Source organism: Suncus etruscus, chromosome 18, assembly GCF_024139225.1.
Source record: "Suncus etruscus isolate mSunEtr1 chromosome 18, mSunEtr1.pri.cur, whole genome shotgun sequence".
NCBI lineage: Eukaryota > Metazoa > Chordata > Mammalia > Eulipotyphla > Soricidae > Suncus > Suncus etruscus.
This window is the reverse complement of record NC_064865.1, coordinates 3,693,713-3,765,528: the sequence shown is the minus strand read 5'-3', so window position 1 is coordinate 3,765,528 and position 71,816 is coordinate 3,693,713. Positions and strand designations below refer to the sequence as shown.

General features: G+C 45.7%; 1 protein-coding gene across 1 annotated transcript; it reads right to left on the bottom strand.

Moving 5' to 3' along the window:
• Window positions 1–17,919: 17,919 nt before the first annotated feature.
• Window positions 17,920–47,097, bottom strand: CAPN11 (calpain 11). The gene is made up of 22 exons (XM_049765214.1): window positions 47,058–47,097; window positions 34,645–34,898; window positions 34,242–34,311; window positions 32,842–32,960; window positions 31,085–31,218; window positions 30,702–30,870; window positions 29,033–29,116; window positions 28,869–28,954; window positions 28,614–28,688; window positions 28,199–28,362; window positions 27,936–28,099; window positions 22,126–22,137; window positions 21,618–21,829; window positions 21,349–21,388; window positions 20,959–21,024; window positions 20,827–20,884; window positions 20,659–20,723; window positions 19,963–20,031; window positions 18,897–18,975; window positions 18,672–18,788; window positions 18,169–18,227; window positions 17,920–17,991 (listed from the first exon to the last, which is right to left on the bottom strand). Exons 1-22 carry the CDS (start codon window positions 47,095–47,097, stop codon window positions 17,965–17,967), a joined length of 2,163 nt encoding a protein of 720 aa, XP_049621171.1. The 3' UTR covers window positions 17,920–17,964.
• Window positions 47,098–71,816: the final 24,719 nt, after the last annotated feature.

Below are 71,816 nucleotides of genomic sequence, written 5' to 3'. Positions count from 1 at the left end.
TCTGCACAAGCAGTGGTCTTGGGGTCACAGCCCACCTCTCCTGGTCCCACTTTTCACAGCTCTGGTTTTTTCAGCTGTAACACCCTGGGTCTGGGGCCCCAACTCCTTTTTTGCAGATGCCAGTGGAGGGTAGGGGTGGGGCAGGGATTATGCCTATGGCAGGAAGGAGATAAAGGAACTATTGCTCTCTGCAATGATAACAATGAGGACCCCCTTGGAGTGGGGGGGGGGTGCATTCCATTGACTGTGAGTTCTCGTGCACTAACACTACCAAGTAATCTAGTCGGCTCTCTCAGCACTCCACACCCAGGTCTATGAGCATGGATGACCTTTGGTCTTCAGCTACAACAAAGAAAGGGAAAAAGACTAAAAACTAGATAAGTCAGTAGCTGGAACAATGGGGAAGTGAATAGGATGTGGGTGGGTGGGTGGGGGATAAGTGATTCTCTAACTCAGCCCCCTCCAAGTCTCCCTCTTTTCTCCTCTTTCCTCACCTTATTCTCTAGCACCCCACCCAGGCATTTTCTCCAAGGTCAGAAAGATTTCTGCTAAGGATTTCCTCAGTCTTTCCTGGAAAGATAACTTTTCCTCTTTGGCCTGGTTCCTGATTCAGCACTGAGAAATGAAGCTTGCCCGGCAACCTCAGCAGGACTGAAAGGGTCATGACGGTCATTTTTGAGGAAATTGGCCAAACATCTTTCTTTGGCTCATCTGCTAGTTTCTCAAAGTCAGTGAGAAAAAAACATTGGGTGGGAGAGAGAGAGAGAGAGAGAGAGAGAGAGAGAGAGAGAGAGAGAGAGAGTGAGAGAGAGAGACAGAGACAGAGAGACAGAGAGGGACAGAGAGAGACAGAGAGGGACAGAGAGACAGAGAGAGACAGAGAGAGACAGAGAGAGAGACAGAGAGAGAGACAGAGATCAGAGGACTGGAGCTCAAGCTTTGCATGCAGGAGACCTGGATTCTATCCCAGGCACTGCATGATCTGCTGAGCATTTCCAGGTATTTCAAAAACCAAAAGAATAAATGTGTCGGGGCCGGTGAGATAGCATGGAGGTAGGTTATTTGCCTTGCATGCAGAAGGATGATGGTTCAAATCTTGGCATCCCATAGGGTCCCTACAAGCCTGCCAGGAGGATTTCTGAGCATAGAGCCAGGAGTAACCCCTGAGCGCTGCCACATATGACCCCAGAAACAAAACAAAACAAGAACAGATGTGTCTGGTTGTCCCTGGGTCCTCCTTTAGGCCTTATTCCAGGTCCTCAGGGCCTTTAGGAAACATCCTGCTTGAGCCTCAGCACCCCTATTCATAGGTTCCTCATCATCCCATTCACAGGCCCTTCATTTCATTGGATCCTTACACCCCCACTTGTCTTCTCCCTGGTGACTTAAAGGGCCTCATACTCACAACTTGGTCATCAACTGGCCTAAGGACATGCAAGTGCTTCTGCGTATTTCGTGCAGGATGGATTCTCTGTTGCTCTAGATCCCAAGACTGTAGACTGCACAAAGCGGGCCTTTTTCTCCCAGATGATGACAGCCCTCCAAAGAGCACTGTAGAGGAATCCGAGTCTGAGGGGTACAATTTCCAGGGAGCAAGTTTCTTGGGAACCCAAGCCTGTTAGGTGTTGGAGGTATAGATGGGGAAGGAGGAGATGGACAGAATAGTGACTCAAGAGCTGGCATTTCTGGGACTTGAGCAATAGTACAGTGGATAGGGTGCTTGCCTTGCTTGTAGTTGACCCACGTTCAATCCCCAGCACCCCATATGGGCCCCCAAGTCTGTCTTAGTGATTCCTGAGTGCAGAGCTCAGAGTAATCCCTGAGTGCCATTGAGTATGATTCCAAAATAAAAACAAACAAAAACAAAATAAAACAAACAAAAATGATTAGAAGTTCATGGGCCACAAAGCTGGCTAAATGGGTTGAGCACCTCTTTTTCATACTAAACACTCAGGTTCCATCCCTGGCACTGCATATAGTTGGGACCAACTCCTGAGCACAGAACCAGAAGTGGCTTCCGAGGACTGTCAGTTTGACCTCAAAACCAAAAACCAAATCTAGACTTGGGAGTTTTGTCCTGTCACCTATCACAGTATCTCTCTACCTGGGCAATGGCCTACCTGAAGCTCTGAACATGACAACACTTGAGAGACCACTCTGGGGACTGGTGCTCCTGAGGTAAGAATGTATAGCTCATGTCAGAATGCCCTTACCTGTGACTTCCACTTCTCTGCCCTCAACTGTAGGAAGACAGGTAGTTAAGACTAGTCATGTACATAGAATGTTCATAAGACTGTAAAGAAAATGGATCAGGGGCTTGCATGTGGCCTGAAAGAGCAGTGAAAGCTGACAGGTGGGGCCCTTTCCTACCCGTAGCAACAGTTGCTCCAGCCTGGGGGAGAGCACCCCAGGAGAGCAGCCTGTCTAGAATGCCCCATTGTGCCCACAGAGACAACTGTCTCTCCACAGACTTAGCTGACAGCACTGAGGTGGAAAGAATGAGCTCCACAGGCACGTCAGCTGTTGGAACCGGACAGCTGCTTCCTGAGCAGACGGTGGGCAGGGCGGGCTGAGGGCCAAAGGAGGGGGAAGACAGACCTGTTGTGCCTGATGTGGAGGAAGCCTAACAAAACCCCAAAGGCCCACAACCAAAGCTAAGACTGAGTAAAACCTAATGGAAATATTTTTGTTTGTTTTTTGGTCATACCCAGAAGCACTCAGAGGTTACTCCTGGCTCTGCGCACAGAAATTGCTCCTGGTAGGCTCAGGGAAATCATATGGAATGCTGGGAATCAAACCCAGGATGGCTGCGTGCAAGGCAAATGGCCTCCTACTGTGCTATAGCTTTGGCCCCTGGAGATAATTTTTTACATTGGAACAGAAAATGAAGACCTTCGGGGCTGAAGAGAGCTCTCTTAGTTTAGGGTATGTTTGTTTGTTTTGTTTGTTTGTTTGTTTTTCATGTGAGAAGCCATATTCTCATTCTTCGTGGTTCTCCTAAATGGAGCTAGGAGTGCCTCCCCAACACAGAAGTGAGACCAGACCCTCCACCTAACACTTCCAGGTGTGCTCCTCAAACAAACTCAAACAAATTAAAAAAGAGACTGTTTGCCTTGCATGTGGTTAATTCTTGAGTACTATCTACCATAGCCCAATCCCACCACTCCATAAAAAAAGAATAAAAACTGGAGCTGGAAAGCACAGTGGGTAGGGCATTTGTCTTGCAAGCAGCCATCCTGGAATAAACCCAGGTTTGATCCCCAGCATTCCATATGATTCCATATGACCTGGGTTCAATCCCTTTCATCCCATATGGTCCCCTGTAATTTCTTTTTTTTTTTCCCATTTGTTTGGTTTTTGGGCCATACCCAGCAGTGCTCAGGGGTTACTCCTGGCTCTGTGCTCAGGAATCACTCCTGGCAGGATTGGGGATCCACATGAGATGCCGGGAATCTAACTTGGGTTGACTGTGGGCAAGGCAAATGACCCCTTCCCCCACTGTGCTGTACCTTCAGCCACCTACCAGAAAAATTTCATAATATAGAGCCAGGAGTAATCCCTGAAAGCCTTTGGTGTGGCCCCAAAACAACAACAAAAGAATAAAAACTAATGGGGGACACTGGTGAAGAGCGTGGCATTGGAATATTATATGCCTAAAACCCTATCATTAGCCCACTTCTGGTAGGCTTTGGAAACCATATGTAGTGTAACCATATGGAACGACATGTAGTGCTGAGTGTTGAACCAATGTTTTGGGGTCAAACATACAAAACACCTTACCCACTTTATTATCTCTCTGCCCCACACTCCCTCTCTCCTTATTTTTTTTTTTAATTTTGGGTCACACCTGGAGATGCTCAGGGCTTACTCCTTGCCCTGCACTCAGGGATAACTCCCAGTGGTGCTTGGGAGACCATTGGGCTACTGAGGGTTGAACCCAGGTGGGCTGCATACAAACAAGGCAAAACCCTACTAGCTATATTATCAGAATGGCCCCAGGTGCTCCAGGGCTATTCCATGTTGTTCTGGAAGTAGTTTCTGGGTTCCTCATGTTCTTTGTGCCACTCACCTCAATGCTTGTGTAGAAAAAAAAATTTTTTTTTGTTTTTGTTTTGTTTTGGGTCACACCTGGCAGTGCTCAGGGGAGAGATCAAGCCCAGGTCAGCCACATACAAGGCACATGTCTTACCCACTGTACTATCTCTCTGACCTCCTCTTTGTATATTTTATTTTCTATTAGAGCTGTTTCTTTTTTTTAAATTTTGATGCTGTGCCGAGCTTGGTTTGCTCATGGTTTGCTCCTGGCTCTGTGCTTGGGGAAACTCCTAGTGGTTGTTTTCTTTTTTTTTTTTTTTTTGGGTCACACCCGGCGGTGCTCAGGGGTTACTCCTGGCTGTCTGCTCAGAAATAGCTCCTGGCAGGCTCAGGGGACCATATGGGACACCGGGATTCGAACCAACCACCTTTGGTCCTGGATCGGCTGCTTGCAAGGCAAACGCCGCTGTGCTATCTCTCCGGGCCACTCCTAGTGGTTCTGGGGGGACCCTATGTTGTGCCAGGGATTGAACAAGGTCAACAGTGTGCAAGGAAAGCACCTTGCCTGCTGTACTACTTCTTTAGCACCCATGATGAAGATTTTTTTACGAATTTTCTTATGATGGTTTTCAAAATTACACAGTAGAGGTCTTAGTTCAATGAACCTCGATATATAATTGCCCACCTGCAATAACATGTCAGATGCCTTCAGAAGTAGGAGACACTACAAAGAAACTGAAAAGACATTCTTGACACACTGGTAGAATGTTGCAATTCATATAGTTGAAAAGATTTGGGATCAGTCATAAGGTACTTTTAAAATCAAGAAGGACCAAAATCCACCAGAAGAATAAACACAGGATATGAGCAGGTCATTTTCTGGAAAGGAAACTCGAGTGGTCCATAAAAGTGAAAAGCTACTTACCCCACGCCAGCACATAGAGAACTACAATCCATATTTAGGAAAGAAATACCATTTTGCACCTCTGAGGCAGAGAAATTTATGGATACAATAATTTTAGAGGTCAAGTTGTCCATATCAGAGTCAAACAGGAAACATTCCAAGGAAACCAGCAATTCTCCTCAGTGGAACTGTAGAGAAATTCTCACAGATGTATAGGGGGGGGGACACACACTCCAGGATGTCCATTCATTCTTTTTTATAGTAACAAAAATAAATAACAGGAAACAGAAAAAATGATCACCAGTAAGAGAATGAAATGCAAACAGAACTATAAAGTGGAATACTAGACAGCAGACAAAACTACTCTGCAGGGGCTGAAGCAATAATATAATGGGTAGGACATTTGCCTTGCACATGGTTTGATTCCCAGTATTGCACTTGCACATGGTCTCCAAATCTGCTAGAAGTAATTACTAAATGCAGAGCCAGGTGTAATACCTGAGCTCTGGTGATTACTAGTAATCACTGGGTGTGACCCTCCAAAAACCAAACCACCACCACAACATCAACAAAAACTATTCTGCATTACTTCCAGGCATTTATGTGCACCAACCTTTGATTCCATTTCTGTATGTGTGTGGGATGTAAGAGTGAGTTCTGGGGCCCGGAGAGATAGCACAACGGTGTTTGCCTTGCAAGCAGCCGATCCAGGACCTAAGGTGGTTGGTTCTAATCCCGGTGTCCCATATGGTCCCCCGTGCCTGCCAGGAGCTATTTCTGAGCAGACAGCCAGGAGTAACCCCTGAGCACTGCTGGGTGTGGCCCAAAAACCAAAAAATAAATAAATAAATAAATAAAGAGTGAGTTCTGGGGATCTAACTTGGAGCCTCATACATACAAAAGTGTGTACTATTCCAAACTATATCCCAGTGACTCCTTTCCATTTATTTTTTATGGTCCGGTCACACACAAAAGCTAAACAAAGTTCAGATTTTACACTTGACTCTGCACTCAGGGCTTGGGGACCATCCAGTCCAATTTACTTCCTTTTTTTTTTAAATTTTGGGCCACGCCCATTGAAACTCAGGGGTTACTCCTGGCTATGTGCTCAGAAATCGCTCCTGGCTAAAGGGGACCATATGGGACTCCGGGGGATGGAACCACGGTCTGTCCTGGATCAGCCGCGTGCAAGGCAAACATCCTACAGCTGCGCCATCGCTCTGGCCTCAAATTTACCTCTTTTTTATTTTTTGGTTTTAGGCTACTCCAGCTCAATGCTGGGTTGCCTCCATTCATGCTCAGGGGTTCATGCAGTGCAAGAGACTCAAACCCAGGCCTCTGTCATACAAATTGCATTTTCCTGTTCTTTTAGCACTTGGCTTGATCTTACCAGATATCATGCTTTCCTTCTCCCTATTGACCATCTGAGGTAGTACAAACCTACTAGAAAATGGCATTTTATTTTTATTTACTTATTTTTGGCATGTGGATCACACCCCGAAGCATTTGGGAGCTAGCCCTAGCTTGGTGCTGACTATAGCATCTAGGGATGACGTGTTGCCAGGGATAAACCTGAGGTCCCACCAGCATGCACTCATCTCCCCAGCTCTGAAAGCTACACATTGTACATGTCTTCATTCTTGGGATCAATATGTAGTTATTGCACCCACAGAGCGAATACCAGAGTTGGAATCATGCTCTGATTAGGTCACCTGATCCCATCAGTAAATGAGTCCAAAGGACAGTTCTCAGATCAAGCGAAACTAATAGGGCTAATAATAAAAAGTTCAGATGGAGTAGGGAGAAGAGAAGTGAATGAGTTCTAGAGCTCGGTGGTCCAGATTCAATGATCAGTTCTTATCCTGCCAGTGTAGACGCTTGTGGGAATAAGTCATTATTATTAACAGCTCTGTGTCTCAGTTTACATTTCTTCCAGTAGTGGCTGGGATTAAACCCAGCAATTCACAAATGTAAAGCACGAATTCTACCCTGAGTCATATCTCTGACCTCTGAGTTGATTTATTTTTGACTTTTGGACTGCAGCCAGCTATGCTCAGGGGTTACTCTTGGCTTCTGCACTCTGAAATTACTCCCAGTGGTGCTCTGGGGGATCATACGGGATACCTAGGATAGAACCCTGGTTGGCTATTTGCAAGGTAAGTGTCCTACCCACTGGACTATTCCCTCTGCCCCCAAAGTTTATTTTTTATTGGGAAATGGAGCTGATGTGGGAGAATTAAAGTCAGGGCTAGGGAAATGACTTAGAGGGCTGAGTACAGTCTTAATATCTTGAGTCTGGGTTCCATTTATGACAACACATGGTTCTTGAGAGCGATTCCTGAGCATAAAGCTGGGATTAGACCTTGAGCACAGTATGGTATTTATTACCCAAATAAAAAAAAATAAAGGCATTACAACTGATTGCAGGGGCCTGAGAGATAGTTCAGTGGGTAGAGCATTTGCCTTGCACACAGCAAACCCAGTTCAATCTCCAGCATTCCATATGGTCCCCCAAGCAATGCCAGAAGTAATCCCTAAGTATAGAGCTAGAAGTAAGCCCTGAACACTGCTGAGTGTAGCCCCAAACTAAAATAAATAAGTAAAACTGGTTCCATGCTAGAAAAGGACCCAGTGTAGAAAACATGGTGAAAGAATGTCCTCTTTTCAGAATGAACCTCCGCTTCCTTCTTCATTTCTCAGAGCATTCGTGAAGTATCCCATTGGCTTGACCCTTAGGATTTCCTTAATTGTTGCCTTCTCTGGACACAAGCAAGCTGAGGGTCAGAGAGTCTCAGTCACTGTAAGAGGGGTCTGTAAGGAGATGGTTGAGTGAGTGGAATTGGTACTGTAAGAACTAAGATTCCCCCTCTAGCTCCATAATAAGAAACTCTAGACTAAGACGAGCCCAAATCCTAGTAAAGTGGACTTTTCCACTCCTGGCTGAAGGCAGGGAAAGAGTTAATTCAGAAATAAAACCAAAGTTGGTGCCCTCCAGGAATAAGGAACTGGGGGTTGAGTGAGCTTGGAAAAAGGCTCCCTTGACAACCCAAAGTTTGAATCAGAGTAACCCTTGACAGCCAGGGTGTGAATCAAAGTATCCTCCCAACAACCTGGTTCTGTATGAAAGATCCCCTTGACAACCAGGATTCGAATTAGGGCATCCCTGGACAACCAAGGTTGAGCCAGAAAAAGAACGGTGATTAATTGAGACATCTATACAATGAAATGATTATACTGTTAATGTTCTTTTAATGCTTGTAATTTCTATATAAACTGCTTGAAGATTTGACTGAGATCCTTGCCAAGACTCCCCTCGTGGAATGAGACTCAGACCTTGGTTAATCAAATAAATTCCCTTTTTTTTTGTTTTTGCTTTTCTTTTAATTAATTTTTTATTGAATTACTAATAGATTCATAGTTACACAGCTGTTCATGATTGAGTTTCAGTCATACAACATGGCAACACCCATCCTTTCACCACTGCACATTTCTCGACATTAATGTCCCCAGTTTTCCTCCAGGTCTCACCCCATCAATCTGCCTCTATGGCAGACATTTTTCTTCTCTTTCTCTCACACATATATACTTCCTTTACCCCCACCCCCCCACACACACTTTAGACAGTGTGATTTGCAATGTTCTTACAGATGAAGGTATCATGCACTTTACACTCTTTTCAACACCCAGTTCTTGTCCAAAGTGGTCATTTCCAAGTACTAATGTCAAAGTGGTCCCTTTTCTACCCTAACTGTACTCTTCTGTCTTTGTGGCAAGCTTACTACCATGGACTATTCCTCTGGCCTTCTTTTATATTGTCTTTGGGTATGACCATACTATCTTCTTTATTTAAATATAAAAATATATTCATTTTTTTTTTGGTTTTGGGGTCTCTCCTGGCAGCGCTCAGGGGTTATTTCTGGTTCTACACTCAGAAATCGCTCCTGGCAGGTTCGGGGGACCATATGGGATGCCGGGATTTGAACTACTGTCCTGCATGCAAGGCAAACGACTTACCTCCATGCTATCTCTCCGGCCCAAGACATATTCTTTTTTTGGGGAGGGCACGCCCATTTGATGCTCAGGGGTTACTCCTGGCTAAGAGCTCAGAAATTGCCCCTGGCTTGGGGGGACCATATGGGACGCCGGGGGATCGAACCGCGGTCCTTTCTTGGCTAGTGCTTGCAAGGCAGACACCTTACCTCTAGCGCCACCTCGTCAGCCCCCATATTCTTTGTTTTTATAATATCTTTATTTAAACATCTTGATTACAAATATGATTGTAATTAGGTTTCAGTCATGTAAAGAACACCCCCCTTCACCAGTGCAACATTCCCACCACCAATGTCCCAAATCTCCCTCCATCCCACCCCACTCCCATCTGTACTTTATTTTATTTTTTTTATTATCTTTATTTAAGCACCGTGATTACAAATATAATTGTAGTTGTATGATTACAGTCATGTAAAGAACACTCCCCTTCACCAGTGCAGGATTCCCACCACCAATGTCCCAGATCTACCTACTCCCCACCCCACCCACACCTGTACTCGAGACAGGCTTTCTTTTTCCCTCATTCATTCACATTGTTATGATAGTTCTCAGTGTAGTTATTTCTCTAACTGCAGTTATCATTCTATGTGATGAGTTTCATGTCATTAGCTGCACCTACATGGGAGGATGGGGGGAAGTAAGGGTTGGGACTGAGGCAGTAAAATATTAGAAATGAGCTTTGTAGGGCAGTATCAAGGTCCCAATACAAGATGGATATTACGGATATATAGAATATATGCACACAATACTATCAATATGAAAACAAAGAGAAAAAATTTCCACTGACTGTCCCAATATAAACCAGTGCTAGAACAGCCTGCCCTCCTCCCAGAGCGCATTCCCATTAGTGTAGGGAGAGATAGGGGGAAAGCTTGTTGACCCTTATAGAGTCCACCTAGACCGGTGCCCAGGGAAAGACTGAAGTCCAGGGGAGAAAAACCCTATACCTGGCAAGAGCTGGTCTCCAGAATCAAGGACGAAATCAGAACCCAGATGTCTGCCCGCCCTCCTCCCCATGCACCTCCCCCCTGGAGTACAGAGGGAGGGGGGAACCTGAGGACCACTAAGAGTCCACCTGAACCCACTTCTGGCCATCTGAGCTGGTACCCAGGGAAGGCCTGGAGTCAGGGGAAAAAGACAAGGATGGTTGGGGGCCTGCCAAGCCTCCCAGCACTCCCCAGGCTAGGGAGAAAGGCTCTGGTATAGGGCCCAACCTGTACTTTAGACAGGCTTTCCAGTTCTCTCATTCATTCACATGGTTATGGTAGTTCTCAGTGTAGTTATTTCTATAACTGCACTCACCACTCTTTGTGGTGAGCTTCATGAAGTGAGCTGGAAGTTCCAGCCCTCCTCTCATTGTCTCTTAGGATTGTTGCAAAAACGACTTTTATTTTTCTTAAAACCCATAGATGAGTGAGACTATTCTGCGTCTCTCTCTCTCCCCCTCTGACTTATTTCACTCAGCATCATAGATTCCATGTACATCCATGTATAGGAAGATTTCATGACTTTATCTCTCCTGACGGCTGCATAATATTCCATTGTGTATATGTACCACAGTTTCTTTTTGTTTGTTTTGTTTTTGTTTTTTGGGTCACACCCGGCAGTACTCAGGGGTTACTCCTGGCTCCATGCTCAGAAATCGCTCCTTGCAGGCACGGGGGACCATATGGGATGCTGGGATTTGAACCAATGACCTTCTGCATGAAAGGCAAATGCCTTACCTCCATGCTATCTCTCCAGTCCGTACCACAGTTTCTTTAGCCATTCGTCTGTTGAAGGGCATCTTGGTTCTTTCAAGAGCCTGGCTATTGTGAATAGTGCTGCAATAAATATAGGTGTGAGGAAGGGGGTTTTGTATTGTATTCTTGTGTTCCTAGTGTTGTTTTTGTTTTGTTTTGTTTTGCCACACCCAGTGACGTTCAGTGGTTACTCCTGGCTATGCACTCAGAAATCGATCCCGGTTCGGGGACCCTATGGAATGCTGAGGGATCTAACGGCGGTCTGCTCTAGGTCAGTGCGTGCAAGGTAAATGCCCCGCCGCTTGCGCCACTGCTCCGCCTCCCCCAAATAAACTCCCTTTTGCACTTTGCATTATTGGAGGTGGTCTTTGATTCTCAGCGCCAAGTGTTTACTTGAACCCTAACAGTACTGCAGACCTAGAATTCTGGCTCCACCTTCCCTGGCTGCTGGGAATCCTGTGTAGATATGTGTGAAGGTTTTGTTTGTTTGTGTTTGGGCCACAATAGGTGGTTCTCAGGGGTTACTCTTGACTCTGCACTTAGAAATTACTCCTGGTATTACTTAAGGGACCATAAGGGATTCAGGGACTCGAACCCAGGTCGAAAACAACTAACCTGCTGTACCATCTAAAAGCTTTGAAGATTCTTTTTCTGTTTGTTTGTTTGGGGGCCATACCTGGCGGTGTTCAGGGGTTACTCCTGGTTCTGTGCTCAGAAATGGCTCCTGGCAGGCTCGGGGACCATATGGGTTGCTGGGAATCGAACCTGGGTCCTTCCTGGGTTGGCTGTGTGCAAGCCAAACGCCCCATCGCTCCAGCCCCCTTTGAAGTTTCTTGAATGTGATCCTATGAGTGGGTCATTCATCTCCTTGGTCAACACTCCTTGGTTTATTTTGTACAGAGTTCAAATACGTGCACTAAAAAGACAGTAATGGCCCAGTGTCTGGTCACAGGCAGAACAGGAGAGTAAACAGGAAATTGGATTATAGAGATAAATGCCCTGTCAGAGGAAGCGTTTGGCATCTTTGGCCTAGGGCGCCAAGTCAGCTGGGCTAGGGGAGTAGGTTGGGGTGATGAAGACATGTGGAACTTCTCAGAGATCAGCTGAGGAGAGGCAGTTAAGGCGGGTCTTCCGGAGAGAGATTTGGGAGGAAGATGAGGAGGATGCCCTGGGTCTAAAGAATGGCTGAACAAGATGCTCAGTCTGAGGGAGACAGGAGGGGCCCCCTCCAGGGGAGGGAAAGCATGAGCAATGACAGAAGCACAAACAGAAGGGAGTAACTTCAGGAAATGGTTTGTGGGCTTGAGGGAACGTCTGGCTGGGGTCACTGGATACTTGCCGAAAGGGAAGCAGGGATCTATGTGGGCCCCCAGCAGATGAACCCAGGATCCCCCAGAGCTTGGCCTCATGGGCAGGCAGTGGACACCGGGGTTATGTCTGGAAGGCAAGGGTGGGGTGGTTGGAGACATGATGAGAAGTCAAGGAGACAGACAAAGACTGCCACAAGGATGGACTGGAGGGACTGACTCCACCCACATTAGTACTAGGGGTGTGTTCACAGCTTCTGCCGACAGACAAGGAGAAACCCAGGCAATAGGAAAATGCAGCCACAGCCTCCAAGACTCAATAAATGGAAGATTTATAATATGTAAATATTTACTTCCTCTCCCTTCACACATAGACACCTATATGTGGTGGATATGTGGATAACAGGAAGTGGGTGTCCTAGGAGGTGGAATAAATGCTTTTCTGTCTTTTGTCTGTTTTTTCAAGACTACCTCTGTAAACCTGCATTGAAAGGACAAGCAGAAAAGAAGTAGGGATGGGGCCGGAGCAGTGGCGCAAGCGGTAAGGCGTTTGCCTTACATGCGCTAACCTAGGATGGACCGTGGTTCAATCCTCTGGCTTCCCATATGGTCCCCCCAAGCCAGGAGCGATTTCTGAGCACATAGCCAGGAATAACCCTTGGGCTTCACCCTGTGTAGCCCAAAAACCAAAAATTAAATTAAATAAAGAAAAGTAGGGAGCAGAGGTCAGAGTGGGGGTACAGTGGATAGGAGGTTTGCTTTGCACATAGCCAACCTGGATTTGATTGGCTAACTCTGGGGGCACCGCAGAGTCCAGCAGGAGTAAGCCCTGAACACCACCAGAAAAAGGAGGGGCAGGGAAACTGGATTTGATCCTTGGCATCCTAGATGGTCCTTGGAACACTGCCAGGAGTGATCCTGAGCACAGAGCTGTAAACCCTGAGCACTGCTGGGTGTGGCCTTCCCCAAAAAGGCAAACAAAAAGCCTGGGGAACGGGATGCATTTTGAAGTGAGGCTCTGAGAGGGACAGGTGGCCTGGGGCAAGATGTTCTGCAGGCATGCAGAGGCCAGGATGATGGAATTAGTATTAAAAAACATGTGTAGACAAATGGCATCAAGGGGAAATGTGTGCAGTTGCCAGGACAGACAGAATCCAAACGTTATAAAGATATAAATAGCTCCCAAAATTGCATAAGGAGAAACACTAAAGCTCCATCGCCAAAATGGGCAAAGAACATGACAGGGAGACAGCATGCAGAAAACGAAAGACGAGCAAGACATGAATAGTTGTTCGGATCTCGCGCAAAAAGAGAAATGCAAATTATAGCAACATCAAGAGGATTTTTCTTCCACCCCTTAGAAACATGCAAAAGTTTTGAGTACGTGCCATTTTGATGAGACTGCCGGGAAATGCCATCCTTCTATGATAGGCAGAGCATAAATTGGCCCACCGCACTATCTCTTTGGCCTCAAATGGATTTTACTTTTACAGAGAGGGATTTAATATTTCTCTAAATTCCTGAGGCATCTACTCTGTAGTCTGCTATTGTACTTTTGTTTTGGTTTTTGGGCCACACCCATTGACACTCAGGGGTTACTCCTGACTATGTGTTCAGAAATTGCTCCTGGCTTGAGGGGACCATATGGGATGCCGGGGGATCCAACCTTGGTTCGTCCTGGGCTAGCACTTGCAAGGTAGATGCCTTACCTCCAGCGCCACCTCTCTGGCCCCTTGTTTTTGCTTTTTATGGGTCACTCTCAACAATGCTAAGGGGTTATTCCTGGTTTTGCACTCAGAAATTTTTGGTGATGCTCAGAGAACCATATGGGATGCCAGGGATCAAACTCAGGTTGGCCACATGCAAGGCAAACACCCTCCCCACTGTGCTAACACTCTGGCACCTGATATTGTACTTTAAAAAAAAAAATTGAAATAAGAATGTTGGCCACACCCTATGAAGCTCAAAGATTACTCATGGCTTTGTTTGTGGGAGTTGCTCTCTGCCGTGTGCAGGGGATCATGTAGTGATGAGTTTGCAATCAGGGTTAGCTGCAAGCACACAAGTGCCATAAGCTCTGTAATATCTCTCACCGTATTTTGAGAAACTGTTATTCACTACATTAAAGAAATTATTTTTTGTTTTGGGCCACCCAGCAGGGCTCACAGGTTACTTTTGGCAGGATTTGAGGGACAATATGGGGTGCCCAGGACTGACCCTGGGTCAGCTGCATGCAACCAAGCGCCTTAATCATTGTTCGGTCTCTCTAACCCCACTGTTGGATGTTTTTCTAATGATTAGGCTGTGGGTTGGGAGGGAAATGCCAATGAAGGCATCAGGATAGGAGTACATTCTGTCCACATGCCTCCTCTTGCTTCACCATGATGACATCATCTGGCTGCTAGGAATGTCCCCAGTTACCCAGCCACCACCCCAGCCTACTCCCTTGCACGCACAAATATAAAAATTTATTTTGTATTGTTTGATACAACACAAAGGCAAGTGGAATGATCAAAACTTAGATCAATAAGGGTCAATTTGGAATAATTGTTCCATTTCTCCATGGTGTGACTAAAGCATTGTTTGAGGACTTATTGGGCTTGGTTGGAGCTGAGTTTGTTGTGTTACCATGCTACTGTTCAGGCTGACTGAGCTTCCACCAAATGACTCTTTCCTTCTCCAGTTCCTTGCAGTCCTCTTTGGAAGAAATCACTCTTGCAATCCATACTGACAGGCAAGGGATTTTTTGCTTGTTTGTTTGTTTTTTTGGGTTACACCCAGCAGCGCTCAGGGGTTGCTCCTGGCTCTATGCTCAGAAATCGCTCCTGGCAGGCTGGGGGACCACATGGGATACCGGGATTCGAACCACTGTCCTTCTGCATGTAAGGCAAATGCCCTACCTCCATGCTATCTCACCAACCCCCAGGCTAGGGATTATCTCTGATATACTCCAGCACTGTGGGGATTTGTTTTTACTAATTTTGGGGGGGGGGATTTCTTTATTATCTGGCATCCACATCATGTCCCAGTCTCATTTTGTATTTTTCCTGCTGCCTGTCCTAGAATCAGGCATTTCTCCTAGGAGTCCTGGTTCTAGTCACTGGAAAAGGAAATTAGAGCAAACATTTTGGGCTTGTTTGTCTTGGGACCATACTTAGCATGGGATATCTATGTCTCAGTGCTGAAGGACAGTGGCATGTGTCTGCCCTCTGGCCCCAGTCCCCTTCCTCCCAATCTGGAACTGTGCAGTGCGGCAAGGGGGAGAAGGGAGATCAGGGATCAAACCCGGGTCTTCCAAATGTACACCAAGCTTTGAGCTATTTCCCTGACCTTGAGAACAGAATTAGAACGAAGAACTGGGTATGTTCTGTGCTCTTTCAGTCATGTGACTTTGGGGTTTTTATTTTGAGGGGAGGGGCCACACCTGACAGTGCTGGTAACTCAGGGGTTACATCTTTTGTTTGTTTGTTTTGTTTTTGGGCCACACCTGGTGATGCTCGGGTTACTCCTGGCTATGCCTCAGAAATCGCTCCTGGCTTGGGGGACCATATGCTACGCCGGGCGATTGAACTGAGGTCTGTCCTAGGCTAGCGCAGGCAAGGCAGACGCCTTACTGTTTGCACCACCGCTCTGGCCCCTCAGGGGTTTCTTCTGGCTCTACTCTCAGGATTCACTCCTGCCAGGCTTGGGGACCATATGAGGTGCTGAGACTGAACTTAGGAGGGTCCTGTGTAGGCAAGTACCCTACTCATAATACCGCTGGATTGAACATGCCCTGGCCTTGCACGCAGGAGGCCTAGATTTCATCCTCGGCATCAAGCATGGTCCCCTGAGCATCACTGGAAGTGATCTAATGCATACAATAAGGAGCTGGGGCGATAATAGCACAGCAAATCGGGTGCTTGTCTGGCAGGCTGCTACCCCATGTTTGATCTCTGGCATCCCACATGGTCCTCTGAGCCGCCCAGGAGTGGGCTTGAGTGCAGAGCCAGGAGTAAGCCCTGAGCACTGCCAGGTGTGGTCCAAAAACAAAACAAAACAAAACAAAAAAGTATAGTGAAAGTGATTACATTTGCTCGGCTTTTTCCTTCTCTATTCCGCATATTTCAGAAGGTGCTGCTTTGCTTTGTGGCATCTAGCCCATTGCTTCTGTTCTAGGGTATTTCTTAGCATCCTAGCACATTTAAAGTTACCCCGCCCCCAACTTCCTTGCCTAACTCCCCTGGATTGTGAGACCCTCCCACAGCTGGGAGGGGTCTATGGTTGGTAATTAAGAGTGGCCTGGGGGGGATCGAGAGAGAGATGCAGCAAGGAAGGAGAGATGAGAGGATGGATGCAGACGAGCAGGAAGAAGGCTACTTAGCTTAGAAGCCATGGGAGATAAGCACATGGCAGTTAGCTTGTATTAAAGCTGGATTTCTCCTGAAACTTTTTCTGACTGCCTGTGGATCATTTCCTCGCCGTTACCCTGATACCTATAGACCCGGCAGGCTGTAAAGATTGAAGGCGCCTGACCGGGCTGAGAAAGGCCTCACCATCCATCCACCACACTAGGACTTATTCATTATTAATGCAACAATTTAATTTTAAATTTAATTCAAATCGGGGCGGGGAGAGTTGGGCCACACCCAGCAATGCTCAGGGGCCATCTGTTCCAAAAATCAAACCAGGGTCAGGCCAGCACCTTAGTCTACGTGCTATTAGTTTGGCCTACTTTTTTTTTTGTTTTTTTGGGTCACACCCGGCAGTGCTCAGGGGTTATCCTGGCTCTATGCTCAGAAATTGCTCCTGGCAGGCTCAGGGAACCATATGGGATACCAGGATTCGAACTGCCGTCCTTCTGCATGCAAGGCAAATGCCCTACCTCTGCGCTATCTCTCCAGCCCCTACTCTGGCCCACTTTTGATTAATTTTTGTACTAAATTTTTTGGTTTTGGGTCACACTCTCTGTGCTTAAGGCTTACTCCTGGCACTGTGCTCAGGGATTACTCTTGTAGGTTCCTGGGACCATACGAGGTGCCTCAGATCGAATCAGGGTTGGCCATCTGCAAAGCAAGCACCTTACCCACTATATTATTGCTCTGGCCCCTAGTTTTTTTGTTTATTGTGGCATACTCGACATCTTAACATTTTATTACTTTTTTTTTTGCGAGGTGGGGTCACACCTGGCAGTGCTCAGGGGTCACTCCTGACTCTACCCTCAGAAATCACTCCTGGCAGACTTGGGGGACCATATGGGATGCCAGGGATTCAAACCACCGATCTTCTGTATGCAAGGCAAACACCTTACCTCTGTATTATCTCTCCGGCCCCTATTACTTTTATTATTAACATTTTATTACTTTTATGTTTGCAATAGAATGATTCAGAATTTGCCTACGTTGCCAAATGGTTACCAGGTCATCACAATAAATCTAATTAATATCCTCTTGTGTATTTTGCTTCTTTGGTGGGCGGTGATGGCTATATCTGCTGGTTCTCTGGGGCTACGCTCAACTGGGTACACAGTAAATGCCTGAAGCAGTCCTCAAGAGACCATGAAATGCGGGGCATTGAATCTAGCCCTCTCCCACCAAAACATGTTCTCTGATCTCACCTTTCAAAATGCTTCCTTGCAGGTGGGGAGGAGAAGTGACTCCCCTGCCCCCAGCTCTTGTCCTGCCAGAGAAGCAGGGGCATCAGGAAGCAGGGAAGTGTCTATTTATTACAATAATGACTCTGAGGGAGGGAAAGGAGAGAGGTCAAGGCAGGGGGGAATGAGGAATCTTCAGCAAGATGTCCACAGAAGTGGGGTCCACCAGCCACCAGACGGCTCAGAGGGGAACGTTGAGCTGGGAAGTGCTGCTGAAGTTCCTGGCAGCATGAAGCGACCCCTCCAGACCATCTGTGTGTAGGGTGGTGGTAATGGGAGCCTAGGCTTGAAGCATTATCCCCACATGGTGATATGCAGCCACTGAGAGAGAGAGAGAGAGAGAGAGAGAGAGAGAGAGAGAGAGAGAGAGAGAGAGAGAGAGAGAGAGAGAGAGAGAGAGAGAGAGAGAGAGGGAGGGAGAGAGAGAAGCATATCTGAGATGGGGGTAATGGGGCATGAAAAGGCTAGAGGAACCCCACGAAGAGCCCCACTGTATACCTGGTTCAGGTTCAAGTGAATAGAGCCAGTTTTCTTGGGATCCAAGGCTAAAAAGTACTCTGGAGAGGAGGCAAGTGGGGGGCAGTGAGCGGCCTGCCCCCACCCTCCACTGTGAGCCTGGCTGTGAGAATGGGCGGAAGCAGCTTTTCCTCACTGCTGCCCCAGTGACCTTTCATGGGCAGGGCGTGGCTGACAGCCCTGTGAAATGGCTGCCATCCAGGCCCCCTTCTGGAGCTGTCCACCAACGTTGCTCTCAGGCTGCTCTGGTTCTGCTTTGTGTAAGTTGGACTCACAGAAAGAGCGACTTGCTCAGGGCCCAGGGGCCCAGGGGCTGGAGCTAGAATCCAAATCATTGGCGTCGTGTGTGTGTGTGTGTGTGTGTGTGTGTGTGTGTGTGTGTGTGTGTGTGTGTGTGTGTGTGTGTGATAATTGGTTTCCTGTTCTGGGCCAAGCAAGGTCTCTGGGTCTCTGGGCCGGGCTGGGCCTGTGCTGGGCAGACTCACTGAACATGGCCTTCAGCCGCAGGAAGCAGCAGATGAAACTTTGGAAGTCCAAAATCATGTTATCGTTGGCATATCGGGCCACCAGCACCTGTGCCACCTTGTTATTCACCTTGATGCCTGGAGAGAGGAGGGGTGGGGGCCAGGATCCAGACCTTTGTCCACTGTCCTCCCTCCATATCCCTGCTTCCCACCTCCCACCCCAGTCCACTCCTGGCCTCTGGCCACCTGCTTTCTCCATGGCCAAGCGCAACTCGTAGGAGTTCAAGGTGCCCGAGTGGTCTTGATCGGATTCTAGGTAGATGCTCTGAAGAGACAGACAGTTGTGGCAGGGCTGTGGATGTGACATGGTGTGTACCTGGATATGTGTGTGTGTGTGTGTGTGTGTGTGTGTGTGTGTGTGTGTGTGTGTGAGTAGGCTAACAAAACCCTGCAATGGAACTGGCTCACAAACCCCAGCCATGCACCTCCCCATTGAACTCCCTATTCTTCTCATCTAGTGACCCAAATCCAGACCCAGCAGGGCCCTGCCTGCACCCCTCAGCCCTGCATGCTGCATCCCTGGACCATTGATGGCATCAGTGCTTTTAAATTCCTTCCACCGGCAGAAACACAACAAGCCAAAGAGCCTGTCCTTATATGAGAGCAATTGCACACAGCCAGTCTTTTTCTTTTTCTTTGGTATTTTGTTTGTTTGTTTTTGTTTTTGTTTTTGGGTCACACCTGGCAGTGCTCAGAGGTTCCTCCTGGCTCTACGCTCAAGAACCGCTCCTGGCAGCAGGCTCTGGGGACCCTATGAGATGCTGGGATTCGAAACACCATCCTGCTGCATGCAAGGCAAATGCCTTACCTCCATGCTATGTTTGTTTGTTTTGGGGTCATACCCGGCAGTGCTCAGGGGTTCCTCCTGGCTATCTGCTCAGAAATAGCTCCTGGCAGGCATGGGGGACCATATGGGACGCCGGGATTCAAACCAACCACGTTAGGTCCTGGATCGGCTGCTTGCAAAGCAAACGCCGCTGTGCTATCTCTCCAGCTCCTTTGGTATGTTTTTGAGGGGAGCCACACCTGGCAGTTATTAGGTGAAAGCTCAGTGTTCAGGGTCCCCCTCCCCAGGTGCTCAGGAACCATGTGGTGCTGGGGATGGAACCCAAGGCTCAAGCTGGAGAGGCTGTACTCAACCCTCTGCACCTCTCTCTGGCTCAAGACTCCATTCCTCACATAGCTTCATCTTGCTTAGTCCCCATCTATCTTGAGGGCTTTCCCCACATTTCCTCATAAAATGTCCTTTTACCATCCATTTCTCGATTTTTCTCCACAGGACCTGAAACTCCGGAAGTCCCAGCTTTCCAGAGCCATCTTTCTGGGAGTAATGGTTAAGGATATCAGAGATGGGGGTAGAAAGGGCCTGGGGGAGCAGAAAGCAGAGAAATTCATCAAGGGCACACCAACCAGTACAGGGGTGCTGGCATGTTAGAAGGCCAGAAGAACCGGTGTCCTTTGCTACCACAAAACTTCACTTTACTCAGGGAGGAAAGAGCTTAATTCACTAGGGAAGTGGTTGCCCTGGAGTGGGACAGCAGAGGGCATGGGGCAGTAGAGGGGCATGTCCATGAAGCCAGAGCCCTAGTATAGTATGTAAGGTTTTTACCTTGCAGTTTGATCCCTGGCATTCCATTTGGTCCCCTGAACCTACCAGGAGTGACTGTTGAGTGCAGAGCCAAGCGTTACCTCTTGAGCATCCCCTGATGTGTCCCAGAGATGAAAACAAGTAAGCAAGCAAAGAAACCCAGCATAAAAAAAGAGGGGATGGAGCAGTGGCACAGTATTAGGGCATTTGTCTTGAATGCAACCGACCTAGGATGGACCATAGTTTGATCCCCTAGTGTCCTATATAGTTCCCCAAACCAGGAGCGATTTCTGAGTGCATAGCCAGGAGTAACCCCTGAGCGTTACCGTTTGTGGCCCAAAAAACAACAACAAAAGATACATCCATGAGGTTGATCATGCGGCGACACACCTCTAGAGTGAAGCCTTTAGTCTGGAGGCTTTTTTCTGTGAGGCCAGAAGCACAGGAAAGAGACACAAGAGTAAGTACATAGGGTGTTGTGGGAGACGATGTAGGGCCGAGCTGTGGGCGAGGGCTAGGGGGACTAACCTTCCAAGATCACCTTGTTGAGAAGCCTCTGAAGCTCAAACACGTTGATCTCCTTGTCCTAGGAAGGAGGATGGTAAACCATGGCTCCTGCTCCTGTGCCCCAGACGCCTCCTTTTAGCGCCCCACACACACCTCTCCGGCCACCAAGTTGAACAGAGTCAGGAAGTTCTGACTCACTTCTTCGACATGGAATCTCTCCTGGAAGGGCAGGCATGAGAAAGACACCTGGTCCGGGGGCCGGAGAGATAGCATGGAGGTAGGGTGTTTGCCTTGCATGCAGAAGGACGGTGGTTCAAACCCCGGCATCCCATATGGTCTCCCAAGCCTACCAAGAGTGATTTCTGAGCGTGGAGCCAGGAGTGACCCCCTGAGCACTGTCAGGTGTGACCCCAAAACAAAACAAAACAAAACAAAACAAAAACAAAACAAGACACTTGATCTAGAAAGTTCCTCCCTGGTCCTTCCTAATCCCCCCCCAGATGCTTCCTCCAACCCCCTGCTAACTCCACAGCCTCCGCTCACCTCGTGGAGCATCTCGGCATAGTTGACCTCATCTAGTTCGCTGGGCAAAAAGGAATGAAGGCCTGGGGTTATGTAGGGTCGAGGAAGCAGGGGTTCCCGGTGATCTGGGTGTGGGAGGTTGAGTCTGACACAACATAGGACCTAGGTGTGGGGTCTGGATCTCTCATGTCTCAGTTTCCCTGACTGGACAACAAGGAGCACGTGGGGCAGGGCCAGGTAATGGCTCCCTGAGCTGGACTCTGCCTCGGGCAGTGAGCTAAGGCTCTCACAAGGATTCGCTGAGCTTCTCCGTGAAGACCCGGAGCAGGAAGTCAACGTCTTTGTGTGGCTCGAAGGTGGAGGGGATGATGAGATACTCTCCGGGAGGCAGCTGCAGATGCATTGTCACCTCACGGGAGTTAGTGTAGTTCTCAGAGAAGCCTTGGTCATGATACTTCGTGAAGAACTCCCTCTTGAGGTGGACGTCCTTTATCTGCTGTAACTGGAGGGATCTGGGAGGTAGGCCCAAGGCAGGACCAGAGGGTAGATAGAGAGGGGCCCGCAGGGGAAGCCTGACTTTGAGAGCTGGGGGAGGGCCTGGCTTAAGTGACCAGGCCTGGACCACTATCAGGAAGCCCCCCAGAGGTCTCACCCTCCCTCACACCCACCCAGGGACCAAAGGGGACTGAACTCCTGACCCAGCACCCTTTGCTGAATCCCAGCCCTTCCTTGCCCATCCTCTTGCAGGTAGAGTTGGGACAGGAACACGCCCAGGAGCCAACCCCTTGGCTGTGGTACCTCCTTTGGGAGCTGGAAGGGAAGAGAAAACAAGTTTAGTTCTCCAGCTCTGGAAAGGGGCCCAGGCCTGTAAAAGGGACTATATATTTTATATGTGTATTCTATATGTGTAGTACATATGTGAGGTGTGAGGTGTGTGTTTTGTGTATATATTGGAGGCATGGTGGTGATGAGAGAGAGAGAAAGGAGCGAGAGAGGAGAGAGAGTGGAGCGAGAGAGGGGAGAGAGAGGGGGGAGTGAGGGGGGGAGAGAGAGAGAGAGAGAGAGAGAGAGAGAGAGAGAGAGAGAGAGAGAGAGAGAGAGAGAGAGAGAGAGAGAAAGGAAGAGAGTTCTACTGTTCTACCTCTTGAGTTATGTCCTTAGTCCTTTAAAAGTGGAGATGGGACCACTGGGTTTTTGGTCAACCATAATGAAGCAGTCTTCATGCTGAGTGTCTCTCCTTTTCTTTCCTCATGGGACAGAGCTTTTGCCTGAATGAAATAAACTTTCTTTCCCCAAACCCTATAATTTTGTGCCACCTCTCTGCGGCTATAAAACCTTCCACTGTAGGGCTGGAGAGATAGCATGGTGGTAGGGTGTTTGCCTTGCATGCAGAAGGACGGTGGTTCGAATCCCAGCATCCCATATATACAGTTCCCCAAGCCTGCCAGGAGCGATTTCTGATCATAGAGCCAGAGGAACCCCTGAGCACTGTGGGGTGCAACCCAAACACCAAAACAAACAAACCAAAAAAACTTTCACTGTAGATCTCCATATAATGCTTCTTCTACTTGAGGATGCTATTCAGTGGCTTTGTTTAATAAAGTCAATTATATATATAATATATATAATATATATATATATATATACATTGGTTTTTGGGACACTCCAGGCAGTGTTCAGGGACTACTCCTGGCTCTACGCTCAGAAATTGCCCCCAGCAGGCTTGGGGGTCCATATGGGATGCCGAGATTTGAAGCACCATCCTTCTGCATGCAAGGCAAATGCCTTACCTCCATGCTATCTCTCCGGCCCCAAAGTCAATTAGATCTTTAAAAAGAACTTGACTACATCTACACCCATCCAGTGGTTCCCAACTGTGAGAAACTGTGTTGCCTGTGTGTGTTTTTTCACTGTCCTGTCTCCTGAACCTCTTGGGAGTGGACGAAGAGGGCCCAGAAAAATAGCTCTCCCGGAGGCTCATCCAAGGGCTGGAACGCCAAGGAACTGTGTCCGACCATGAAAACCGGCTATCCGCAGTATTCTGCAGAAAGACAAGTCCCCTATTTGTGATGTCAGGCTGGGAATATCTGCGCCTGCCCAGTGGTTCCCGATTGTGAGAAACTGTAAGTGTTGCCTGTGCATGTTTTTCCACTGTCCTGTCTCCTGAACCTCTTGGGAGAGGGCCGAAAGGGATCCAGCTATACCACTCCTAGGAATATACCCTAGTAACACAAAAATACAATACAAAACCCCCTTCCTTACACCTATATTCATTGCAGCACTATTTACCATAGCAAGACTCCAGAAACAACCAAGATGCCCTTCAACAGACGAATGGCTAAAGAAACTGTGGTACATATACACAATGGAATATTATGCAGCCGTCAGGAGAGGTGAAGTCATGAAATTTTCTTATACATGGATGTACATGGAGTCTATCATGCTGAGTGAAATAACTCAGAGGGAGAAAGAGAGAGATGCAAAAATAGTCTCATTCATCTATGGGTTTTAAGAAAAATAAAAGTCATTTTTGCAACAATCCTCAGAGACAATGAGAGGAGGTCTGGAACTTCCAGCTCACTTCATGAAGCTCACCACAAAGAGTGGTGAGTACAGTTAGAGAAATAACTACACTGAGAACTACCATAATCATGTGAATGAATGAGGGAACTGGAAAGCCTGTCTAGAGTACAGGTGGGGGTGGGGTGGGGTGGAGGGAGATTTGGGACATTGGTGGTGGGAATGTTGCACTGGTGAAGGGGGGTGTTCTTTACATGACTGAAACCTAATCACAATCATATTTGTAATCAAGATGTTTAAATAAAGAAAAAAAGATATTGGAAAAAATAAATAAATGTTGTGGATAAAAAAAATAAAAAAATAAAAAGAACGTGACTGGTTTCTGAGTCATAGTGTTTCAAAATATTTGCATAGTGGGTTAGAGTGATAGTATAGAGGGTAGAGCTCTTGCCTCGCTCACAGCTGACCTGGGTTCCATCCCTGGCACTACATATGGTCCCTGACCACAGAGCCAGGAGTAAAACCTGAACACCATCAGATGTGGCCCAAATCCAATGACAAAAACACACAAATTAAAAAACCAAAAAAGCACACACACACACACACACAATAACAAAACAAAAGAAGACAACAAAATAGTTGAATATATAAATGAATGGGTAGTAAACCTTCTGACAGAAAAGACCCAGCTCCATGACTGAATTGAAAAAATGTGAATAGAGCCTGGAGAGATAGCACAGCGGCATTTGCCTTGCAAGCAGCCAATCCAGAACCAAAGGTGATTGGTTCGAATCCCGGTGTCCCATATGGTCTCCCATGCCTGTCAGGAGCTATTTCTGAGCAGACAGCCAGGAATAACCCCTGAGCACCGCCAGGTGTGACCCAAAAACAAACAAACAAACAAAAAAAAAAAGAAAAAAGAAAAAATGTGAGTAGAGGCCAGAGTGATTCATACAGCAGTTAGGGCACTTGTCTTGCATGCAGCTGACAAAGTTGGATAGCTGGCATCCCATCTGGTTCCCATGAGGCAGCCAGGAGTGATTCCGTAGCGCAGAGCCTGGAGTAACTCCTGACTATCACTCAGTGTGGCCCAAAAACAACAAACAGAATATGAACAGCTGAAAACTGGTGGCACCAGTCTATAGGCTGAAATGCTGGGGTATTCTTAGAGTGGGTCAAGTCCGTTCTCTTCTATCTCTCCACTTCCCAAAAATCCAGCAGCCTCTACCTATAGCCGCCATCTTCTCAGAAGTAAAAAGGCCCAGCTCAGGGGCCGGGCGGTGGCGCTAAAGGTAAGGTGCCTGCCTTGCCTGCGCTAACCTTGGACGGACCGCGGTTCGATCCCCCGGTGACCCATATGGTCCCCCAAGCCAGGAGCAACTTCTGAGCACATAGCCAGGAGTAACCCCTGAGCGTTACCGGGTGTGGCCCAAAAACCAAAAAAAAAAAAAAAAAAAAAAATTAAAAAATAAGGGCCCAGAGAGATAGCACAGTGGCATTTGCCTTGCAAGCAGCCGATCCAGGACCAAAGGTGGTTGGTTCGAATCCCGGTGTCCCATATGGTCCCCCGTGCCTGCCAGGAGCTATTTCTGAGCAGACAGCTAGGAGTAACCCTTGAGCACCGCCGGGTGTGACCCAAAAACCAAAAAAAAAAAAAGAATTAAAAAATAAGTTATGGGGTGGAATGATAGCACAGATGGTAGAGTGTTTGCCTTTCATGTGGCCAACCCAGGTTTGATCCCTGGTATCCTATGGTCCCCCAAGCCTGGCAGGAACTGGGTGCAGAGCCAGGAGTAACCCCTGAGCACTTCTGGGTGTGGCCCGGAAACAAACAAACTGAAAAAATAATTCATTGAATGGGTAAACATGGCCATTTTTATGGTTTTGCAAAAACATATTTGGGAAATATTTGTCAGGGGCCAGTGCACTGTTTCAGGGTTGCTTTACAACAGTCCTGGGGAGAGTGTAGAAAAAGAAAACTCAGAGCTGGGTTCTAGGGATGGCTCAGTCATTAAGAACAGTTGCCTTGTCAGCATGAGACCATGAGTTATTTCTCTGGTGCCACTCACAGTCACCAATCGTTCAAGTGGCTCTACTGTTGGGGACCCCCCAACAAAGTGTGACTTTCTATGTACAACGTGGTATATGCCAGAGCTGCAGTGAAAGAGGTGTGAGCCCAAAAGAACAACTCCCTGCAAGCACAGTGTGGGAGCATCATAGCGTCCCCCCTGCTGAGCAGGACAAGAATGTGCGAGAACATGGCAACTAAAATGTGGGCGACCCCTGGTGGATACTTGTGCAGGTGCCCACCCACCCCATTGCCAGCGTGTGAAGACTCAACCTTTGATCATCTGAACTATAATAGGGAAAAAAAAAAAAGATGGAGGGTTAAAAGAAGTCACTTAAAAAGAAGCAGGAGGGCTGGAGCGGTGGTGCAAGCTGTAGGGCAAGTGGTAGGGCGTGTGCCTTGCACGTGCTAACCTAGGACAGACCGCAGTTCAATCCCCCAGAGTCCCATATGGTTCCCCCTCAGGCTAGGATCGATTTCCGAGCTCATAGCCAGGAGTAACTCTTGAGCGTCACTGGGTGTGGCCCCAAAACAAAAACAAAAAGAAGCAGGAAAGGTGGCATGGGGGCAGCTGAGGGATAGCACAGTGGATAAGGCGTTTGCCTTATACATGTTCCACCTAGGTTTTGCCCCTGAGCCTACCAGGAGTGTATTTTGAGCACAGAGCCAGGAGTAACCCCTAGCACCATCTGGTGTGACAAAAAAAAAAAAAAAAAAAAAAAAAAAAGGCAAGGTAGAGTATTGCATGATATCATGTCAGTAATAGAACTGGAAAACAGAATGCCTACAAGGAAGATAAAAGATGCATCCGAAAAGGCAAACCTGGAACTGGGAAGGAATCGGGGGATATTGGTGGTGGGAAGTGGACACTGCTGGATGGATTGGTATTAGAACATAAGATGATGATGATGATGATGATGATGATGATGATGATGATGAGATGATAATGGGGGCCTGAACCGTAACAGATAGGGCATTTGTCTTGCAGGCAGGGACCTCGGTTCCATCCCTGGCACCCCATATTGTCTCCCAAAATGGTTAGGAATGATCCCTGAGCACAAAGCCAGGAGTAAGCTCTGAGCATTGCCGGTGACCTCACCCTCTGCTTCTTTGCTCCCTTCCTCCTCGTTTAGGCCACACGCCTCGAAAGGCCTTTGAGCAGCACCTGGCACCAACATGTTGCTAGCTCAACTTAAGAGTTGAGTTAGTTTATTTTCAAACCACACCCAGAAGTGCGCAGGGCCTTCCCCTGATTCTGCGCTGGCAGATGTGGTCTGTATAGGGCAATCCTTGGTGCCGCTAGAGGGACCATGTGGTGCCAGGGATTCAACCTAGGGGTGCCCTCCTTGCTGAACTATGCCCCCAGCCCTTGTCCATACATTCAGAAAGACAAAACTAACATAAATAAAAACCCTGCCAGCTGTCTATTATGAAGGAGCACAGGAAGTGGCTGGTGGTAGAGGCTGCAGGTGTGCGGGGCATGGGGGGAGGAGGAGGAGGAAGAGGAGGAGGAGAAAGGAAAAGGAAGAGGGAGAGGAGGAAGAAGATGAGGAAGAAGAGGAAGAAGAAAAGAGGAAGAGGAGGAAGAGGAGAAGGAAGAGAGTAGGAGGAGGAAGAGAAGGAAGGAGAGGAGAAGAGGAGGAAAAGAGGAGGAGGAAAAGAAGAAAGAAGAGGAAGAGAGGAGGAGAAAGAGGAGGAAGAGGAGGAGAAAGAGAGAGGAGGAAGAGGAGAAGAGGAAGAGGAGGAAGAAGAGGAGGAAGAAAGGAGAAGGAAGAGGAGGAAGAGAAGAAGAGAAAGAAGAGGAGAAGAGGAGGAGGAAGAGAGGAGGAAGGGGAGGAGGAGGAAGAAGAGAAGGGAAAGAGAGAAGAGAAGGAAGACAGGAAGAGGAAGAAGAGAAGGGAAAGAGAGAAGAGAAGAAAGACAGGAGGAGGAAGAGGAGGAGGAAGAGAGGAAAAAGGAGGAGGAGGAAGAGGAAGAGGAGGAAGAGAGGAGGAGGAGAAGGACACCCACTACTGCCCACCGAGTACATGACGAAGCCGATGGTGTGGAGCTGCGCGCCGTGGGGCCGGCCCTGCCGCCAGTTCTTCTGCATGAGGGCCACCAGGCAGGTGCAGATGGCCTCGTCCGTGTCGTCATCCTTCTCGGGGAGTCGGATCTTGAACTGCGGGTTGGTCCAGAAGGTGTCTGTGGCCGAGGGAGCGGGTGAGGCTGGAGCGGTGCACCCCACTCCATCCCACCCACCCACCCCGGGGAGACCCCAGCCTTGGGTCGCCCACGTCCTACCCTGGTGGTTCCGACAACCACCAGCGGTGCTGCCACGCCGCCAGCTGCCCTGGAAGAAGGTGATGTGCCAAGGGGTGCCCAGCTCCTCTCGGCAGTTGGGGTCGGGCATCAGGTGGCAGATCTCCAGGAGCGTGAAGTTGGTCACGAAGTCCTGGTAGGACATCCTGGGTGGAGAGGAGCGGCCCACCCTCAGGTGGCACCGTGGGTCAGAGCCACAGTACAGCAGGGAGAGTGGGTTCGATCCCTGGTATCCCAGATGTGCCCTGAGCCCACCAGCAGTGATTCCTGAGTACAAAGTCAAGAGTAAGCCCAGACCACCACTGGATGTGACCGCAGAACACAACAACCACAACCATAACTGCAACTACCACCACCACCAGTACCACTAAAAACTAAGCCATAGCACCATACTGACCAGAACTCTCCATCTTCTTTGCTGAGCAGAAGCTGCTGCTTGACGCTGGAGTCCACCTCATCCCACTCCTTAGAACTGGAACAGAGACAGGGTCCAAGGAACTGGCCCCCCGTTGCACCCCCAGGCCTTTCTCCTTGGGATCTTGCTTCGGATGGAGACCCCAGACAGGAGGGACCGTCCAAGGATGTAGACCCTCGACCCTGGTCTACCCTGAGCTCCACCCCTCACCTGCCACCACAGCTCAGAGCTACCCACTTGTCACTCCAGGCTCCATTCCACTCGAGGCGGCCCCAGGGGTTCCGCACCCGAATCAGGGTTGTCATCCTGCCTTTGTGGGAGACCTGAGTGGGGAAGTTAGAGTCAGGAGGGGGCTCCCCTCCTTGACCTGCCCTCCCCCAGATGGGCACTCTGGCACTCACATCCTTCAGGCTTGTTACTGAGTATGCATGGCCTTTCACCAGCTTGTTCTCTGTCATGGTCTCTAACTCACTGGTGCTGAAGACCTATAGGGCAAGGGCAGGGGAGAGGGGAGAGCTCTGTGGTGTGTGTGTGTGTGTGTGTGTGTGTGTGTGTGTGTGTGTGTGTGTGTGTGAAAGGGGGGCAATGTCCAGCATTGAGCTTGTAAGCCTTGATACTCTCCCATGAAAGCCTGTTCATTCTTTCATTTATATTTCTCACTGTGATTTCTATTTTTCATTGTGCGCTCAGGGATTACTCCTGGGTCTGCACCCAGAAATCGCTCCTGACAGGCACGGGGGGGGGGGGGGCTATATGGAATGCTGGGATTTGAACCACCATCTGTCCTAGATCATGTGCAAGGCAAATGCCCTACCGCTCTGCTATCTCTCTGGCTCCATCATTGTGATTATTTTTGAAGGGCCACACAACCAACAAACTGGTGCTGGGAGGGTGCTAGGTACTCCTAGCTCTGTGCTCAGGAGTTGTTTCAGGAGTGCTCCCAGAAATCACTCTGACATATGTGTTCAGCCTGGGGGCTGTCTCCTCAACCCTGTCTCTGCATGAATTTCTTTGTACCTTCAAATAGCTTTCATTTATATGCAACTGTCAGAAAGAGTATAGCGAGTTGTGGGCTAGGGAGACAGTCATGGGGGCAAGGGGGAAGGCAATTGCTTGGCATTCAATTGACCCCACTCCAATCCCCTGCACCATAGGGTTTCCTGAGCACCATGCCAGGAATGGCCCTTGAACATTGCTGGATGGGTCTGTCCCCTCCAATTTTGTATTTTGGGTTATACCTGGTGATGCCTGAGATTACTCTTAGCTCTGCACTAAGGAATTATTCCTGGTGGTGTTATGGGGACCATATGAGATGCTGGGGATTAAACCCAGGTTAACTCTGTGCAAGGTAAATATCATATCAATGGAAGTAAGTCAAAAGAAAAAAAGGCAGATACTGGCTGAGCTCACTTATCTGTAGAATATAGAATAACAAGATGAGGGAAAGCAAGGTATCAAAAGGGGGTGCACATCTTGCCCTGGATTCTCGATTATAGAATTGAGAAGGGTAGATAGGGAAAGAAATCAAGGGTAGAAGGAGAAACAGGAGGATAGATGGGAGGTAACAGGGGTAAAGGGCAGGGGAAGAGGTGAAGAATATCTGTATGTCTGACCCACAGAACCTCAGAACCAACAACGCTGAAAGCATGAGACCTAAACTCTAATAACCAAACTTTAAAATGTGTCTTTTGGGGCCAGAGAAATAGTACACTGGGTAGGGTGTTTGCCTAGCACATGGCTAAGCTGGGTTTAATCCCTGACATCTCATATGATCCCCTGAAATCACTAGGAGTGATCCCTGAGCACAGAGCCAGGAATAAGACCTGAACACCACTGGGTGTGGCCCCCAAAACAAAACAACCACCACCAAAAATCCTAACCCAAGTAGTGAGTCAGTAGAGAGTGAAGGAGCCAAGTTCAAGAGGGCAGCAGGACAGGACTAGTCTAGGAAAGAACACGTGAACTAAAATGTATAGGAGGAAGAGTTAGTCATGCAGATGTGTGGCGAAGGAGCTGAGAGACAACCACAGCAGGTGCAAAGGCTCAGGGACAAGATTACAGGAGACTTACTTCGATGGAGCAGCCCAGGAGAGATGAACGCTCTATGGCCTTCCTGAGGACCCTCATCATGTTCTGAGGCAGGCTCACAAGCTGGATGCTCTCCGTCACACCCCCTGTGAAGTCCTCGAAGCCTTCTACAATGTTGCCCCCCGCCAGGGCTTCATAGGACCCACTCAGCCTGTGGGGCATAGAAAGGGCGCAGTCTGGGCTCTGAGATGGATACAGGAAATTAGACATCAGAGAAGGTACTGAGGGAACGGAGGGAGGTCCTCTCAGCCCTTGGCCTCTTCCAGCCCACCCTGCGTGCCAGTTGACCCCCAGCTGCCAACGGTGGAGTGGTGGAGTAGGTTGGAGGGAAAGCCCATTCATTCCCTTTGAGTGTGGGCACTCACTTGGCATATGCCTTCTCCAGGAGGGCACTCCAGAACTCATTGCGCTCAGCAGAGTGCACGAACATCAATTTGCCATTCCTTGTAGGCAACTTGTCATCCACCACTACATCCAGCCATTGTCCAAATTGCCAAATCTGGGGCCAGCAAGGTAGATGTCAGGGGACATGGGGTTTCTGTTGTCCCAGTTTCCCCATCCAAGCATGTGCTTTTTGCTATAGCAGCAGGAACCCATGGGTATAGAATGCTCTCTCTCTGTGTCTCTCTCTATCTCTCTGTCTCTGTCTCTGTCTGTCTCTCTCTCTCTCTCACTCTCTCTCACTCTCTTTCTCTCTCTCCATGAGAACTTAGTAACCTGAGAACCTCCTGGTGGCCAGGCTCAATGTCCTTCTAACCCAAAGCCCTAAAGAGTGAATGAAATATGTCCCTTCAAAGTCTGAATTTTATTTCATCTCCAGGTTCTGCCATAGTCCCAGAGGAAACTCATTCTTTTTATTTATTTATTTATTTATTTATTTTTGGTTTTGTTTTGTTTCTGTTTGGGGGCCTCACACTGCAGTTTTCAGGACTTACTCCTGACTTCGCACTCAGAGATCATTCCTGGTTAGATTAGGGTCTATATGAGATAAGAGGGATTGAACCTGCGCCAGCTGCTTGCAAGACAAGTGCCTTACCCCCTGTCCTATTTCTTGTTTCCCTCATTCAACTTTTTAATGTTGACTGGCCTTTAGAACTGCTGAGCTTTCCAAAACTCTCTTAAGTCTCAGAATCATTTTACAGTATAGGGCTTTTGTTCACCCATTCCCAAATTTAAAGGGTAGATCACAAAAACTATCTGATCTCTGTCAGACATGTGCCACTGGCACATACACATCTATGTACTTACATTACATGTAGCTAAAAAGAAGGAGAGACAGGGGAGTAGTAGTACAGAAAAATCAAACTGATAACAGTTCTTCTAGGAAAAGATTAAAAAATTAGTTCATAAATTTATGTAGAGAGCAGATATTCTTAGATAACTGAGCAAATAATCTGCCTTGTTGAAGGATAGATAATTCGAAGGCATGGAGTGCACATTTTGATAATGCTGGAGGCGTGGGTTTAATCTCCAACATCAAAGGTCCCCCAATACCATCAAAATTTATATCCACCCCCCAGAAGTACAGTTGGAATAAGCCCTGAGTACAGCTGGGGGGTCTGACTCCAAGACAAATAAAAATCCAAGAGGCAAGAGAGATAGCACTGTGGTACTCTCCTTGCATGTGGCCAAAGCTGGTTCAATCTCTGGGACCCCAGATGGCAGGTATCCTGAACCCTACTACAAGTGATCCCTGAACTCAAAGCCAGGAGCAAGTGCTGATTACAGCTGGATATGGTTCTCAAACAAAACAAAACAAAACAAAAACCCACTCAGAATAAATATATATATATTTTTGGAGAGGGACCCACATTTTATGATACTTGGGAGTTGCTCTTGGCTTTGCTGAGGGAGTCAGATTGGCCAGGAATTGGTTCTGGGGTTTCTATTTGCAAAGCCAAGCTCTTTGATTCTTTTCCCCAGCCCATAATTGACATTCTTCAAATAGAAGAAAAGGCAAACATCAAAGCATGTTTTAGTTTTTTCTTTCTCTACCTCTGCCCCTGCCTTTTGTTTTTCTTTCTTTCTCTTTCTGTCTCTCATATACACATGTGGATGTGTGTACCTAAACATACACATATGAATCCCACAAAGCAACTCAGACTTTCAAATCACCCTTTACCTGAAAATGGAAGATGCCAGCATAGTTTTTCTTGAAGTTCTGTTTCGTGGGTACCACACGTTTCAGCAGTCTGGGATAAGTGGTAAGGGAGCCGATGGCAGCCAGAAGCCAGCAGTCCCCTGAGAAGAGAGGCAGGAGGTCAGCCAGGAGCAGGCCCAGAAATGAAGTGTTTCAGGAGAGCAGGCATGGGATTGAGGCTTCTCCTCCAAGGCAGAGAGCCAAGGGAAGAAAGAAACGGGTAGAAGCAGGGCAAAGGAAAGGCTCTGAGGAGTAAGATTTTCTTTCTCTCTTTTTATTTGGGGCGGGGGTAGGTGAGAGACTCACAGATTGGAGACAGATTTGGGATTTGGGGATGAGGAAATTTTGACTTTGGTCTTGTTCTTTATTTAGGACTCTTTTTTTTTTTACTTTCTCTCTTTTCTTTCTTTCTTTTCCTCCCTCCCTCTGTCCATCTCTCTCCCTCCCTCCCTCCCTCCCTCCCTCCCTCCCTCCCTTCCTTCCTTCTTTCCTTCCTTCCTTCCTTCCTCCTTCCTTCCTTCCTTCCTTCCTCACTCCCTCCCTCCCTTCCTCCCTTCCTTCCCTCCCTCCCTCCCTCCCTCCCTCCTTTCCTCCTTCCTTCCTTCCTTCCTTCCTTCCTCCCTTCTTCCCTCCCTCCCTCCCTTCCTCCCTCCCTTCCTCCCTCTCTTTCTTTCTTTCTTTCTTTCTTTCTTTCTTTCTTTCTTTCTTTCTTTCTTTCTTTCTTTCTTTCTTTCTTTCTTTCTTTCTTTCTTTCTTTCTTTCTTTCTTTCTTTCTTTTTCCTCCCTCCCTCCCTCCCTCCCTCCCTCCCTCCCTCCTTTCTTTCTTTCTTTCTTTCTTTCTTTCTTTCTTTCTTTCTTTCTTTCTTTCTTTCTTTCTTTCTTTCTTTCTTTCTTTCTTTCTTTCTTTCTTTCTTTCTTTCTTTCTTTCTTTCTTTCTTTCAATTATCTCCTATTGAACAAATTCAGTCACTTTCCCTCACAGTTTCTTACTGACATCTTTTTCCTGAGTATCTCAGATCTCCTTGGTTGGGACCATGGAATAGCATGGGACTCCTTGGGCCAGGTTGAAGGTGATGGGGGAAAGTGGTGGACCATGCAACAATGCTCAGGGGTTACTTCTCCTCTGCACTCTGGAATCACTCTTGGCTATGCTCCTGGGACCCTATGGGACCTCTCCAGAAACTCACTGACCAGATTGCAGGAGAACGTGTCCCACACTTCCCCTACTGTTGCAGAAAGGAGGGGCAGAGCCCCAGAAAGTTGTCTCGACTTTGGACCCTCAGCACCCCAAACTCAACACTCCCTGGAGCTCCTCTTGCCTCAGCCCTCTTCCCCAATTCACCCTGCTCCCTTGAACATCCACTTTCCTGCTTCCCACTCACCCAGTATCCCCTGGCAGATGTCTGTTGGGGTGAACCCATCCACAATGAATTGAGGATCCTTTGTGATTTGCTGTAGTGAAGAAATAACAGTTAGGGGGAGACCAGGGCATCATCTCTTCCTTCCGTATTCCCTTTACTGGATAGGGCTGAATGATCCGGAGTTCTAGGGATAAGCGTGGGGGAATGGGGGAGCTGGGAGGAGCAGGGTAGTGGTCCCAGCTGGACGGTGTGGTGGCTGTCCCAGGGGCTGTCTGTGAATATCTGCTTACGCTCAATGAGAACTGTTCAAGCACCTGGGATGGTACCCAGTGTCAGGACCAAGATGGGGTGTGAGGGGATAAGGTGGGGTGGGGCACCATTGCTCCCCTTACCCAGAACCCCTTGAGTCCTTTCCAATACTTACAGTAGGTCGCTTCCAGGAGATGTTCTGCACTGATTTAGAACTGGGGCCCAGATCCTTGAAGCCCAGCGAAGTGGGAAGAGCCGGGAATACAGGATCTTCAAAAAGCACTTTTTTCTTCAGGCAGTCTGCTTTCAGCATCTCAAAATCCTGCTTTCTGTAGTTGATGACATGGTAGTATTGGCCCTTTTCTTGGTCCTTGAAGCGATCATGATTTATGTGACATGCTATGCCCACGCTGACCTCATTTTTATTTTCTTAATAAAAACAAAAAGACAAAAAAAAACAATTAAAAATCAACCTCAGTGGGGCTGGAGTGATAGCATAGCAGTAAGGTGTTTGCCTTGCACACAGTTGACTCAGGACTGACCTGGGTTTGATTCCTGGGCATCCCATATGGTCCCCCAAGTGTGGAGTTATTCTAAGCACAGAGCCAGGAGTAACCCCTGAGCATCACCAGGTGTGGTCAAAAACAAAAAACAACAACAACAACAAAATTAACCTCGGACCCAAAGAGAAATTTCTCTCCAGGAGACATACAAGTGACCAATAAGCATATAGAAAAATGCTCAACAGTATTAGAGAAGTGGAAAGGACTAATTAAGGCTTCAATGACAGAGCTACCCCCATACAGCACCTATTGGGGTAACTGTAATAAAAAAAAAAGATGCAGGGGCCAGAGCAATATAGTAAGTACAGCAAGCAGGGTGCTTGCCTTGCATGTGGCCGACCTAGGTTTGATCCCCAGCATCTCATATGGTCCCCTGAGCACTTCTAGGGATAATTCCTTAATGCAGAGCCAGGAGAAATCCCTGAGTATCATGGGTGTGTTCCTAAACCAGAAAAAATAAAATTAAAAGATGCAGCAGCAAAGGACAATGAAAAAACAGTAATCTGTGAGGGTGAAGGCAAAAAGGGGGCATCTTTTTGGAAAATAGTCCGGTAGTTTTTCCCCACAAGAGTTATATAGGAGTCAATGATTCCACCTCAACATATAGATAAAAGAGGGAACAATTTCTATGGAAACAAAAATTGTGCAGATGTTCGTAGCACTGGTCTTATTATTGTTATTTCATGGTTTATTTTTTGTTTGGAGGTCACACCTGGCAGTGCTGGGGGCTCCTGAAGGCAGAGCATATGATCCCACTCATTGAGCTAGCTTCCCACCCTGTTATTATTATTATCTATTGTTTTTATTGTATTTTTCTGAAGTAAAAAACGGTTTTATTCAGAGAAATATGGAGGAGGGAGGGAGGGAGAGAGGGAAGGGGGGATAGGGAGAGAGAGAAAGAAAGAGAGAGAGAAGAGAGAGGAGAGAGAGAGAGAGAGAAAGAGAAGTGAGAGAGTTGTGGTTCAGGGCTTCTCCAGAGGGGAGAGAGCTGAAGTATACATCTCAGGTTGACGAGTGGGTGGTTTTCTCTGGATAACCTGGGCGTCCTGCAAGCAAACAATACTCTCAGTTGTTTAGGTCTTCACCGCTTGCTTGGTGGTGTTCATACTGCTGGGGGCAGCTCTCAGCAGTGCTTGGAATACCAGGTGGTGCTGTGGTTTGAACCCAAGCCTCCTGCATCCAAAACTTGCATACAGCTCTTTGAACATCTCTGCAATCATTGATATGCATTTTGGAGGAGAGGGTTCAGATTTGAAGTCACGCCTGGCAGTATTTCCTATCTCTGTGCTCAGGGGTGAGCATCTGGTGGTACTCAGGAAGTCCAGGTATGGTGCCAGTATCAAACATAGGTTGGCTGTATGTAAGACAAAGTGTCTTAAGCTCTGTGCTCTCTCCAGCCCCACTGATAATTTTTGGTACCCCCATGCCACTATTTGAGAGTCAGTGCAAACTTTTTGACGTATTTTGATCTGGGCAAAGGATCAAACTCACAGCTCAGCCTTGTGCAGAGGGCAATGTCTTATTTGCTATGCCTGACCAGGCAATAGGGTCAGGGCAATTTCTACTGCAGCAGATCCTCTAGAACTGGTGTGAGCTGCAGCAAAGTTAGCAAAGACTTTCAAAAAGCAAACCGTGTTATCCCCAGCCCAGAGGGTAGAAATCAGAACAAACACTTTTCAGTCCTGACCAGCTCCTTCCCCAACTTTTACCTTACAGGGACCAAGGTCGGCAAACTTATAGGCCCACCCTCTTCAGAGCTTCCTATCCCTTTTGGAGCCCCAGTTCCCTAAACTCCAGTGTTTTCTTGATAAACAGACTAATGTCCCTCAGCTCTGATAGGTGAGGAATTCTCGCTGACAATAGCGTTATTCATAGAGGCCCCAGCAAATGAGGTATCAGTGATGATGGAAAGATAGAAAGAAGGCCTGCTTTGGGGAGGAAAAAAATATAGCTAATTATAGTCATTTATTTTGTCTTCTTGGGGGCCAAACATGGCAGTGCTTAGGGGTTATTCCTGGCTCCTGCACTCAGGAATCATGCCTGCTGGGGCTCTGGGGACCATATGAGATGCTTGGCACTAAAGCTCAGCTCAGCTGTTGTATAAAGTGAAAAACTCTATGTGCACACTATTATTGTTTGTTTTATTCTTTAAATTTTATTTATGTATGGGGCCACGAGAGATAGCACAGTTGGTAGGGTGTTTGGCTTGCACACAGCTGATCAGGACAGATGGTGGTTTGAATCCCGGCATCCCATATGGTCCCTCGTGCCTTTACAGTAGCGATTTCTGAGCACAGAGCAAGAGTATCCCCTGAAGTGCTGCCGGGTGTGACCCAAAAACCACATATATGTGTGTGTGGTGTGTGTTTATTTATTATTTGGCATTGGGCCACACCTGTGATTCTCAGGACTTATTTAGGGCTCATCTTGGCAATGCTTAGGGAACCATTATGAGGTGACTAGAGGTTGAACCAGACAGTAAAACAAAGTGCCAAAATGCCTCCATGGACTATCATTCTGACCCCAAGAGTGTGTGTGTGTGTGTGTGGTGTGTGTGTGTGTGTGTGTGTGTGTGTGTGTGTGTGTGGTGTGTGTAACTCACATGGTGGTACTTAGGGCTTCAGGAATTACTCTTAGAAGGTACTTAGGGAACCATTTGGGACTCTGGGATCTAACCGCAAATCATTTACGTGCAAGGCAGGCACCTAAACTTAATGTACTATCTCTATGTCCCCATTCATTTTTGTTTGCTTTTGTTGGGGTTAAGATGGGAATTGGGCCACATCTGGTAGTGCTCAGAACTTACTCCTTACTCCTGGCTCTGAGCTCAGGGATTACTCCTCAAAGGCTCAGGGGACCATATGTATTACTTTTTATTGTTGTTGTTGTTGTTGTTGTGGTTTTGTTTTGAGGCCACACTTGGTGGTGCTCAGGAGTTATTCCTGCCTCTGTGCTCAGAATCACTCCTGGCAGGTTCAGGGGACCATCGGGGATACTGGGTATTGAACCCGGGGTCAGCCCCAGTTGTCTGCGTGCAAGGCAAAATGCTTTACCACTATGTTATCACTCTGGCCAGTTCAATATTTATTATGTATTTATGTATTTATTTTTGCTCATCTGGATACTCCTGGCTTTGTATTTCAGAGATCACTTCTGGTGGAGCTCTGGGGTGCTATGCCAAGGATCAATGTTGAGTCAGCAGGGCACGGAGAGAGAGATAGCATGGCGGTGTTTGCCTTGCAAGCAGCCGATCCAGGACAAAAGGTGGTTGGTTCGAATCCCCGGTGTCCCATATGGTCCCTTGTGCCTGCCAGGAGCTATTTCTGAGCAGACAGCCCAGGAGTATCCCCTGAGCAACGCCGGGTATGGCCAAAAAAAAAAAAAAGTTGGGTGGTCAGCAGTGTGCAAGGCAAAAGATTTAATCTCTTAGTATCTCTCTAATCTTTTAAACATTTTTTGGGTAGAGCTACACCCATCAGTGCTCAGGATTTACTCCCTGGCTCTGTGCTCAGAAAGTATTCTGGTAGGCTCGGGGAACCATAGGGGATGCCGGAGATGAAACCCAGGTTGGCTGCATTGCAAGGCAAATGCCCCACCCACTGTGCTATTGTTTCAGTCTCCTTTAAAAACATTTTTGGATGTAATTTAATTTAATTTCTTGGGGGGGGGGGTACCCCCGGCAGCGCTCAGGGGTCACTCTGGATCCACGCTCAGAAAATCGCTCCTGGCAGGCTCAGGGGACCATAGGGGATGCCGGGATTCGAACCCACCGTCCTTCTGCGTCTAAGGCAAAAGCCTTTACTGCTGTGCTATCTCTCCGGCCCCGGATTGAATTTTATTTAAGAAATTTAGGCACCATGACTCTGCAACACTGCTCATGGTAGGGCTTCCTGCATACAACATTCAAACAAACCATCTTCCTCCAGAGTGCCCGATCTGAAACTATTCCCTCCTTTGGAGCCTTGGAAAACTTGGTCTATTAGCCAGTGCTCAGTAAACACTGGGTTAGACAGAAGATGGAATGAGCTAATACTCAGGGAAACATCTCAGTTAGGGAAACAGCCAACTGGGGCTCCCCAGAAATTGTAAGCCACATGGCACCCCAGGGGTCAGGGGAGAAGTCACCCCTGGAAGGATTGGTGGACCATTTGGGTTGGGTTGAAGCCAGGTGGGCCACTGTGCAAGGCAAATGCTCTCCCACTATGCTACAGCTTGGGCCCTTCCCAGCACCATCTTTTTGGTTAAGCAAGGAAATCCAATCTCCCACCTCATGGTAGCAATTTTCTTGTGGGACACCAGGGTCTAGGAAATGGCTGAAATCATCTTTTGCTTACAGACAATGAAGTTCTGGTTCCCAGCACTGTGTGACCCTCGCTGTCAGCACCATCTGGGTGTGACCAAGAAGAAATGAGCATGGAATAGACCCAGAGGCATTGAGTGTGACTCACTGCTGCTGTGGCATCCCCTCATCCACCACCACCCCAAAATGGGGGCCTGCTTCTGTCCCTTGTTTGCCTGACATGCCTCATCCTAGCTGCCACTACCAATAGGACTGCTTCATTCTTTTAGCTGCTTGGACTTGACTTTTCTGGATCCCTCATACACCTCGTCTTTTTTCTTTTGTTTTGTTATGTTTGTTTGGGGCCACACTCAGCAATGCTCAGGAGTTAATTCTGGCTTTGTACTCAGAAATTTCTCCAGTATTTTGGGGAACATATGGTACGTTGGGGATCGTGTGTAAGGCCAAGTGTGCAAGGCAAGTGCCCTACCCCATTGTACTCTCTCGCTAGCCCCTTAAACACACTAACCTTTGGTGAAAAGTCCTGTTCAGCCTCTCAGACCCAGCACAATGCCCACTGCATCGGTGAAGACTCCCCAGCCCAGGTGCCTTAGGCCAGTCCCTGCTCGTGACCCCACTTCTCTGTGTAAGGTCATCCTTCCTTGCCTGCTCTGCTCATCTCTTCTGAGGCTCTAAGAGCCAACAGTGGTGTGAGGTCTCTAGGCCCCTGGAATGGATGGGGTAGAAGCAGAATCTTATACTAAGTACCAGGAATCCTCAGAAGGGGTTTCCACCAGTCTCCCACTGGTGAGAGCCTCATTTTCTTCTTCTGCCCTGTCCTGCCCCCCAACTCTCATCCTGCGTCTATTCCTGGCACACTATTTAGTACATACGTTTCATCATTTCCACTCCCTCATTAGAAACAAAAATTAACTGAGCATAGTTTCCTCGTTTTTTCAGCTGTGCATCTCTCTCTCTCTCTCTCTCTCGCTCTCTCTCTTTCTCTCTCTCTCTCTCTCTCTCTCTCTCTCTCTCTCTCTCTCTTCCCTCCCTCCCTCCCTCTCTGTCTCTTTTTCTCTCTCTCCAGGGACTAAATTCTGGACCTGAGGCAAAACAAAATGTTCTATTGATAAGCCACATCCCTAGCAATTGTCTTTAATACACAGATGTTCAGAGTATATATACTAGGATTTTGCTGTAGATTTATGGTGCTGGTGTCCGAACCTGGATTGGTAGCATGCAAGGCGAGTGCACTCACCCACTGAACTATCATTCCAAACCCCTTATATTTTCAATTTTAAATAGTGGCCATTGCTAAAGGGATAATAGGAAAGAGGGTAAAGTGCTTGTCTTGCATGTAGCTGAGTGGGTTCAATCCTCAGCATCATATATGGCTCCCGTGAGCACACTCAGGAGTGAGTCCTGAGCGCAAAGCCAGGAGGAAGCCCTGAGTGCCACTGAGTGTGGCCCCAAAACAAAAACAAAAACTTTAATAGTGGCCTCCTTGCAAATGCTCAAACCCAGTAGTATGTCCTGAGGATGCTCAGGATAATTGTTGCAATGTTTGGGGACCATCATGGCACCATCCAGTAGTGCTAGGGGGAGAGCTATCTGGGGCCAAGGACTGAATTTGGGGTCTTGAAGAAGCTAGCATTGTACTCCTAATGGTTCCCCCTTTTTTAGGGACCAAGTGATGCAGGGATAGAAGGTCTCAATGCAAACACGTTCACTCAGACCTTTCAGTTAGTTCTGGCTTCTGCTTTTCTCTTGGCATCATCCTGAGTGCTTATGTATTTTTATACTTCATGGTGATGTATTTGTGCTATTTCATAAGATTTTTCTTCTTGCTTTTTTGGGGGGTTGTGGTGGTGTACACCTGGGTTTGATCCCAGCATCCCATATGGTCCCACAAACCTACCCGGAGTAATCTCTAAGTGCAGAGCCAGGAATAACCGAGTATTGCTGGATGTGACTCTCCCCACAATTGAAAGAAAGGGCCCACGTGCCCAAAAAACAAATTAGTCCCGAGTGCTGTCCTATGCCATAGGCTCTACTCAAAATGGGGAGACATCATAAAATTACCTTTTTCTGCACCAAATTTCAGCTGGAGGAAACAAAAATAGATGACCTGAGTCTATAGCCTGGAGCATACAACTGCTCTTCCCCAGAGTAGCCACTTTGGTTTGGTTGATTACTATGAGGTATAAGAGGTCTTTATAATGTTTTTCTTTTGTATCTGTCCTCTCTGCCTGCTTTTCCCCTCCCCTCTTTTAGGAAGGGGGGAGCTGTTTGGATCTGAATAAATAGGAGGAAATGCTGGGAGGAGGGGGCCTTTTGCTGCAGGCGAGCTAGCTCTTTATTTTGGAGCAGCTGGCAGTACAGGGTTTTGTGTCCGACCTTCTGACCTCTTTTTACTCTCTTGTCTGTAGATTATTTGCTTCAGATCTCTAAGACTGCAACTGCTTCCCCTGCTCTTGTTGGTTGGGGGCATGAAAATTCCCTTTCCCCTTCTGGGAAACTCTGGGATAACCAAACCCTCAACCAACTTCCAGAAAAGTCACATTACAGACTTCTCTATTTGTTTCTTTTTTCTTCTTGAGTTTGGACCACACTCAGTGACTTCAGGGGTTACTCCTGACTCTGCGCTCAGGAATCATTCCTTGTGGTGCTCAGGGGACCATATGGGATGCAAGGGATCAAACCCAATCTGAAGACATGCAATGCAATGCCCTTCCAGGTATACAATAGCTTCAGCTCCTCTTTTTAGTTAGATATTTGTTTTTGGGGGGGTTGATAGGGTTGAGCATCCGACAGTGCTTCAGAATTTCTGACTCTGTGCTGAGGTCACGCCCTGGCAATACTTGGGAATCCATAGGTAATACCAGGGATCAAACCCAGGTTTGGTTCTGCTGAGTGCAAGACAAGTGCCTTACTTATTGTACCATATCTCTGACCCCCAATTTTATATTCTTTTTTTGTTTTTTTTCTGTTTTGCTTTTGGGCCCATACTCGGTTAACTCTCAGGATTATTTCCTGGCTCTGCACTCAGAAATTACTCCTGGCAGGTTTTGAGAAATCATTTGGAATAGCAGGGCATCAAACCTCAGTCAGCTGCATGCAAGGCAAACAATCTACCCTCTGTGCTATTGCTCTGGTCCAGAGTTACTATATTCATACGCCCCCTCCCAATCTCTACTGATATATTGTCTTTCGCTGTATAATCATTGTAGATTTGTGCCAAATTCTTTTGTAAAAAAAAAAAAAGTGGGCTGTGATGAGTAAGATGAAAGTTCTTTCAAGGTCATAGAGAAAAGTTGGGCTGGAAAAAGCCGAGTGTGACAATTATACATGACCCACAATTATGTGGTGACACATGGTAAATTGGTAAGGACTACATGGTAAGGACTACAATCACAGACTCTATCTGCATAAACAAACAGTGCTGGATAGTTGAGACAGACCCCAGAGGTAAGAGGAGCAAACAAACAGGGGCTTTGAGCTCTATGAAGTCTTTAAGAGCTGTCTCAAATTTCTTCAAAAAAATCCCATAAACAGATAAAAAGCAATGTGCATGGTTATTTCTGTTCCTAGTATGTTTATGAATCTTACTAGTCAAGTTTATTAGCAAGTCTGGAACTTAGTTCTAATAAATGTTTGTTGTTATTCTTTGCCCTTTTTTTTTTTTTTTGGACATATCTGGTGGTGCTCAGGGGTTATTCCTGGTTTTGCACTCAAGAATTACTCCCAGAAGATGCTCAAAAGACTATAGGGGTGCTGAGGATCACAATAATGGGTCATTCAAGGCAAAGCCTAACTAGCACTCTTCCTTTTTTTTCTGGATTGATTTTTCTTCGGGTTTTCACTCCTGTGGTGATCAGAGGCACTTTCTGCCTCCAATGCTGGGGATCTCTTCTTGCCAGTGCTCAGGGGATCATGCACCCAGGATTCTTGCATATAAAGGATATGCTCTAGACCTTTGAATCCTCTCATAGGCTTATTTTGGGAGGTGGTTTCTCCCACATTCCAAAGTGGTAATTCTTAGCAGGACAGTGAGAACTGGGGTTTCTCAGTGGAGGGGTCCAGTGGTTCAGAGTGGAGGTCTGAAGATGTGGTGCTGCTCAGGCTCTGTGGTGTTGGGGATTTTCTGGATTACTCTAGAGGTGTTCAAGAATCTGGCTCCATGTGGGATCACTAGTGGGGTGGTGGGTGGAGGTTTGAACCTGGCAGTGCTTAGGCCTTATTTCTGGCTCTGTTCAGGAACTCCTAATGGGATTTAGGAGGATAATATGAATATTAAGGAACTTGGGTCAGCTCTGTATGCAAGGCAAATGTTCCTACTGTTCTGACCTCATCTAGGGTTATACTTTTTGTTTTTAATCTTTTCCTCCCTTTAGTCTCTATAGATGCATTTTGTTTTGTATCCCAGATTTTTTTTTTGTCATAACTTCTTTAATTGGATTAGCCTCTATTATCAGGGACTGAGAGGTTGATTCTATGAACTAACTGGACAAATCAACTTCATGATTTATGGAATTTATCAAGTAGTTTCATTTGTGGAACTATAAAGAAGCAAACATTTGGCGGCCGCGAGAGATGGCATGGAAGGTAGGGTGTTTGCTTTGCATGCAGAAAGATGGTGGTTCGTAATCCCAGCATCCTATATGGTCCCCCCAAGCCTGCCAGGAGCAATTTATGAGTGTAGAGCCAGGAGGAACCCGAGTGCTGCCGGGTGTGGACCCCAAATACCAAAACAAAAACAAAGAAGCAAACATTTGCCACTCCTCAAAATATGGTGTCTTGGGTATATGATTGATTTCAGAAGAGGTGGAATGTAAACATTACCCCTTGAAGTTATTTTCCCCCACTAGACATGTTATTCCTACTGTACTTTCCCCCTACTGTGATGGCTCTATTGGATGGGAAATGTCAGATGTGAGTCACTAAACCCATTTCATAAGAAAAATACCTGGAGGACTCAAAATTAACCGAAAAGAAAATGAGTTTGGATTTAATTGCAAAGCTTTTCTAAGCAGACATATCTGACTGCAAACAAACTTAGAATTATTTGCAGGTCGATAAAACTAATTTACAGAGCAGGAGAAATCAATCAAAAGCTAGTCCTCATGCTTTGCATGCTAGAGGCTTGAGTTTGATTCCTGACACCACCTGACTCCCCAACTGCTGCCTAAGGTGACCCCACAGAAGACTAAAGTGAGGCAAACACTTGCCTTGCACACAGCCAACTCAGGTTGATGGGCAGCATGGTATATAGTCCCCAAACTCCACCGGGCATAGAGCCAAGAGGTAAACACTCGGTTATGGCCCCCAAACAACAAAAAAATAAAAGTGACCATTTAGCAATAACTGGGAGTACTCCTTGAGGGACTGCCAAGTGGTGGCCTAAAAAAAATAAAAAATAAAATAAAGTAAAATAAAATAAATAAACCACACACACACACAAACCCCAAAAAGGCAATAAATGAACTTTTAGACCTATTTTTCTTAAATACCAGCTGGAATCCAGTATATAATATAAGATGTTTTGAGACTAGGCCTCTGCTGACTTATATGACAAGAAAAGTAATAAAGGAAGATTCAGAATTCTCAGAGAAAACAGCTTCCCTGGTACTGAGTCCCCATGAAAAGGGACACAGAGGGCCCAGAGAGATAGCACAACGGCATTTGCCTTGCAAGCAGACCGATCCAGAACCAAAGGTGGTTGGTTCGAATCCCGGTGTCCCATATGGTCCCCCATGCCTGCCAGGAGCTGTTTCTGAGCAGACAGCCAGGAGTACCCCTGAGCACCGCCGGGTGTGGCCCAAAAACCAAAAAAAAAAAAAAAAAAAAAAAGGGACACAGAGGGTCATTTTGCCATCACACCAACCTTTTCCGTGGCAAATTCCCATGCTGCCTGGATTCAGAAGGAAGTAGCCAAGCTGGATTTGATGCCCAATTTCCCTAGAAATGGAAGGTGGGGATTTGTAGTCGCTGTCAATCTTGTCCTTACAAATATAATTTTTTGTGTTTTTTAGGCCACACCTGGTGGTACTCATAGGGGTGCCCACTCTTACCAACTTGGTATTGAGGGCGAGTTCCAGTGATGTTTGGGGGAAATCATATAGTACTGGGGAGCAGGGTTGAATCCCAAGCTCTAGCATGCAAAGCTTATGCTCCAATTCTTTGAACTATTTTCCTATATATTGTGGTCTCACAAAATCTTTATCTTCTCTAACTCCTCCCTTGATTTTTTTCTCTGCTTCTTAACCTTAAGAGATGTTCTGGCAATGTGAATAAATGAGGGAAGTAGAAAGCCTATCTCAAATACAGGCGGGGGAAGGGGGGTAGGAGGAGGGAGATTTGGGGCATTGGTGATGGGAATGTTGCACTGGTGAAGGGGGGATTCTTTATATGACTGCAACCCAACTACAAATATGTTTGTAATCAACTTGTATAAATAAAGACATTAATAAAGAAAAAAAAAGATGTTCCGGGACCAAAGCAATAGTACAGCAGGTAGGGTGCTTGCTTTGCATGTGGCTAACCCAGGTTCCATCCCTGGCATCCAATATGGTCCTCAAAGCCTGCCAGGAATGATCTCTGAGCTCAGAGCCATGAGCAACCCCTGAGCACTGCAGGATGTGGCCCCCAAAAAAGAAACAAACAAACAAACAAGTTTTCCTATGTTATGTGTTAGATATTGAACTAGGTACAGTAATGGATGGAAAGTGGAGAGAGCAAACAACAGCCCCTCTGAATGGGCTTGTTAGACCCCTTCTCCTACTGACCCACTTTCCCCAATCTTTTAACTACTTTTCCAACTGGGGACACACAGTTGGACACACAGAAACACGAACTCACTCAGTCTGAGAGCAAGATGGTTTTGGGGACAAGCTCATCATCTTCTCATGTTACCAGTACCTGGAATGAATTTTTTTCTTTTTCAGTTTTTGGTCAAAACCCAGAGTGCTCAGGGTTTTTCTCCTGGATCTGTACTCAGTATCATACTTCAGGACTTGGGAGATCACAGTGGTGCTGGGGTTGAACCTAGGTTGGCTGGGTGCAAGGCAAGCACCCTACTCTCTCTTTGGCTTCTGAATGAACTGTTTTTCTTGCATCAACTTTTGTCTGTTGAATACAGGCCTTAAGCAGCAAGTACCCATTTGGGTTCCTTATTAATAGAACAGCTCAGATTTGCCCTCCCCAACACCAGCCTAGGACTCTTCTCGAGTTCCTGGTGGCTGGTCCAAGTCTGACTACCATCTTCAAGGTTTTTGCACTAAGGGACCATTTTTGGCAGGTGGGAGAGGGTTTGGGCCAAACTCAGTGGTGCTCAGGGCTATTTCTGGCTCTGTGCTCAGGAGTGACCTCTGGAGATGCTTACAGGATAATATGTAGTACTAAAGACTTGAACTGGAATCTTGGATCAAGGTGAGCATATGTAATCTCTCCAGGGACATATATTTTTTAGGCTGGAATAGGACCTTCTGTCCCCCACATTTTATCTCATAGGCTGGGCTCTGCCCCACTCCTCTCCCTGATCCAACTGTCAGTGGGAAAGGAGATGGCACCTATGATCCTGGCCTTCAGTGGCCTGCTCTGCCCCAAACTGTCAGTGAAGGAGGCCCAGTTTCTTGAGCATGTCCTGTACAAAGGCAGAATCATCTACAAATCATAACATCCCCTTTCCAGAAATGGGGGAGAGGCCTAGTCTAAGGTATAAGAGTGAGAGCATCCTTCCCTGCTTACCTGGGGACGTCAAGTTGGTGTCCCCATCAGTGGCCTTCATGGTGCTTGGCAGTTAAAGATTCTAAGGGGAAGGGGAGGAGAGCCCCACCACCACCCAGAACCCTTCAGCAGCAGTGGGGTTTCTGGGCTGGTGGCATACTTTAACAGCTGACTTCCTCCCTCCTCCTCTGGCCCATTTGTCTCCTGAAGTCCAAGTGCTAGCAGAATCCCTTCCTTTCTTTCTTTTTTTTTTTCTGGGGAAGCCCTCACACCCAGTGATGCTCAGATTTTATTCCTGTGGTGCTTGGGGACTATATGGATTAGAACCACAGTCAGCCATGTGCAAGGCAAGCACCCTACCCCCTATACTTATTGCTCAGGCCCCCTAGACTCTTTTCTGTTTATTTTCGCACCCACCACCTGAGGGGTCATTCTCATGACCTTTCTCCCACTACCATCAAGTCAGGAACTTGTCCCATCCCTCTCCTTTACAACCTGCTTCTAGGAAGGGGCTGCCTTCCTAGACACCCCAATTTGACCCTTTTATCCCGAAGGCATCCTGATGCCATCAAATCACTCTCCCACTGACATGATCCCCTGAGCCTGTGTGGTCCTTGCTTTTTTTTTTTTTTTTTGCCATACCTAGAGATGCTCAGGCTTACTCCTGACTTTGCATTTAGGAATCACTCCTGCCTAGGCTCAGGGGGACCATATGAGGTGTCAGAGATGGAACCCAGGTCGGCTGCATGCAAGGCAAGCACCCTACTTATTGGACTATTGCTCTAGCCCCTCTTTTTATTTGTTAGTGGCTGACAGGCATTACAGGCTCAAGGCTTGTCCCATGCAGTTGGGACTTCACTATACTAGTAATTCCTCTAATGATCCTATTTCCAGAGAACCTGGGCACCTTGTTTCTTGCAAACAAGGGGCTACTGGTGTGGGCTTTTCCTGGGGAAAGGGTAAGCTGGGATGTCTGGCCTAGATGTCCAACTTCCATCTCCTGGATGTGCAGCCATTGTAGAATGAGGTACTCAGGCTATTCATGTCTCCCATTGTCCTTCAGCCCCACCTGGTGGGACTTTCAGGATAGATGGTCGAATGAGTGGCATCATAGAGACTTATTTCAAGGCATGAGTCAGCCTTGCCTAACTCCACCCTTCTTCCTCTCTTGGTCTCATGCACTTTTTGAACATCACTTTTATACTGCACCCAGTCCGACTCACATTCAGGTTTGAAGGAAAGATACATAGCTTTATGGATAAACAACAGCTCAGAAACTTCACTGATAAAAAACCAGCCTTTAAGGAAAAACTGAAAGGTCTACTTTAAGACAAGAGAGACCAACAAACACAGAAAACTTATCTACAAAGATGACATTAAATCCTATGACAATCATCTCCCTCAATGTCAATGAACTAAATTCACCTACTAAAAGACACAGAGTGGCAAAATGGGTCAAAAAGATGAATCCAACCTTCTGCTGCCTACAAGAAACACACCTGAATAGTCAGAACAAACATAGACTCAAAATCAAAGGCTGGAGAAAAATCATCCAATCAAACAACACCCTTAAAAAAGCTGGGGTGGCCATATTAATATCTGATGACACCAACTTTATACTCAGAAAAGTTGCAGGGACAAAGGTGGACACTATGTACTAATCAAGGGATATGTGCAACAGGAAGAAATCAGACTATTAAACATATATGCACCAATGAGAGACCAGCAAATTATCTAATACAATTACTGACAAATCTGAAAGAAGACATCAATAATAACACAATCATTGTGGGAGACCTCAACACGGCCTTGTCAACACTTGATAGGGTCAACCAGACTGAAACCCAACAAAAACATACTAGCCCTAAAAGAGTAATGGAAGAAAGAGGACTAGTAGATATATATAGGACACTCCACCCCAAAAAACCTGGATACACAAATTACTAGCGACCTCCATTCCCCACCACCCCCGAGGGTCGGGGCCCCCCCCATCGGGGGTCACAGGACAAAGGTGGACACTATGTACTAATCAAGGGATATGTGCAACAGGAAGAAATCAGACTAGTAACATATATGCACCCAATGAGAGACCAGCAAATTATCTAATACAATTACTGACAAATCTGAAAGAAGACATCAATAATAACACAATAATTGTGGGAGACCTCAACTCGGCCCTGAACATCACTTTTGTTTTCACTTTTTGGGGACACACACAGGTGTGCAGGGGATTTATATTCTTTTTTTTTATTGTAAGAATTTATTCAAGAGACAAAATTGATTAACATATTGAGGTAAACTGACATAACATAATATAGTAACATAACATAACATATAATTAATATAATATAATAATCATGTAAGTCAAAGAACATTTCTAAATAAAACACAATTTTTTTTTTTTTTGTTTTTGGGCCACACCCGTTTGACGCTCAGGGGTTACTCCTGGCTATGTGCTCAGAAATCGCCCCTGGCTTGGGTGGACCATATGGGACACCGGGGGATCGAACCGCTGTCTGTTCCTTGGCTAGCGCTTGTAAGGCGCTTACGTCTAGCGCCACCTTCCCGGCCCCATAAAACACAATTTTTTATCATAATTTTTTATCATAATAATCTTTCACAGTAGTATTTTAGGTACATATTAACATTGAATCAGGGGAATATCCATCACCTCCAGTGTTGTCCCCTCCCTTCAATCCCTGTTCCCAAGCATATATCCCTTTCTCTTCCTCCTTTATCCCCCAGAATGCTAGTGTAACTAAAAGCATATATGCTAACACTAATGTAAACCATTCTTTTGCAGTTCCAGATATTTTTACTAATGGTTTCTTAAAGGTTTAGAGTCAAAGGAGCACTGTATAAACAATGTTAGAGTGGCAATTATCATTTGCATGGGCCCACCAAAGTATGGGAGTCATGGAAAGGAAAAACTTTTGGCCTAAGTACAAGGAAAATTATATACAAACACATTGTTATAGAGATGGTAACACAACATTTTAATGTGCCTATGCAAAGGAATAACAAGATTGGTGCCTATGGGTATGCTAGAACAAGTCCAACAATCCAATTGACTTGGTTCTTATATAAACATTAAATAGAGGGGCACTTCTACAGACTTTCTTATTTAACAAATAACAAAGGGAAGAAAAGATGGAGAGGGACTCTTTCACCAAAATACCTTATTGAACAGTTCACAAAGAGGAGAGAAGATAGAGAGTGGGGAAAATAAACAATCTAGCTTAAGACAGTGGACTCAATTGTCACCGTTTATAGGAAACTAATCAGAAACCTGGTATGGTAGCAACCCACAGTTACACAATTAAAAGAAGAAGAGGCCAAGAGGACATTGAGAGTAAACAAGTAGGTAAAGAGTACTAGCCTCTTCCCAGCCTGAGAGTCCATCCTCTCATTTTATTTTGAAAATATATGGTACCCCCACCCGAAATGGTCTCTTCCCAAACTAAAAGTCCATCCTCCTATTTTATTTTAAATATATATGGTTTTTTGAAATGGAGACCAATGAGAAAAAAAATACCAGTGAATGTCACGACGTAATGTCCCGACATACACCAGTGCTGCATCGGCCCACCATCCACCCCATGTATCCCCCACTTAGTGTCGGGAGAGAAAGGGGAAAGCCTGAGGACCACGATAGAGTCCACCTGGGCCAGCAACCAGGAAGGCCTGGAGTAGGGGAGGAAATAGCGGAATGCCTATAGAGGAAATAGAGGCCTGCCAAGCCTCCAGCACCCTCAAGCTAGGGGAAAATGCCTGCGGTCTGGGGTGTCCCCTAAACCCCATACCTGGGAAGAGCCAGCCTCCAGGATCAAAGCACCTGAAGCCAGCTATCTGCCCAGCCCCTCTCTCTGCTCCTCCTCCCAGAGTAGGGGGGAGGGGAGCCTGGAGACCCCTAATAGAGTCCACCTGGAACCCACAGCCAGGCCACCCGAGGTGGCACTCAGGCCGGGCCTAGAGTCCAGGGGGAAATAGGGGAATGGCTGGAGACCTGCCAAGCCTCCCAGCACCCCCAAGCTGTGATTAACTCTGCGAAGTACTGAAGTTAAAAAGGGTAAATGGAGGGCATTGATGCTCGGGGGGTGATAGATTAAGGAGTGAAAATGAGCTTTACAGGGGTGTGCGAAAGAGCAGAATACAAGATGGACATTCTACATACACAACACATAACTGAAGAATAGGATATACTATTAATATTTACTGTGCAATCGCCCCTGCGTGGTTTTGAACATGTAGACTGGTAAGAAATTGCCAGAGACTGCCTTAATAAAATGAGCAGCTCTCAGCACCCCCAATTTGGACCCACCTTTTCTGGCTGCCTGGGCTGGGTCCCAGGGAAGGCCTGGAGGCCGGGAGAGGGGGCAGGAGAGGGGATGGCTGGGGTCTACCAAGGCTCCCAGCACCCCCAAGCTAGGGACAAGGCCTTCGAACTGGGCTCTCCCCAGACCCCATGCCGTCTAGAGCTAGCCTCCAGATCAAGAAATGGGGTTTATATTCTTGGCTGTATGCTCAGGGATCACTTCTGGTGGGCTTGAGGAACTACATGGGGGTGCTGATGATCGAACCTTGGTCAACCACATGTAAGGCAAGCACTTCACTTGCTGTACTACAAAAGAATATTAATTAGAGGGTTGGGAGATAGCTAAGATGGTAGAGTTTGTGACTGACATGTGCAAAAGTCTAAGTTTGATCCCTGGCCCTGCCTGTCCTCCTCCAGTATTGCTTGGTGATACCCCTATAAAAAAAATCAAGGCCAAAGATATGGTACATATCAAGGTGCATGCCTTGCATGCAGCTGACCCTGGTTTGTTCCTTAGTACCATATGATCCTCTGAATATTTGAGGGTGTATCCCTGAAGACCCCTGAGTTGTTGGGGATGACCCAATCTTACAGGCCCAAACAGCACTGCATCTATAGGCCTTTACATTGACCTGCTAGTCTGAGGGGCTCCTGGGTCTTTCAAACTAGATTTGGGCAACTCCTCGAAATTGGAGAGTTTTTTTAAATTAATACAAATGATTCATTACAGTTTATCAATTTGCTTGTTTGTTTTTGTGCTATACCCAGATGTGCATAGGGTTTTCTCCTGGCTCTGCATTCAGGGGTCACTTCTGGTCTTGCTCCAGCGGCTGTATGGAGTGTTAGGAAGCAAACTTAAATTGGCTGTGTGCAAGGCAAGCACCTTACATATTTTGTACTAGCTCTCCAGCCCTTGTTTTTATTTTCAAAGAATATAAACCAACAATAATGGAAAATCTTTTAGATTTAATAAAAAAGGTTGGAAATACCCCCGAGCACATCAGAACTTTATAAACTCTCTGACAAGACTTCAAAGCAATAATTCTAATGATGACTACAGAAATAAGGGAATCAATGAGAAGGAATGTCAGCAAGTATAGAGAAAGTATGAGAAAAGTCCAAACAGAAATAATAGAGCTTGGGCTGCAGCGATAGTACAGTGGGTAGGGTGTTTCCCTTGCATGAGGTTGAATCTCCAGCATCCCATTTGGTTCTCTGAGAAATGCCAGGAGTAGGGGCCGGCGAGGTGGCACTAGAGGTAAGGTGTCTGCCTTGCAAGCGGTAGCCAAGGAAGGACCGCGGTGTCCCATATGGTCCCCCCAAGCCAGGGGCAATTTCTGAGCACTTAGCCAGGAGTAACCCCTGTCGCATCAAACGGGTGTGGCCCGAAAAAAAAAAAAAGAAATGCTAAGAGTAAGTTCCTGAGCATTGCTGGGTGTGGCAATGCTTTCTGAAAACCCCCTCCAAAACAAGAGTTAAATAATAGAGCAGCCAAGTTAAAAATTCAATAGATGAGCTTGACAGAAGAATTATAGAATTCAAATATCATATCAGGGTCTGGAGAGGTAGTACAGAAGCTAGAAACTAAGACAGTTCATAGTTCTAGAAACTAAGACACTTCCCTTGGATGTATCTAATCCTGGTTTATGCCCAATACCACATATCATTCCCCAGGAAATGCCATGAGTAATTCCTGAGCACAGAGTAAGCTCTGAGTACTGCTGAGTATAGCAAAAACAAAACAAATCAGGGGCTGGAGCGGTGGTATATGTGGTAGGGCATCTGCCTTGCATGTGCTAACCTAGGACGGATCGTGGTTTGATCCCCCGGCATCCCATATGGTTCCCCAAGCCAGGAGCGATTTCTGAGCGCAAAGCCAGGAGTAACCCCCTGAGTGTCACCAGGTATGGCCCCAAAACAAAACAAATAAACAAATAAAGCAAAAACAAATACCCCATATTAAATCAGTGAATTTAAGAATAACTTAGTGTAAAATACCTTTAAAAAATTAAAATTCAGGGGCCGGAGAGATAGCATGGAGGTAAAGCATTTGCCTTTCATGCAGAAGGTAATCGGTTCGAATCCGGGCATCCCATATGGTCCCCCGTGCCTGCCAGGAGCAATTTCTGAGCATGGAGCCAGGAGTAACCCCTGAGCACTGCCGGGTGTGACCCAAAAACCACACAAAAAAAAATTAAAATTCAGAAATCCTACTATTCCTTCACCCCCCATTTCCTATCTGATATCACACCTTATTAAGGCTCTTTTTTTTGTTTTGTTTTTGTTTTTGGGCCACACCCAGCGGTGCTCAGGGGGACCATATGGGACACCGGGATTCGAACCAACCACCTTTGGTCCTGGATCAGTTGCTTGCAAGGCAAACACCGCTGTGCTATCTCTCTCTCTGGGCCCTATTAATGCTCTTTAGCCTTAGTTCTTAACCCATTACGTATCAAGACTGACCTTCCTGCCCAATAAACCATCACCTAGCTCCCAATGGAAGGAATACCCACTCAGCCCCAACATCTCGTCCCCCGGCAGAAACTCCAACCAACACCCCTCCTGACTCATGCTCTGTGGCCCTCCTTCTCACCCCCCCACCCAAATGTGTACTGTTGCTTAATACCAGACTCAGCTCCAGAAGGATCACCAGTGCAAGAACTTTACCTGAGCCCTTTCTGCCGCAAATTATTTCTCAAACTCAAGAAGACCAGGGTGTGTGATGAAAATGTGCCCTGGATTCTACCCCCTCCAACAATATCTCAAAAGACAATGGAGAAGCCTATATTTCCTTTATAAGTTTAAGACCTATATAATACTATCTCTTAACCTGTTTATCCCCAAATGTAAGGTGCATCAGTTTGTTCCCTTAATTACTTTTTTAACTCATTTAAATTTTTTTCTTCTTTATATATATGTGAATACATATATATCATATTTTTTTGGTCTTGTTTCTGTTTTCTTCTCTTCCTTAACTTCACCTTCTGCTTGGTACAAAAACCTGCAAGAGAAAGTCTTACCTGGGATAAAAGCTCAGGGCACAGAGGTGATGGAGCCTGACACTCCCACCCCCAAATGCACCAGAAATATAATATAGCACCATTTCTTCTTGCAAAGGCATACTAAATAAGGGGAAATTTTAAGTATAGAAACAAGCTCTTATCTACTAGGGATAAGAACTCATACATTTTTACAATACAGGGGCACCTACCACCTTGAACATATGTCATGTGGACCCAACTTAGACTCCAGGTGATTAGACAGCGACCGTCCAACCCCAAACCTTAGATCCCAGACATAGAACTGGGCCCAGAGAGATAGCACAGCGGCGTTTGCCTTGCAAGCAGCTGATCCAGCACCAAAGGTGGTTGGTTCGAATCCTGGTGTCCCATATGGTCCCCCGTGCCTGCCAGGAGCTATTTCTGAGCAGACAGCCAGGAGTAACCCCTGAGCACTGCCAGGTGTGGCCCCAAAAAAACAAAAAACAAAACAAAAAAAAAACAAAAAAAAAGAACTGACACAGTTCTCTGCAACAGCTCCAGGAACCAAACTCACTCTGGGACATTCTTAACACTGATCTGACACCAACATGCCTCAGTTTTGATATGACATCCTGACAATGAGAAAATGGCAAAAACTTGATCTAAGAGCAGGTTGTCTTACCTCACCATCTAACGAAATCAGAAGACTTGTCATCCTTTGATCTGTGCAAAGCCAAAATCACTATCTACAGAAGACTGACTGTGACAACTATGACTGGGCAGAACTTATCCTGGGACCAATAAAAAAAACCCTAGTCTAGGCGTTGGCCTACAATCTGTACAACAACCAAGATTTCTAATTCCAGAGGTCTGACTGAGACAATTTCAACTGAGCAGGTCTTCTGGAAACATAATGAAAGACTATCCTAGGCTTCGTCCTAGGATCTGTGCAAAAACCAAGACCACCAACTGTAGAAGACTGATTATAACAACAGTGATGGAACAGAACTTCTAAAACCATAAAGAAAGACTCCGTCCTAGGCTCCATCCTTTGACCTATGCAAATACCAAGGTCTCTAGATACAGAGGTCTGATTTAATCATCCATGATGGAGTGGAAGGTTTCCATACACCACAAAAGGTCCTAGGGGAGAGTAAGTGAACATGTATGGAGTGTGTATTCCCATGACAGTATACTTCAAGGGCAGAGAAACCCTGTATCTCTTAGGCCAAGGCAATTCCCTTTCTAATCTCCCCAATATTTACTGTGCCTATGCAGAAAAAAAAGCAGCGCAAAATAATTTTTTTTTTGGTTTTGTTGTTATTGTTGTTATTTTTCCATTTTTTTGGTGCTTCGTTTTGTTTTTATTTAAGGCCCAGGGTATTGTGTGGTGGTTGTCTTTATTGCTGTGGTGCTTTTTGGATTTTTTGTTTGATTTTTCTTTTTGTATTGTTATGTTTTCTTCATTTTTTTCCTTTCTTCTCTCAAATTGATATTTATAGCCTCTAGAAGGACTCCATCCATTTTTTGCCTGTTTGATTTTTGCCCCATTTTACTTTTTTCTGTCCTTCAAACAGAATCATATAACTTGAACAATCTTGTTCCACCTCACAAATTGAGGGGGAAATAATAGAGGGTACCAAGACCAAACAGTTGTATGATCATTAAGTAGAAATAAAAAATGATCAGACTTAAACACCAAATCCAAAGCCAATGACAACAGAATCAATACCCAATTTACAACAAGCTAGACACAGAGGGGACCACTTATACTAGCAGCCTGGGAGGTAAAGGAAGGGGATGTGGGATGCATACTGGGAACAGGGTTGGAAGGAGGACAACTTTGGTGGTGGGAATTCCCCTGATTTAATGTCACTATGTACCTAAAATATTTCTGTGAAAGATATGTAATCCACTTTAGTCAAAATAAAAATTATTATTATAAAAATAACATAAAAAAGAGATAAATAAAGAAAAAGAAAAAATTTTAACTGAAGATACCAGAGATTTATGGGAGAGCAAAACATTTGCATCAAAGGGAAGGTAAGAGACAATGAGAAAATACATAAGGAAAAGTAAGATAGAGATGGAAAATACTATTTTTTATCTTTTGTTTTGGGGGATAGAAAGCAGGGCCTCATGCATGCAGGGCCCTCTGAGTAATAGCCTGGCCCAAAGGGAAAAACTCTTTTCTCTTTCTGTGTGTGAGGGGAACACTTGGCAGTGCTCAAGGGTACTTTTAGCTCTGTGCTTAGGGGTTGTTCCTTAGTTTTGCTCAGGAGACTATGTAGTCTCCTGGTCTTTGACCAAGGATCAAATCTAGGTCTCCTGTGTTCAAAACATAAACTTAGCTCATTGGAATATATTTGGGTCCCTAGAGGGAATTATTATTATTATTATTATTATTATTATTATTATTATTATTTTGGGTTTTAGGACTATATCCAGAGCTTACTCCTGGCTTTGTGCCCAAAGATTACTTTTGGTGTGCTCAAGGGATTATATGTGGTGTCAGGGAATCAAAAATGGACTGGCCACATGCAAGTACCTTACTCACTTTACTATTTCCCTGACTCCTCTTCTTTCGTTATTTTTGCAGATCGAAGGCTCATATCTAGGGCTTCGCACATGCAAGGCAAGCGCTCTACCACTGAACTACAAATATCTGAGAACAGGGGCTGAAGCTTGCCTTGCACATGGCTGACCTAGTTTCGATCCCTAACATCCCAATACGGTTGACTGAGCCTACTGAAATAATTTCTGGTAGCAAGAAATAAGAAGTAGGGGCCGGAGAGATAGCATGGAGGTAAGGCGTTTGCCTTTCATGCAGAAGGTCATCGGTTCGAATCCCGGCATCCCATATGGTCCCCCGTGCCTGCCAGGAGCAATTTCTGAGCATGGAGCCAGGAGTAACCCCTGAGCACTGCCGGGTGTGACCCAAAAAACCACAAAAAAAAAAAAAAAAAAGAAATAAGAAGTAAGAAGTATAACCAGAAGTAAGCCCTGAGCACTGCCAGATGTGGCTCCCTCCAAAATCAAATCAAGCCAAACCAAAAATCTCCCAAATATTTGAGAACATTAGAGACACTGTAAATCAGGAGCATCTGTCTCTGAAGATGCTTTGATCATTATCTGGAAATAATTCTTCACTGATGGTCCTCAGAGGTCTCAACTAGATCTTTGGTTTACTTTAATTTTTAATCTTGATCCTCATTTTCTGGTCTACTGAATTATTTCATGTTTGCATTAAATCTTTACATACAACCCTCTTTGTAGTGAGAGCTCTCTCATTTTTTTTTAAAAATCTTTATTTAAACACCGTAATTACAAATATGATTGTAGTTGGGTTTCAATCATGTAAAGAACATCTCCCCTTCACCAGTGCAATATTCCCATCACCAATGTCCCAAATCTCCCTCCTCCCCACCCCACCCCTAGGAGAGCTCTCTTGGTATGTCAGGGAGCCACATGGCGCCTGGTATGGCACCTGAGGCTCCTACGTGCCAAGAATGTGTTCCATTCTTGGTTCTCCACACTGCACTTTGAATCATCTCCCTGGTCCTTCACACTTACATAGGCTTCATCTAGTTTCACAACTGAGAGAATAATGCTACGTGATAAGTTTTCTAAAGACAGTTGAAAGGCAGTAGGATAAAGAATCTCCTTCTCCCCATTATGTGTTGGGCAAAGGTTCCTTTCCTTGGAGGGTCCCTCAAGGCAGAATGTGAAATAACTGTGAAGACATATTCGTCCCACCAGGCCAGCTGACTCTATCCCCCAACCCCCCCCCCCCACACACACACAATGACTCAGATCAGCAGGATGAGTCAGCTCTGGGTTCCTGATTCCCAGAAACTATGGAAAAGCCCCTGTGACAGACAGGGCTTTATAACAGCCCAAAGACATTATGGGCTGAATTGGAAACATTCTAAAGCATCTAAAGCAGGACAGATTAAGATGTGGAGTGTTTACTTTATCCTTTCCTTCTCCCAAAAGCCAAATTAATAGCAGGTTTAAGCCTCAACCAGAAATCCATGTTTAGATGTGTAGACACTGGGGCTGGAAAGATGGTTTCCTTATCTCTGGACATTGCCCTTTGAGCAGCAGTGGAATTGAACTTTTGGGTCACACACTTTCGATATAGTTGCATCCAGCAGGGTTCAGTTCTACAGGAGCTAGATGCACTTAGCCTGAATTCACTGACTTAAATGTTTGGATCCAGCCTTAACTATTTGGGGTAGGTTTCAGTGGAAAAACCTGTGCTGGGGTGACACTCGGGGTTTAGTCCTAGTTGGGTGCTGCAGCTTCTCTACAGTGCAGGGCAGGCCTCCTCGGGGGTGCTCCAGCTTTCTGGGTTTTTATTTGTTTGTTTGATTTTTGATTTTTAGGGTCACACCTGGCAGTACTCAGGGATCACTCCTGGCAAGGCTTGTGGGAACCATACGGGGTATTAGGGATTGAACCTGGGTTAACTGTGTGCAAGGTAAGTACTCTACCCATTGTACTATGCCATTGGACCAGCCCTCCAACTTTCTATTTTAAAAGAGGTGCATGTGGGAGAAGAAATGAACAGACATTTTCTCAAAGAAGAAATACAAATAGCCAAAAGGCACATGAAAAATACTCCTCATCACTAATCATAAGGAAAGTGCAAATCAAAACAACAATGAGGTATCAGCTCACACTACTGAGACTAGCACATCATCAAAAAAGAACAATAGAAGCCAATACTGATGTAGATGCAGGGAGAAAGAGGTTCTCATTCCCTGCTGGTGGGAATGTAAACTAGTCCAGCCTTTTGGAAAACAATATGGATATCCCTCAAAAAACTGGAAATCCAGCTTCCATATGATCCAGCAACATTATTCCTACTCTAAGAACACAAAGTCACCGTGCAGGAAAGTCCTCTATATTCCTATATTCATTTCATCACTATTTACAAGAATCTAGACACAACCCAAGTGCTCAAGAACAGATGAAACAGTGTCCAAGAACTATGGTATATCTACACAATGGAATACTCTGCAGGTGTTAGGAAAAAGAAGTAATGAAATTTTCTTATACATGGGTGGATATGGAGAGTATTATGCTGAGTGAAATGAATCAGAGAGAGAGAGAGGGATAGTCATAAATAATCTCATTCATCTTGGGGATATAAGAAAAATAAAAGATAGTATGGTACTAATATCCAGAGAAAATAGAGAGGAGGGCCAGAAGGATCAGTTCATGATAGGAGGCTTGCCACAAGTAGTGGAACAGTGTAGTTAGGGCAAAGAAGAAACCACTATGACGATGATAGTTAGAACTGATCACTCTGGACAATAACTGGATGTTGGATGGACATAAGGTGATATGCATGGTACCCCTTTATGTTGCAAACCACAATGCTTAAAAAGAAAATAAAAGAGAGAGACACACAGAGAGAGACAGAGAGGAGTAAAATGCCTGCCCCAGAGGCAGGTAGGGGAAAGGATGGGAGGGAAACTGGGACATTGGTGGTGGGAAATGTTCATGGGTGAAGGGTGGTGTACATTGTATGACTGAAACTCACATGAGCAATTTTGTGTTCGTGGTGTTTAATAATAAAAATCATATGCAAAAAAAAGAGGTGCATGCATGCATATATGGTCTCAATACACACTTAGACACACAGACAACATACATCTGAAGACAAAATACTATCAACTCAAAAATGAGCATGACTGGGGGGGCCGGCATGGTGGCGGTAGAGGTAAGGTGCCTGCCTTGCCTGCGCGAGCCTAGGACGGACCGCGGTTCCATCCCCCAGCGTCCCATATGGTTCCCCAAGCCAGAAGCGACTTTGGAGTGCATAACCAGGAGTAACCCCTGAGCGTCACAGGGGGTGGCCCAAAAACCAAAAAAAAAGAAGAAAAATTAGCATGACTAGGGCTGGAGAGATAGCAGAACAAGAAGGGCACTCCCTTTGCACTCTCTTCAATCCTTTGTACCCTACATGATCCCCCAAACATCAACGGGCAATTCCTGAGTGCAGAGCTAGGAGTATCCCCTGAGCATTCCAAGGTGTTCAAGGCAGGGGGAAACATGACTGTATGGAAATCCTTAGTTTTAATTTAATTTTTATTTTTGTGGGACACACCCATCTGTGCTCAGGGTTTTACTCCTGGCTCTGAGCTCAGGGATTACTTGTAGTGGTACTCAGGGGATCCTATGGGGTGCTGAGGATTGAACCCAGGTTGGCCACCTTCAAGGTGAACACCTTAACAGCTGTACTATCTCTTAGGCTCCTAAATATTTATTTTTCAAAATTTAAGAGCTTCCTGAGGAAGAAACCAATAAAGTTCTGATGAGCTGGCTGCCTACACTAAAGGGGAGTTCAATGTATAAGCAAGCTAATCTCAGTGACTGGAAAAAAACCAAATAAACCAAATACCAAAACCCTAGATTGGAAGTAAATTATCATTTGTCTTTGTCATACATCTGATAATTCCTAATATCCTCCTGGCTCCAATTGTTGTTGAGCAAACATTAGAGACTCCCAAGAGTTCTTCATAAAAGTATTTATCATCTCAGCCCCCTTTGGTTCTAGCCCTCCTTCAAACTATGTGTTTGATGTTGAAGCAATTCCAGTTACAGATGAAAGTGGAGGCTAAAAGTAAACAGTGGATTCTCTGAAAAGATTCCTGGCTCCTGCTAATCCATTTCTCACAGTCCTCTCACTTCCCCAGCCTTAGAGCAAAATGAATTTTGTTTGTTTGGCTGTTTTTCGGCCACACATGGAGGTGCTCAGGGCTTACTCTGGTTCTGCACTAAGTAATTACTCCTGATGGTGCTTGGGGGACCATATGAGATGCTGAGGATTGAATCTGGAGCAGCCACATGTAAAGCAAGGGCCCTGTCTGCTGTATTATGACACGTCCCATAAATCTCCCCCCACACACACACATACACATTTGAGGGCTTACTCCTGACTCTGCATTCAAAGATCACTCCTGGAGGGCTTGAAGGACCATGGTGAATGGGGTAATGAAACCCAGGCCAGCCATGTGTGATTCAAGCATCCATCATTGTACTACCTCTCTGGTGCCTTCAAGAAGAGTTTGGATAGGACTTCAAGATTTGGAGAGGTCTTTAAGATTCTTGGGACATAGCAACTGTACAATCTGTCTTTTCCCGCATTTACTCTGTCTCTTGAATATTGGCCTTCAAGTGGTGAGAACTTAAACTTATTTTGGTAAGAGCATTAAAAACAGTAACAGGGACTGGAACAAATAGTACAGCGGGTAGGGAGTTTGCCTTGCTTGTGGCTGACCTAGGTCGAATCCTGGCATCCCATAGAGTCCCCTGAAGCAATGCATGGAGTAATTCCCGAGTGCAGAGCCAGGAGTAACCCCTGAGCATTCTCATGTATGATCCATAAACAAACAAACAAAAACCAAAACAATTAAAACAACAGTAATCAACTATCAAAAAACCCTTTAAAGTCCTCTTCTCTTGTTCTGGATTAGTCCTATAAGCTATCCATCGACATCCAAGTGATATTCATAGAAGTAATACATAAATATACAAATCTTAGTAAAGAGACCTATGGTCAAGATTTCCCTCATCATCTGCACCCAGAAAGAGTTTCTGGAAGAACCAAGTCTCTCCCTCTTGGCTTCCAGGGCCTCAATAACAGGAGTTGGGACTGTACCACACCCCCAGCCTCCTCCAGGAGCGATTCTGAGCACAGATTCAGGAGTAAAGGCCTGAGCACCACTTGGTGTGAGCCTCAAAAACAAAACAAGACAGGATTAGGGGCAGACAGTCCCAGGAGAGCCTGAAGCCCAGGGCTTCTCGGTTTGGTCCACCCACTGCCATTGGCTGAGATGCTGGACTTACCTACTTAGAACAAGTGGTGTCTTGGGAAAGAGCAGTGGCGCAATCGGTAGGGCATTTGCCTTGCATGCTGCTGACCCAGGATGGACCTGGGTTTGATACCCAGCATCCATGTGTCCCCCTCCAAGCTAGGAGTTATTTCTGAACACAGAGCCAAGAGGAACCCTGAGTGTCACCGGGTGTGGCCTCCAAAAAACCAAAATGGCACTGCAGACACTAGGACAGCATGATCTGAGAAGTTCCCAGGCTGCCCTGCCCTGGAGAAGTACCTTTTTATAATTTAAACTTTATTTATTGATTCACTGATTGATTGATTGGCTTCTGGGTCACACCCAGTGGAGCTCAGGGGTTACTCCTGGCTCTGCATTCAGAAGTCACCCCTGGCAGGTTGGGGGGGGGGACCATGTGGGACACCGAGAATTGAACTGGTCCTTTCCAGGTCCGCCATATGCAAGACAAACATTCTACTGCTGTGCTATCTCTCTGATTCTAGCCCCCACTCTTTTTTTTAAAGGTTTTTGGTACACACCCAGCTATTCTCAGGGGTTACTCCTGGCTCTGCACTCAGAAATTGCTCCTGGCAGGCTGAGAGACTATATGGGATGCTGGGAATTGAACCGGGTCCCTCCCAGGTTGGCCACATGCAAGGCAAATGCCTACCGCTGTGCTATCTTTCTGGCCCCATGTTTTCTTTCTTGTAGCCACTTATTTGACCTCTTTATTTTAGGTAACATGGTTATAATAGTGTTAACTTTCATTGTTTTGAACTTCTATTATTTTGATGCACAAAGAACTTGTATTTTACTACCAGGAATGTGTGCAGGCTACTTTGCCAGTGTCCTTAGGACATTTCTAGTTCACCTTTTCCTTTCCCTCTCCCTTCATTGCTTGGTAATTGCAGTTCTAGTATTAAAACTTTATTTATTGCCATCATTCAGTATTGCCTATTCCCTTGCTTTTCTTCTTTCTATACCACAGATGAATGAGATCACTGGTGTTTATCTTTATCCTTCTTCTTTTTTTTTTTTTTTTTTGGGTCACACCCGGCAGTGCTCAGGGATTACTCCTGACTCTGTTCAGAAATCGCTCCTGGCAGGCTCAGGGGACCATATGGGATGCCGGGGTTCAAACCACCGACCTTCTGCATGCAAGGCAAATGTCTTACCTTCATGCTATCTCTCCAGCCCTTATCCTTATCCTTCTTAATTCATTTTTTTTTTTTTTTTGGTTTTTGGGCCACACCGGCAGTGCTCATGGGTTACTCCTGGCTGTCTGCTCAGAAATAGCTCCTGGCCGGCACGGGGGACCATATGGGACACCGGGATTCGAACCAGCTACCTTTGGTCCTGGATCGGCTGCTTGCAAGGCAAACGCCGCTGTGCTATCTCTCCGGGCCCTCTTAATTCATTTTTTAACATGAATCCTCCAGTTTCATCTAAGTTGCAACACATGTCAAGATTTCACTCTTCTGGGGCTGGAGAGATAGCATAGAGGTAAGGCGTTTGCCTTTCATGCAGAAGGTCGATGGTTAGAATCCCGGCATCCCATATGGTCCCCCAAGCCTTCCAGGAGCGATTTCTGAGCATAGAGCCAGGCGTAACCCCTGAGTGCTGCCAGGTGTGTGTTGAAAACCAAAAAAAAAAAAAAAAAGATTTCACTCTTCCTTATAAGTTGAATAATGTTTCACAGTATATAATATCACACTATTTGCATATCTACAGATTCTTTGTTCATTTGTCTACTGTAGGATATTCAGATTGTTTCCATATCCTGGCTATTGTACTCAGTGCTGCAAGAACGTAGGTGTGTATACAACTTATTAAATTACTGCTTTTGGGGCTGGAAAGATAGCACATCGGTAGGGTATTTGCCTTGCACGCTGCCCAGCTGGAACAGACTCGGGTTTGATCCTCGGAATCCCATATGGTCCCTAGCCTGCCAGGAGTGATTTCTGAGTGCAGAGCCAGGAGTAACCCCTGAGACCACCGGGTATGGCCCCCAAACAAAAAAACCCCACAATCCCCCCCCAAAAAAAAAACCAAATAAATCACTGTTTTTGTATCTTGGCAGTAGATTCTAAGAAGTGGAATCGCAGGGTTGCATAGAAGCGCTAGTCTGATGTTTTTGGAAGACTGTATTGTTTTCCTTGGAGTCTGACCAGATGGCATTTCCAGAAACAGAGAGTGAGGAGGGTTCCTTTCTCATCACATTCCTACTAGCACTAGTTGTTTTCTAGTCTTTTTGATTTTTGTTCTGACAGATGTGAGATAATATTTTATTTTTACTTTGATTTTTATTTCCTGATAACAAGTGATCAGGATTTTTTTCCATATTTCTTTGGGACAACTGTTTGTCATTTTTTTTGTTTATTTGGGGGGTCACATGTGACTATACTCTTGCTCTGTGCTCTGGGGTGACTTCTGGTGTGCTCAAGGTAGTGGGAGTCTAACTTGATTTGGCTGTGTGCAAAGCAAATACCTTAGCTGCTGTGCTGTCTTCAGCCCTATTTGTCATTTTAGGGGGAAATGTCTGATCATCTCCTACCCCATCCCCAATTTTTTGGTTTGTTTTTGGGCTACACCCAGTTGTGGTCATGGCTTACCTCCCAGCTCTACACTTGGGAATCACTCCCAAGACCATATGAGATGCCAGGGATGAATACCAGATCAGCTGTGTCTGATATAAATGTCCCACCTGCTGAACTATGGCTTCAGCCCCTCCACATCCTTTTTTAGAAAAGAAAATTTGTTTTAATTGAGATGACATTTTTTACAGAAATATAAATGCTTATTTATAGGGGAAATCGCACTTGGCAGTGCTCAGGGTTTATTCCTGGCTCTGCAATCAGGGTTTACTACTGACAGTGTTCAGAGGACCATATGTGATGCCAGGGATTGAATCCTTGGCCATATTCATGAGAAACAACATATCTGCTATGCTATCACTCTGGCCTAAAATGTTTATGATTTTTTTTTTCTTTTTGGTTTTTGGGTCACACCCGGTACGCTCAGGGGTTACTCCTGGCTATGCGCTCAGAAGTCGCTCCTGGCTTGGGGGACCATATGGGACACCGGGGATCGAACCGAGGTCCAGCCAAGGCTAGCGCAGGCAAGGCAGGCACCTTACCTCTAGCGCCACCGCCCGGCCCCATGTTTATGATTTTTTATTTTGGTTTTGGGCCACACCTAGTCACGATCAGGGGTTATTCCTAGCTATGTGCTCAGAAATCGCCCCTGGTTTGGGGGGCCACATGGGACTCTGGGGATCCAACCAAGGTCTGTCCTGGGTCAGCTGCGTGCAAAACAAATGCCCTACTGCTGTGCGATTAACTCCAGTCCTGAAATGTTTATGATTTTATGAGCACAATATTACCATACCATGCCCACCACCAAATATTCTACCATAGTCCATTGTACCTTTTTAGTGGACTTCCCCAGCACTTGGTAACATCAGTTCAGTGTTTATTTTTATTGAACATTATCTGTTTTCTTGCCTTTCTTTCTGATATTTGTATTTTTTCCTCTGTCTTATTTCACTTACTTTACCCTCCAACTCCATTCACACTATAGCAAAAGGCAAGATTTCATATATTTTTATAACTGAGTAATTCCATTATATATATTTTACCACATTTTCTTTACTCACTTATCACTTATTGAGCAAATTGAATTGTTTATTGATGACTCTATTTAGCACTGCAGTAAGTATAGATTTTTTGAGTTAACATTTTTGTCTTCTTTGGATAAATTACTAGGAGTAGACTTACTTATTGTCTGGTTGTTACATTCCTAATTTGGGGGAAACATTCCAATCACTTTTTCATATGAACCAATGTATATTTACTGCTAATCATGAATGATTTTTCTCTCAGCACTTGCTATTTCTGGTATTTTAGATAGAGTCTATTCTCACAAGTGTGAGGTGATAGCTCATTGTGATTTTGATTTGCATGTTCCTGATCCAGTGTTGGTGAACTTTTTTTTTCAGGTGACCATTGGCCATTTATATTGGCTGTCATCTTTGGAGAAACGTTTGTTCAGCTCTTCTCTCCAAGCTTTGGCTTTTTTTTTTTTTTTTTTTTTTTAATTTTTGTGTTGAGTTTTGTGAGTACCTTTATTTATTGTAAATATTAATTTCTTTTTTTTTGGTTTTTGGGCCACACCCAGCAATGCTCAGGGGTTACTCCTGGCTGTCTGCTCAGAAATAGCTCCTGGCAGGCACGGGGGACCATATGGGACACCGGGATTCGAACCAACCACCTTTGGTCCTGGATTGGCTGCTTGCAAGGCAAACATCACTGTGCTATCTCTCCGGGCCCCAAATATTAATTTCTTAAGTTGAGTGATATTTGGTAAGGCACTGACCTTGTACATGGCTAACCTAGCTTTGATCCCTGGCATCTCATATGGATCCTTCAGCTTCAGAAAACATTAGCTCTTTGTCAGATGTATGGTATAAGAATATTTTCTCTCATTCAGTAGGAAGTTTTATTTATTTATATTTTGGGGAAGTATTTTATTTTTTTTTTTTTTTTTTTTTTTTTTTTTTTTTTTGGTTTTTGGGCCACACCCTGTGACACTCAGGGGTTACTCCTGGCTATGTGCTCAGAAGTTGCTCCTGGCTTCTTGGGGGACCATATGGGACGCCGGGGGATCGAACCGCGGTCTGTCCTAGGCTATCGCAGGCAAGGCAGGCACCTTACCTCCAGCGCCACCGCCCGGCCCCGAAGTATTTTATTTTAACGATAGTTTCTTTCACAATGCAAAAGCTTCTTAGTGTGATGTGTTTCATTTGTTTCCATTGCTGCTATTTTCCTCACTAATGGAGTCAAATCACCGAAGATACCATTAAAACCAATATAATATCAGGGAGTGCTTGCCTATATTTTCTTCAAAGCATTTATGACTTTAGTTCTACTATTTAAGTATCTAAAATATCTAATATCATTCTGAATTACTGTGTGAGTGTGGTGTGATATATTGGTCCAATTTCTCTATTTGCATATGCTTATCAGGGTTTCTAACGTCTTGCTGACACCATCAAATAGAACAACACTTATCACAGTGCCACTGAGTGTAATAAATGTGTAATAGTCTTTCATATCTCCTCAGATCTCACTGTATATCAGAATATTCATATGGTGGGGGAACAGCTAGAGCTAGAGACCCTACAAATATAAAAAAATATAGCAGAGATTTAAGTAATTTCTCATAAATAATTCAATATCATCTGGGCCCAAGAAAAGGTATAGTGGGTAAGGCACTTGCTTTGCAAGCTTCTGACCTAGGTTCAATCCCCAACACTATATATGGTCCCCCGAACCCCGCCAGGAGTGATTCCTGAGCACAGAGCCAGGAGAACCCTGAGCACTGGTGGATATATTTCAAATCTAAACAAAAAAGAGAAACATGAGAGTATTCATATTGGGGAGAAATATTACAGATGTGGGGAAGTGGTTTAATGAGTGGTCATCTCATTTAGTTAAAGATAGACCTTACAGATAGAATGATTGTATTGAAACTTTATTCATACCTCAAAGCTTACTGTCTGTAAGAGATCTACTTGGGTGGAAGCCATACAAGTGTAAACAATGTGACAAAGCCTGTATTCAGGCCTCTCACTTTAGTCAATATTAGCAAATTCAGTCTGGAGAGAAAACCTACAACTATAAAGAGCATGACAGAGACTACTGGAAATCACATCTTAGAGGCTCTAAAGTGAAAACTCAAAGAACATGCCAAAGCCTTTAAACAGTCTTCAGACCTGACTCAACACCAGGTAATTCACTCTGGAGAGAAAAATCGCAAATATAGAGATTTTGCAAAGTCTTTAACTGGTCCTCAAGCTTTAAGCAGCACCAGAAACATCATACTGGTGAGAAACCTTACAAATGTAAGGAACATGATAACTCTTTCATTATTCCTCATACTTGACTGCATTATAGAATACATGCTAGAAGAAGCAACACACATGTAAAGACGAAGACAAATTCTTTTATTTAAGCCCAATCATTATGAACCATCAGAGAATTTATTTGTTTTGAAGAGAAACAATGCAAAGAATGTCACAAAGCCCATAACCGTCCTTGGCTCTTAGTATGCACTTTTAGTGTTGAAAGAATTACAGCTGACTTTACTATATTTTCCTTAACAAGGGGGTGTACTTTTTGACAAGTTTAGATACATTTAACACAACATTTTTGTGTTAATATTTGAGATTTCTTGAAAGGCAAATATTGTTGATGTACTAGAACTCTTGAATCACTTGATGCTACATGTTTTTGTTTTTGGTTTTGGGAGGTCCTCTTTCAAGTGGTGTTTAGGGGAGCCTGGGATCTTTTGGGCCACACCCGGCGATGCTCAGGGGTTACTCCTGGCTGTCTGCTCAGAAATAGCTCCTGGCAGGCACAGGGGACCATATGGGACACCGGAATTCGAACCAGCCACCTTTAGTCCTGGATTGGCTGCTTGCAAGGCAAACGCCGCTGTGCTATCTCTCCGGGCCCCTAGGATCATTTCTATTGAGATTTGGATAACTGTACTGGTGTTTCAGTGCTAGGGCAATACTGCATTCTTGAGCCCTAGTATTGAAACACCAGTCCAGGAGTAATCTCTGAACACAGAACAGGAGGAAACCCTGAGCACTGCCAGGTGAGGCTCAAAACAAAAACAAAACAGCTAAAACCAGAAGTATAAGAACTTATTGATTTGAGATATTTTACTAATCCAAAGGATGAATAATTTCACAACCCTTCTAGATTCTTTGACAGTTAGTGATCACAATGACACAAGCTCCTAGTTGGAAAGCAAATTTTACTTAGTATATTTATACACAGGGGACCCCAGATACATGAGAGGTTCAAAAGGTGACCAAATTAAATTCTGATACCATCTGAGCCAGTGCAACAGTCCATGTGGCCCTCAACCTGCCAGAGGGTGAGGAGGCAAGACTCTGACAAAATATTTTTAAACCCAATTTAATAAACAGGGAAGGTATAGAGGCCAGGGATTTTATGGCACATCCCTCGGCCAGGGTGAGAGGGACCAGGAGAGATAAGGAGAGATCTGGATTTGGGACCAGGGTAAGGTTGGATTGAGAGCCAAGTACAAAGCACAGGTAAACAAGGTAAAAGGATAAACTATCCAGGGAGATACAATTGAGTCGTGGAGAAATCACAGAGCCAGCCAGTCAGGAATAGAAATTGTTCTCCAGTCCACATCTCCCCCTACTGCCTGCCACTCACAACTGCCACCTTCAATTCCTACCCTAAGCCTCACTCAGGGTAGTGGGGAGGTTGGGGAGAGAAGGAGGTGTGTGTTATACCCCCAACCAAACTGCCAGCTAATGACAGTTGATAAGGGTCTTTCTTAAAGGGGTGGACCCCTTTTCTGATTGGTGTTAAAGGGTTAATACAATAATGTAGGACAAAAAGCCAGGAAATGAAATAGTGGTCTGGGCCTCCAAAGCGGAGAGTAATTCATAGGATATGAAGGAAAAGTGATGTTAATAGATATTAGTGATGGTTATTAGATATTTTTCTTTAATGCTACTTAACTTACTCAAGAAGTAACTTAATCCTCGGGGTCAGAGAGATAGCACAGCGGTAGGCTGTTTGCCTTACACACAGCCGATTCAGGATGAATGGTGGTTCGAATCCTGACATCCCATATAATTCCCCATGCCTGCCAGAGCGGTTTCTGAGCACAGGACCAGGAGTAACCCCTAAGCGCCACCAGTGTGATCCCAAAACAAAACAAAATAACAATAAAAAAGAAGTAACTTAATCCTGAGTAAGGTTCTTTTTTGTTTGTTTGTTTGTTTTGTTTTGTTTTGTTTTTGGGCCACACCCGGCGGTGCTCAGGGGTTACTCCTGGCTGTCTGCCCAGAAATAGCAGGCACGGGGGACCATATATGGGACACCAGGATTCGAACCAACCACCTTTGGTCCTGGATCAGCTGCTTGCAAGGCAAACACCGCTGTGCTATCTCTCCGGGCCCCTGAGTAAGGTTCTTAACTCTGTTCTCATAATTGGAAATCAGAAGGTAGTTAAAGAAGTACCAAGTGTGTCCTTCAATATCATAATTCTTTTTCTTTAGTTTGGTTTTGATTTTGTTTTGAGAGCACACCCAATGGTACTCAGGACTTACTCCTTGATCTGTTCTCAGGTCACTCCTGGTGGACTTGGAGGACCATATGGGGTGCCTGCCTGGGGTCAAACTCAGACTGGCTATGTGCAAAGCAAGTGCTTTATTCATTGAATTATTGCTTGGGCACCAGAATTAAATTTTTTATTTGGCTATTGCTCAAAATAATCCACCCTCCAAATGATACATTTTGGAGAAGCTTGTTCTGACATATACTGCCAATTTCTCATTCAGGGTAAGAAAGAGACAAGATAAAATTTCTGTTATATCTTTAGTAGCATTCCTTGTAAGTGGCGTATTTAGTTTGTGTGGTAGAAATAAATTATGAGAGATTCAGAAAAATGACATTAAATTCATATTTGCTGAATAACTTCATTCTTGAAAACTGGAGAAAAAAAACACTGAGATAAATCCTGATATCAAAAGAGTAGAAATGACTTGAGCCAGTGCTTTTGGACTATGGAACACATATCTCAGTTAAGGATGGAGATGTATTAAGAGAAATATGCTATTGGTTATCTTGTAACTGTGCAAACCTGATAACTATAATTACATAAGAGCCATGGAACAGTTGGCTGCACCTGTAGGCTACATATGATTGCATGCACAGTCCAATGTTGACTGAAGCATCCTTAAGTGGCAGTTGATTCTTGGTTTTTCAAATGTATTTGACTGAGAACTAAATTTGTTTTATATAAGAAAATGAATGGGGGGGGGCTAGAGCAATAGTACAGGGGTTAAGACATTTGCCTTGGGGGGCCGGGCGGTGGCGCTGGAGGTAAGGTGCCTGCCTTGCCTGCGCTAGCCTAGGACGGACCGCGGTTCGATCCCCCGGCGTCCCATATGGTCCCCCAAGAAGCCAGGAGCGACTTCTGAGCGCATAGCCAGGAGTAACCCCTGAGCGTCACAGGGTGTGGCCCAAAAATCAAAAAAAAAAAAAAAAAAAAAAAAAAAGACATTTGCCTTGGATCCTGCTGACCCCTGTTTAATTCCTGGGGGATAAAACACAGATGGTCCCCTCAGCACAATCACCAAGGGTCATCTTTGAGCACAGATCCAGGAATAGACCCTGAGAACCACTGGATATATCTACACCCCACACAACCTCCACAAAAGCAAATAAATTAAGTTTAAGTTCTGTCACTGTTGTGTGATAACTGTGGTCCTGTGATCCCGCCATCAGAATCTATGTTTTGTTTTATTCAAGTATGCTGGTAACAATGTTAATTGTACAAATTTAGCAACTGTGGAATACCTTATTTTTCTCTTTAATTTTTAAAAAATTTAAATCATTGTGATCATTGTGATTAACATAGTTTTCATAGTTGGGTTTTTTATCTTTATGTAAATATCATGATTACAAATATGACTGTAGTTTTATGATTTCAGTCATGTAAAGAACACCCCCCCCCTTCACCAGTGCAAGATTCCCACCACCAATTTCCCAGATCTCCCTCCTCCCCATCCCACCCACACCTGTAC

Bases quoted from the DNA above. Each gene is read 5' to 3' on its own strand.
- CAPN11 (XM_049765214.1), bottom strand. From the start codon at position 47,097: ATGAAGGCCACTGATGGGGACACCAACTTGACGTCCCCAG. The intron at 28,100-28,198 runs GTAGGACGTGGG...CCTCGGCCACAG, and splicing joins TGGTTGTCGGAACCACCAGG to ACACCTTCTGGACCAACCCG. The intron at 20,724-20,826 runs GTTAGTCCCCCT...CTGGCCTCACAG, and splicing joins CAACAAGGTGATCTTGGAAG to AAAAAAGCCTCCAGACTAAA.